This window comes from Canis lupus, chromosome 5 (genome assembly GCF_011100685.1).
Source record: "Canis lupus familiaris isolate Mischka breed German Shepherd chromosome 5, alternate assembly UU_Cfam_GSD_1.0, whole genome shotgun sequence".
Classification (NCBI taxonomy): domain Eukaryota; kingdom Metazoa; phylum Chordata; class Mammalia; order Carnivora; family Canidae; genus Canis; species Canis lupus.
This window is the reverse complement of record NC_049226.1, coordinates 363,010-435,098: the sequence shown is the minus strand read 5'-3', so window position 1 is coordinate 435,098 and position 72,089 is coordinate 363,010. Positions and strand designations below refer to the sequence as shown.

Sequence of the window (72,089 nt, the reverse complement as noted above, 5' to 3'; positions counted from 1 at the left end):
TGGAGCAAGTCGGGGGGAGCAGTGCCCAGGCTCGTGCCCTCCCTGCCCGCCTCGCCCCCTTGCAGAGCGAGGGAGGGTGAGTGGAACGAGCTCCTGGAATTCTCCGTCTACTGGGCCGTGATCGCACTTTGCCATCTTCCAGCTTCTGATTTCCAGTGTCTCCCATCCTCCCTTAGTCCACCTGCTTTGTTAGCATCCAGAGCAGAGGGTTTGGGGCACAAGAAACAGTTTCGGCGATTTGGGAGAAGCTCTGGTCCCGGGCTTAGTGAGGAGAGGGGTGGACCCAAGGTTTGCAACCAGGCCCGGGAATTTAAAAAACTCTCACCCCTCGGAGACCATTCCTATCAGAACCCTGAATTATTTTAGGCCTTCCTTGAGAGTTTGCTGAGATCCTAAGAATTAATTTTATAATAAGAAACATTTTAGGGATCCCTGGGTGGCGCAGCAGTTTGGCGCCTGCCTTTGGCCCAGGGCGCGATCCCGGAGACCCGGGATCGAATCCCACATCGGGCTCCCGGTGCATGGAGCCTGCTTCTCCCTCTGCCTGTGTCTCTGCCTCTCTCTTTCTCTCTCTCTCTGTGACTATCATAAATAAATAAAAATTTAAAAAAAAGAAACATTTTAAAACATTTTTCTCTGCATAAATATGATTTAACGAAATTCATGCTTGTTACTTCCTTCATGTCCACTGCCCTGGAATCAAGGAGAGCTCACGGGCCCAAAGGAAGCCTTACCCCCGAGTAGGACACGCTCTTTGAGGATTGCTCATTGCAGCAGGGATGGGTTTGGGCTGCATCATTCCTATCTTTTGTCATAGTCCTCTTTACAACAGAATCAAGCAGCTTCCTAGAGTAGAATTTATTATCTGGAAGTAATGAATAGAAGAGAGGCACACATCCCCTTCCTCTGGTTCCTGGCATGAACGAAAGATCCTGAAATTAGGGTAATGTCATATTACTTTTCTGTTTTTCCAGCCAAGAGCTGTGCTAATGTTTGGGAAAATTGTTTTTGTTTGTTTTTTATTTTTTTATTTTTATTTTTTGTTTGTTTTTATTTTTATTTATGTATTTATTTATTTATTTATTTATTTATTTATTTATGATAGTCACAGAGAGAGAGGGAGGCAGAGACATAGGCAGAGGGAGAAGCAGGCTCCATGCACCGGGATCCCAACATGGGATTCGATCCCGGGTCTCTAGGATCGTGCCCTGGGCCAAAGGCAGGCGCCAAACCGCTGCACCACCCAGGGATCCCTTTTGTTTGTTTTTAAAAGTAATTATTTACTTACTGAACCTGGGGCAGGTTAGATGCACAACCGATTTTTTTTCTTCTTTTAAAATATTTTATTTATTTATTAGAGAGAGGGAGACAGCAGGAGAGAGAACGAGCACAAGGAGGGTGGGGTAGAAGGAGAGGGAGAAGCAGTCTCCCACGGAGCAGGGAGCCCAGCTCAGGGCCGATCCCAGGACCCCAGGATCAAAGGCAGACTTTGCCTGAGCCCCCCAGCTGCTGCATGCAGCCAGTTTTACATGCACATCTTTTCATTCCATTTTGAAGGGTTTTTGGTTTGGGAAAACTATTGAAACACCCTGTGCCATAGTTTCCTGGCAGGTTAAAAAAAATAATAATAAATAAATAAATAAATAAAATAAAATAAAATAAAATAAAATAAGGTGTTTACTTAGTGTTGTGATGAATTAGTGAGATAAAATAAATCAAGCACTGAGATCAAGCCTGGCATACCGTAGAGGCACAAGAAATATTAGCCACCTTGAATAGAAGGAATCATACTTCTTTTATTAGCGGTAAAAAAAAATGCTTAAAAGTTTATAGATATTTCCCCCACTTGGACACTAAGGGAATTCCTAATGCAATTGTATTTTCTCAAGGACTTTGGGGCAACGACGTCAGCTAATCCGGGGAGAGGAGGACTGGGGAAAGGATAGGAGGTTGGAATGAAATGGAGAATGAATGGTCTAGCGCTCTGGAGAGTCATGGCAGGACGAGCGTAGGTGAGATACGGAGGCTTTGAGATGGGGGACCAGGCGTTTCCCCTGATTCGAGGTTGTTCCTACAGATTTTTTCTCTTCGCCAGCTCTCAGTTGCACCAGTGTAGTCATGGGGAAGATAGGTAGCTGGTTCTCTACCACGGGCTCTTCCAGGATTTGCGGTTTAACAAAATTACTGCAATGAGAAAGTTGACCTCAATTAGAAGGAGGCGATTGTGATGCTGATAACAGATTAAAGAAAGATAATTAAAAAGTAAACACTAGGGGATTCCACGCAATAGAAAAAAAGTTGTGGGCTCAGTGGATTGGAAATTTTGCTGAGGAAGAACTACCAGAGGGAGTGAGCCAGAGTGGTCGTGGTCCCTGTAGGCTGCGTGACTTCATCGTGGGATCAAATACCTCAGCTATGGCACTGGGAGTGGGTGGACACGGTGGAATGGAAGAAAAGATCCCTGGGGACGGGAGGTGAAGTCATGAGGATGAGGGAGCTCAGGCATCAGGTGAAAGGGGGAGCCCAGGGCACCAGGACTGGATTGAGGGGGGAGAAGAGACAGTGAGCGGGTGCTGAAGGCTCTGGGATATCGGCAGACGGACCACATGATAAAGTCAGGCCTCGGGGAGCGAGGGGAGTCTTCACTTCTGTTTTGTTCGCTCACTTTCTTCCTATGTACACTTTCGGTACTTCTTATCTGCAACTTCCCGCAGCCTTGTGCAGCCCCGGCAGATGGCTCACCCACACCTGACTTCTGACACCACTGGAGAAGAGGGTACGGGGTGCCCTGGAGACAGCTTCAGCCCTTCTCCCTCCCACGGCTTCCAGGTCTCTCCTCTCTCTCTCTCTCTCTTTTTAATAAATTTACTTTTTATTGGTGTTCAATTTGCAGACATATAGAATAACACCCAGTGCTACCCATCAAGTTCCCCCTCAGTGCCCGTCACCCAGTCACCCCCACCCCCCACACACCGCCCACCTCCGTTTCTACCAGGTCTCTCTGCCTTCACACAACTTCGTTTATTTTGCTTAGCATTTCAAATCTTATGGTAATTTCAGGACACATTTTTCCATTCACAAAATGCAAATGTATTCAACATGCCTCTCTCACTTACTAATTTTCCCCGCTGATGTTTACACTGTCTTAATATTCTTGCAAGTCTAAGAAAATCTCTTGAACATTCATTTTAATTTCTTCTAAGCAACTCCAGTGAATTCTCTAAATAGAATAGAACTTTATAATCTTTTTATTGATTGTTTAGAAGTGAATTTTCCATTTCCAAAGGACTAGAACTTTCCCAGCTCAAAATTAATCTTAGAGCAGAAGAGAGTGAGTGTGCTTTCTTTAAGGATTCTATCCTTTATAGCTGAAATGAGATTTGAACTCCATCATGAGGCTTACTGAGTCTAGTGAGGAAACATTTCCTACTGGAAAGATTTTTTAGAAACCCGGAATCCAATTCCTACAGCCAGTGTCTGCCTCTGGTGTGGGAAGGCACGTGGTATGTTCGAGGCCCCATACCCTGGTATGGTCTATTATATTCAGGCTGTAAGGGATATAACACAGGAAGATAACAACTGCAAACAAATTCTCACTCATAGTCAGTAATCATATTTTTTCCTAATATTAGTAATGTTGATTTAGATGGGTATGTGACTATTCTGAGTATGATTTAAGAAACAAACAAACAAACAAACAAAACACTAATTAAAGTGACGTCACTGGGGATCCCTGGGTGGCGCAGCGGTTTGGCGCCTGCCTTTGGCCCAGGGCGCGATCCTGGAGACCCGGGATCGAATCCCACGTCGGGCTCCCGGTGCATGGAGCCTGCTTCTCCCTCTGCCTGTGTCTCTGCCTCTCTCTCTCTCTCTCTGTGACTATCATAAATAAAAAAAAAAAAAAAAAAAATTTAAAGTGACGTCACTGAGAACCAGGACTTTCAGCATCAGATAAAGAAGAAACGGATGTAAGATCAATGGGGTTACGGTGCATGGAGCCTGCCTCTCTCTGTCTCTCTCTCTCTCTCTCTGTGACTATCATAAATAAAAAAAAAGTCTTTAAAAAAAAAAAAAGATCAATGGGGTTACATTAAAGCCCTGTAATTTATAAATACGTGTTATCTACTTCTATCTATTGACAATCTCAGAAACAATGGGCAATTTAGTAGCAATGAAACCTATAGCACCCAGATTATTGTCATTAAATATCATTTATTACTGAAAGGATTCAAGACTCCTTAGAAAAATAGCTGATTATAGGTCTGTGGCTGGACATGTACAGTTTGAGCTTGAAACACTATGTTCTACTAGAAAGCAAGGAAATCATCACAGAATAGTAAGATAATGTCAAAATATTCAGCTAGCTCTATTAAGAGATCCCCAGTAACTGAAGATGGGACAATCCGAGCTTTAAAAAATTTAATAACTATACTAAATAAAATACATTTCAATCAAATGTATTTAAATCTATGATAACTAAATCTATAATTTCATAATGAAATGTTAAAAATGTTAGGAAAACTAGTTGGTCACGGATGAAGGACGTCATCAGTGTCCTTCACTGGTGATGGTGAACAAAACCATTATTTTGAAAACTGGTAAAAATCAAGTAGTTATTCCACCTTTCCTTTATAAACCGTAATATGTGATAGTTATAGCGCATAATGTGATAGTATGCGACAGTTATACCGGAGCATAACCTGATAGGCAACGAGAAGCTCTATAAACTATCTAAACGTTTTGTAGGTAATAGGTTAAAAGGAAATGATATGGGTGGAATATTACTATTTTGCCACTTGTAATAAATAAATGAGTTTAGGTGATAGCTGGTGAGACCCCTGTGCACCATCAGACATTACCTGCCTGACGGAAGTACTGGGCATTGCCCGGAAGCAGCGTTACTGGAAAACCACAGACGCTTTCCCGCAAGCCTCCAGGTAGACCCAGTCATATGCTCAAAATGCAGAAATGGAGAAATATATTTCTAAAACAGGCCACAGGAATACGCTCAACAAAACCTATACTTGGGAAAATTCTACCAGGCAAATGCACATTTCCTGGTTTCTTCTACGAGAGAAACTGAGATAGTTTGAGAGTTTGAGGAGAGAGAGAGAAAGTCATGGAAAATATGAAACTGATAGATATTTGATGACTTTAAGGGATTACAGTTAACAATTTTAGGTGTGGTGATGGTATTGTAATTATGTTCATAACATGAGTTCTCATTGACATCTTTGGAAAAACAGGGAAAACTGGATATGGATAATATGTAAATATATGTGTCAGATATCTTAAACGGGCCCTCGCAAGTATGACTAGGTAGGAAAATGCCTTTGTTTGAGGTGACAGATGTTCAAATATTTAGGTGTGAATTGTCCTAATGTGTGTAACTTATTTTCAAATGATTCAAAAAAATTATATGTATTTGAATGTTTTAATTTTTTAGTAATAATTAAGAGGAAGCATTCATATCTTGAGATACATAATAAAATATTATTAAACAAATTATAGAATTTGCTTCAAAATACTCCAGGAAAGTGTTAAGTATATAGTTGAAACAAGATGAGCCATGAACTGATAATTATTGGAACTGGGTTTATGGAACATTGGAGATTATTATACTATTCTCTGTGCTTGTGTTATGTGTAGAATTTTACATAATAAAACATTGAGGCTGTAAAGACTTTATAGTATCTGCTAGCTTCCTACCCCATCCTCCACACATGGGGGCTTGTGTGTTTGTTGAGGTGAGAGGGATACAGAGACCATTAGCAGGGCACACAAGGGACCCCAGGTGCCCAGCACATCACCAGGAATCTGGGCAAGAGAGGCAGGTTCCATTTCAAAGCAGAAGGGCCACAGTTGTCCTTCCCTTTTTTTTTTTTTTTTTTTTTTTAATAAACAAATTTTATTTATTTGTTTAAAGCAGGCTCCATATCCAGCGTGGGGCCCAAGACCGATGGTCACATGCTCTCCTGACTGAGCCAGCCAGGTGCCCTGCCCTTCCCGTGGACATATTGTCCTGCAGACTGATCCAGAGTTTTCACCTTGAGACACCCCAGCAGAGCCCACCCCTCACCTCCACTCACGTTGCATATCAGGTTCTCAAATACGCTCCTGTTTGGGCAGGTCCATAGGAGCAAAATTGTCCTTCAGAGTCCTTGACTCCCAAGCCAGGGCCCTGCGTTTGTGGAGTGTGGCGGCAGGAGGCTGGAAGAGTATGGATGAAATTCCTCTAGAGTGAGGCCCGCTCATCCAGCTCTGGGTAGGGGGATTGTCCAAGGCAGAAGCTCCCAATTCTCCTATCTAGTCATGGAAACGGTGTCCCATGCTCTGTTAGCTGCGTTCATTCCAGGAATTTACCTTATTTTAAACTCTGTATTATATAATATTTCAAAAATGAAAAGGGAGAGAACAGAATAATGAATTCCTCTATATCTATTACCTAATTCCAGCAGTTAATATATTTGCCAATCCTGTGTCATGGATACCTCCACTGTTCTTTTTCTGGAATATTTGAAGGGAAATCCCCCAATGTCATGTAATTTTTTCGTGCATATGTCATAATTTATCTCTAATGAATAAAAATATTTCCCATAAATTCCATTTCATTATAACACCTAAAAATTTAACAAGTATTCATATACAACATCTAATATCTGGCCCATATTCTTATTTCCCTAATTGTCTCAGAAATGTCTTTCTGAGGTTAGTTTATTCGAATCAGATCTGAAGCCTGCAGATTGCATTTTATTGTTATGAGTTTTATGTCTCTCTTCTTTGTGAGAATCCTCTGACCCCTCTCTGTTTTTTCCTGTGCCATTGTTTTCTGGGAAAAATCCCGTCATTCTCTGTGTAGAAAATCAAACATTCTGGATTTCCTTTCTTATGCAGCCTCCCAACTGTTGCTCCAGCCCCTGAAATCCGTTTCAAATGGACAATTAGAGCTAGATGACTTGCCTCAGGTTCTACTTTTGAGGGACGTCTACATCGTGATGGTGCTGGAAACCTCCTATCTCATCACACCATCAAGTATACAATGTCTGCTTTCCTCATGTCTAGTGACCCAAAAATTGATCATTTTTTTAAAAATTGATCATTAAATACAAGAAAAAGAAAAAAATTATCAGTGTGCTCACTTGGGGTCTCTCTGATCCCTCCGTAATAAAATCCCCCATCAGCGTTTTCCCACTGTTTTTCACATCCATCAAAGACTATTGCCTAAATCCATAATTGCATTTGAAGTTTCAAAATGTTGGTTTTCTAATCCCACCTTTCCTTCTGTACTCATAATCTGGAATTCTTCAGAATGCAGAATTTTTCTTATCAGTTCTGGCTACCATGAAACATAAACTTGTAGAGATAATGCATGATACATTTGGTTGCTTTCCTTTAGTTTTCAAATTCTATTTTGATGTGTTGATGTCATGACAACCTGCTCTATTGAACATTTTTAAAATCATTTAGAATTGGTAGATTTACATATATTTGATAATTTGATGTATTTCAATCTGTCCCAAACATTATTTGTTTTATCCAAATTCTTACATCTTAAGCCGGCAATAGTTTCCTCAGCAAACAAGTGTGACTTTTGTTTTCATTTTGAAAAATGTTAAACATGCGCCTGTGACTTTTGGACAGGACTATGCAGTATTGTTTATTTATGGCACTCCTTGAGGGCACAATGACAGTTTTCAGACTTCTATAATTCCTGCCTCATACCTGGTATCAGATACTATGGAAGTGTTTCTAGGTTCTTTTAGTGAGAAAAATGCATTCATAGACCAGAATCTGGATGTGTGAAGTAGATGATTTTATGTGATCTTTACGGTGACCCTAAAATATATCTACTATAATTTTATTATTATTATTATTATTATTATTATTATTATTATTATTTTAGTCAAGGGAAAATCTGAAGTTCAGAGAGGTCAAATTTAGTCAAGGTCATGGTAAGATAATTAAGGTCTCAGGAGTGTTGTACTTACTGTGAGGGAATATAAATAACAAGGATGAAAATTTTTTGTCCACTAAGAGTTTATAATCAAATTGAGGAGATCCACATGTGAGAAGAAGTTCACGACATGCTGAAGAGACAGAATTAGAGGCACTGGGGTCTTGTGGTGATAGGCAGTTAGTTCTTGACATAAAGGACAAGGTAGGGACGCTTTATGGAGAATTTACCCCTTATCAGTGAGGTAGAGCATATAGTGAGGCTCAGGGATTTTATTTGGATAAACCTGGTGAAGGCCTGGGTTCAGACTGTTGTTTGGGAGGTGACTGCAGGAAGCAGAAGAGAGGGAACAGAGAAAGCAAGTCAGGAAAGGACTCCACATCTAGGTATTTCATCAAGAGAAAGGAAAACATATGACCACATAAACATGTGAATATTCACAGCAGCTTTAGTCATAATAGCCAAACCTGGAAAGAATTCAATATACTTTGAGTTATTATTTAGTCTATGGTAATAGACTAAAAAGACTAAATAGACTAAAAAATGGCATATTTGTACAATAAAATACTATCAGCAATAAAAAGAGCAGATCAATGTGTGAAACAGCATTGATGAATTTCAGAAACTATATTGCGCTAAACAGTTCAAACTGTACGATTTATTTTTGTGAAATGCTAGACTTTGAAAGATTAATCTATAATGGAAAAAACACAAATCTGTGGTTACCTGGATTGATGGGGGGGTGGAGAGAAGTGGACTGCAAAGGGCATGGGGAGACAGGGAGACGTTTTGTGGGGTTACGTACCGGGTAATGCTTACACAGGCACAGAGGCACACAAGGTGCATCAAGTTATACGTTTAAAATGGATGCATCTTTCTATTTATTTATTTTTTATTTTTAAATTTTTAAAAAAGATTTTATTTATTTATTCATGAGAGACACAGAGAGAGGCAAAGACACAGGCAGAGGGAGAAGCAGGCTCCATGCAGAGATCCTGATATGGGACTCGATCCCAGGACCCCAGGGTCACACCCTGAGCTGAAGGTGGACGTTCAACCGCTGATCCACCCAGGTGCCCCTCTTTTTTTTTTAAGATTTATCTATCTATCTATCTATCTATCTATCTATCTATCTATCTATCATCTATATATTTATTATGAGAGAGACCTCAAATGAGAGCAGGAGGAGGGGCAGAGGGAGGAGACAATCTTAAGCAGACCCTTTGCTGAGTGCAGAGTCTACATGGGGCTTGATCTCACAACCCTGAGATCACGACCTGAGCTGAAATCAAAAGTTGAACACTTACCCGACTGAGCCACCGAGGCACCCCAAGGGCAGGGTCCTTTTCTAATGGAAGTGAGGGGGCAAGGACATCGCCCACATCTCCTGTGTCAACATTTCATGGGACTGAGAAATGGTCTTTGTTGCAACACGTGGATAGCTCAGCCACTGTCTGTGAAATTTGAGGTGTGTATAAGCAACTTTGACATTTTGTTCCCTGGAAGCAACTTTCATTAACAATTGTGGTGCTGCTTCCTGGCTGGTTGCTCTACTGTGTCTGGGGAAGTCCTGCCTCTGAACTCAGAGAGATCGTCCCACTAGGATCCTGAAACCCTTCAACCCCATGTCTCCAGCAGCCAGGAGCAGATGCAAGGCCCCCTTCCCTTCATGCACACTTCACTCAGCACATTTTCTACCCCACACATATCATCTTTTTCCTTCTTTTTTTTTTTTTGGTACTTTTTTCTTCCTGTCGTCTTAATTTCTGTTACCTTACTGTGCTGCTTCTCTTTTTATTCTTCTCAGATGTTTGTAGCTAAGACATCACTGAACACTCTACACATACACAAAATAAGGAGCTTGGCTTGAATGAATTTTAAGGTCACTTCCACCCTCAGTGGAATTTATGGCGTAGTCACTTACCTTCTCTGGGCTAGAATTTTACTCATTCCTCAAATGAGGTGGTTTGATTGCAGATCATTAAGGCTTCTTCTTGGTATAAAATTAGATTCTATAATCATGCAAGTTACTGTATTTCTCCTAAGTGTGTAGATGACAGGGACGGGGTAAAGTTTGAGGACTGGCCTCAGTACAAATCCCTTCTGATGGGAAGTCCTACTCATGGCCTGGTATCCATCTCACATTCAATTTGAGAGAAGTATATTTTAACCTACAGCACAGAGAAATGAGCTCTGGACTTTTTCCTTTCAGCAAATTCAATTCAGTGCTTCCTGAGTAGCAAGATGATCTGGCCCCTGTGCTAAGTCTGGCCAGACTGGGGTTTGAAACATCAGGGAATGGGTGCAGGGATGGGAGGTCCCACCACTCAGAATCTAAAGGGGAAGTTGTACAGCCTGCTGTGTCAGGAAAGCGCAGGTTCTAGCTCGCATCTCTTACCCATCCTGTGCTGGGTGGATCCCCTATATCGACAAGTTTTATTACCTCCAAAGTTGTTTTATTTTGTCATCAGCATGGGAAGCTGGGTTCTTCAGAATGCTTGACTTCCAGAATCCAGTTTCCCCCCCTCCCCAGCTGTTAATAACAATAGCTGTAATTAGGCTCATCACTCCCTGAAATCACCCTCTGCTCATCATGCTATTTTTGAGTTTCATTTAGGGTAGAGTCAGCACAGATTAGGACATTACAAATCTGGCCTAACTTACCTCTTTGTCATCAGTGTATCTGAGGGAACAAGTTAGTTTATTTCCCAGGATACAAGTCACTTTCCTGCCAGATGAGACCTGCAGCTTCAACAGATGGGAGCCCCTCTCTGTATCTCAGAAGATGCAGGGCTGGCTCACTATGGCTCTCCCTTCAGCCCTCCCTCAAACCTTTCATGGGCCATTAGCATAATGGGCTGTTTGCAGCCAATTCATTGGAATGAATGATGATTTTTTAAAAATTCAATAATCAAGGAACACAGTAACTCACTGACTATGGGAGATGAGGAGGTTTGGAGGGTAGCATGCACCTGGGCCTGTGGGAATGGGTAGAGCATGCAAGTTTCCTGTCCAGCGGGGCCTCTACTGTAAGTGAGCCACCTGACCCCCCTTGTTGAGGATTATCCAGTAGATGTCACTTGGCCTCTCTTTTCAGCAGGTGCTTGTGCAATGGTCCAGGAAGCCCCTGCCAAACCCAAAAACACAGGTTCACTCTCTCCAAGGCTGATCTGGCTAGTGCTGTTGCTGAACATCCAACCTGTCATCAGAGACTACTGTACGGTTTTCGATAAAGAAACATAACATAATGGTGGTGTGATAATTAACTGAATCTTAGAACAAAGAGGAAAAAATCCTAACCAAGGCTGTTATGATTCCAGATCCCCACTTAAATAAACAGGAATACCAGCAATTCATACTTCAAGCCAAGACTCCCTAATTGCAACTGTACATATCTTTTTGAGGACTTGAGTTTGCTCCAGCTTATATGCAACATTTAGGTCTCTTGTATATTTTTTTCCTGGCATAAAAGATAAAACAGGAAATTATCATTGAAAAAAAATACTGTAACCGTGTGTTGGTGATGTATTTTCTTTTCAGAAATTTATTTTCATTATTGGGTTTTATTTAAGAAAATATTAAAATGGGCTTGCTTTTGAGAAGTATATCACTCACAGGGGAGAACCCATATTCGGCGTCATAATAGCTGTCTGACTGAGTAGGAGAACTGATCCCTGACCATGAATCCTTGTTTCCTCAAACCTCGTATGCCTCTGGGAGCCCAGGTTCAGGACAGCTCACCTGTCTTCTCCTCTGACTTTTCCAGGAGCCCAGGTTCAGCACCGCTCACCTGTCTTCTCCTCTGACTTTCCCAGGTGCCCACGCTAGTTGAAAGTGTACATAGGCTAGCGTGAAGGACACCTGACTTCTGCAAGAGAACCCATCGTGTGCCTCTGTCCCTTGAAGCTCTTAGCCACTTACAGATGGACAGGGTTGGGGGGATTGTCAGCCCTCTGAATACTAAACTTGACAGACTAGGGTGTTGGCTGGAGGGCACTGGCTGTCAGCCCATCTGTCCTCGTCTCTGCAGCTGCATCTCGTCACACTCCTGGGAGGAAAGCCAGGCCCTCCGTGACCTCACCGCCCTCCCTGGTCTCTAGCTTGGTCATTTGATTATCACCTCATACAGTTTATAGCTGTCTCTTTTCTTCATGACATTAGTATCACACCTACTGTCTGGGCACGTTTTAGAGGATAATTATCCTTTGGCCAGAATATGGAAGCACAGCCTGTTTGTCTGAATTGTATTCATTTTTCCCCTTGTAAATTCTGTATATATGCCGAATGGTTACACCCTGGAAGTTCTGGTTTGCTGATTCATCAGGTTACCTTAGGGCTTCTAACTGGGTGGCTCCGAGTCTGCCTCTCCCTGCCTCCATCAGATGTGCAGATTCAGGTTCAAGTGTCTACATGGGACTACGAGATAGGGTCCAGTAACCACTAGGAAGTGCTTCGGCCTTACATATCTCTTCTATTTTTTCCCCCCTCTATTGATACTGTATGACGGTATTGTGGTCAGGGGTTCTGGAAATATATAAACTCCTTCTTGTTTTGCCCACCATTCCTCGGTGTGAATTCTTTATCCACAGGCTAACACTGGCAAGATAAATTAAAGTAACATTTTATTATTAGAATTTTGTTTACAAGCCCCAATTTAAAAGTGCAGGGTGGATTCTTTTTTTAAGGCTAGTGAACTTGGTTTATAGCCCAACCCGCATCGCTTCTGTCTCTTATGTCAACACCAGAACCTCTGATCTTGCCACCACACAGATTCATTCCTTGTGAGCTTGTTGACTTGAGACTTCCCCCCTTTAATTTAAATCAGCCTTTCTTGTGCTCTCAGAGTGAGAGGAGAATGGTAACTGATTTTGGAGATCCTTTAGGGTGGATCAGTAGTTCTAAACTTTGGCTGCACATAGAACTATCCAGGAAGCTTAAAAATAAAAAAACATGGATGCCTGGGTGGCTCAGTTGGTTAAGCATCTGCCTTCAGCTCAGGTCATGATCCCAGGGACCTGGGATCAAGCCCCACATCAGGCTCCCTGCTCAGAGGAGAGTCTGCTTCTTCCTTCCCTCCTCCCTCTGCCTCTCACTCTGATTGTGCTCATGCACTCACTCTGAAATAAATAAATAAAACCAACATTTCTCAATGCTAGTGGGCCTCAGAATTACCCGTAAGTGTTTTGACTGTTCTACTGTCCAGGACCCACTTCAGATCCAACAAATCGCAATTTCTGGTAGTGGGGGCCACATACTTAGGTTTCAGTAAAATTTTGATAGGTGAATGTGGTGCAACTCCTAGGTTAAGACCCACTGATTTAGGCCAAAATCTTTATTTAAGTAAATCTGAGATTTAGAGAAGTAAAATGCATGACATAAAATGTATTACACAATAACCAAATGTACTGGTTATTTGTGGAGAGGGAGTTTTGTGTATTTATTTAAGCCAAAAATAAAAACGCTTTACCCATTTTTCCCGTGCCACACCCACCCCATTGATGATCACCAATCTGTTCTCTGTATCTATAAGCTTGGTTTTTGCTTTTGTTTTTGAGTTAGATTCCATAAATGAGAGATTATATGGTATTTGTGTTTCTCTGTCTGACTTATTTAGCATAATGCCCTCAAGATCCATCCATGTTGTGGCAAAAAGCAAAATTTCATTTTTTTTTTCTGGATTAATAATATGCCATTAGTTTTTTTTTTTTCATAATGACTGCACCAATTCATAATCCCACCAATCAGTCACCAGGGTTCCTCTCTCTCCCCATTCTCTTCAGGCCTTGTTATTTCTTGTCTTTCTAATACTAGCCTTTCTGACTGATGTGAGGGGATATCTCATTGTGGTTTTCATTTACCTTTCCCTGATATTTAGTGATGTTGAACATCTTTTTGTGTATCTGATGGGCATCTGTAGGTCTTCGGAAAAATACCATGCAGATCATCTGCCCATTTTTAAAAAAGATTTCATTTATTTATTCATGAGAGAAACTGAGAGAGAGAGAGAAAGAGAGAGAGAGAGAGAGGCAGAGACACAGGCAGAGGGAGAAGCAGGCTCCATGCAGGGAGCCCAACGTGGGACTCGATCCCGGGTCTCCAGGATCACGCCCTGGGCTGAAGGCGGCACTAAACCGCTGAGCCATCCGGGCTGCCCAATCTGCCCATTTTTTAATCAGATTATGTTTTTTTTTTCCCTTTTGAGTTGCATGAGTTCTTTATATAAGTTGAATATTAGCCCATTATCAGATACAGACACATCTTGTTTTATTGCACTTCACTCTATTATGCTTTGTAAATATTGTTGGTTTTTTTACAGATTGGAGGTTTGTGGAGACCTTATGTCAGGCAAGTTTACTGGCACCTTTTTTCCAACAGCATTTGCTCACTTCATGTCTCTGTGCCACTTTTGGTAATTCTCACAATATTTCAAACTTTTCTCTGTTATGTTTGTTATGGGATCTGCAACCAGTGATCACAATTTGTTGAAAGCTCAAATATGGTTAACATTTGTTAACAATAAAGTATTTTTGATAAAGGTATCTACATTGCCTTTTTAGGCATAATGCTATTGAGCACTGAATATAGTGTAAACATAGCTTTTGCGTGCACCAGTGTTTGCCTGTATTTGATTTGCACATATCTTCTTCCATTCAGTAGGGTTCTTTTTCATTTTGTTAACAGGTTTTTATTTTGTTTTGTTTTGTTTTCTGAGTAGAAGATTTTCAGTAGCTGTAGTCCCACTTGTTTATTGTTGCTTCCATTGCTTTTGCTTTTGGTGTCAGACTCTAAAAACATTGCCAAGACCTATGTCAAGGAGCTTACTGCCTGTGTTTTCTTCTGGACCTTTATGGTTTCAGGTCTTATGTTGAAGTATTTAATCTATTTTGGGTTAATTTTGGGGTATGATATATGATAGTAGTTCATTTTCATTATTATTACTATTATTATTATTATTATTATTTGCATGTGGATGTACAATTTCCCCAACACCATTTATTGAAGAGATTGTCCTTTTCCCACTATATTTCTAGGCTTCTTTGTTGTAAATTAATTGGCCATATATGTGTGAGTTTATATTGGGCTCTATTATGTTCCACTGATCTATGTATCTGTCTTTACGCCAATACCATACTGTTTTAATTGCTATTGCTTTGTAGTAGTTTGAAATCAGGGACTGTGACATTACTGAATTTGTTCTTTTTTCTCAAGCATTTTTTTTTTTTTTGGCTATTCACTGTCTTTTATGGTTCCATTCAAATTTTAGGATTGCTTGTTCTATCCCTGTGAAAACTGCAATTGGAATTTTTATAGGGATTGCATTGAATCTATAGATTGCTTTGGATAATATGGACATTTTCACAATATTTATTCTTTCAATCCATGAATGTGGAATCTCTTTCCATTTATTTGTATCCTCTTCATTTTCTTTCCTTAATATCCTGCAGTTTTCAATACACAGGTCTTTCACCTGCTGTTAAATTTATTCCTAGGAATTTAATTCTATTTGATGCTATTGTAAATAGGATAATCTCTTAATTTCTCTTTGTTATAACTTGTTATTAGTGTAGAGAAATGCAACAAATTTTTGCATGTTGATTCTGCATCCTGCAACTTTACCAAATTTATTATTAGTTCTAACAATCTTTTAGTGGAGTCTTTAGAGTTTTCTATGTAATAGTTGACCCTTGAACAACATAGGTTTGAACTGTGTGGGTGCAGTTATACATGGATGTTTAAAGATCAATACAGTACAGTATTATAAAATATATTTTCCTTGTGATTTTTAAAATGATTTTCTTTTCTCTAGCTTACTGTACTGTAAAAATACAGTATATACTACATATAACATACAAAATATGTATTAACTGACTACATTATAAGTAAGACTTCTGGTCAAAAGTAGGTCATTAATAGTTATATTTTAGGGGAGCAAAAATTATATGTGGATATTTGACTGCACAGGGTGTCAGTGCCTCTAATCCCTATATTGCTCAAGGGGCAACTTGATAATATCATATCATCTGCAAATAGTGACAGTTTTACTTCTTCCTTTGAATTGGTTGACTTCTATTTCTTTTTCTTGTGTATTTTCTCTAAGGCTTCCCATACTGTATAGAATAAAAGTGGGAATAGTTATTTTATTCCTGATCTTAAAGAAAAAATTTTCAACTTTTCAACATTGAGTATGATATTAGCTGTGAGGCCTATATTATGTTGAGGTATGTACCCTCTACATTCTGCTTTATTGGGAGTTTTTATAATAAATGAATTTTTAATTTTGTTAAATGTTTTCTCTGCATCTACTGAGATGACCCGTGATTTTTATTCTTCATTTTGTTAATGTAGTTTATCATATTGACTGATCTGTGGATGTTGAACCTTGGAATGTATCCCACTTGAACATGTTGTACCATCTTTTTAATATGTTGTTGAATTTGGTCTACTAATACTTTATTGAGAATTTTTGCATCTATGTTCATCACGGATATTGGTCTGTAGTTTTCTTTTCTTGTAGCATCCTTGTCTGGTTTGGGTATCAGGGTAATGCTGGCTTAATAAAATAAGTTTGGAAGGAATCCCCCTCTTCTATTTCTTCAGAAGTGTTTAAAAAGGATTGATATTAAGTCTTCTTTGAATTTTTGGTAGAGTTCACCAGTGAATCAGTCTGGTTCTGGACTGTTTTGTTGGAAGATTTTTTTTTATTACTGATTTAATTACCTTTAAGTAATTGGTTTATTCGGATTTTCTATTTCATTCAATCTTGATAGGTTTATATATTCCTAAGAATTTATCCATTACATAAAATTTGGTATGTTATAAATATATTGGCTATTGAAAGAGACAAAGGTTTTTAATTCTGTTAACACAATATTTATCAGATACCACACAGTTTGGATAGCCTCTGGAAGAGGCCCTATAACCAGAGGCAATTATAAAAAAAAAAAAAAAAGTGGAAGTGACTGGAAGTATTGTTTTAGCACAAGATTTGTTCAGTTATGTTTGGGCAATATCTATGGGGCTGATTCTCACTTTTTTTTTTTTTCAATTAAATAAGTCCATTCTGTATGTTAATAAATTCTTATTGTGTACTATGTATAGTTGTATACAGCATAACTGGAAAAGCAATCTATTTTGAGAAATGTCTCCAATAATGTTTGTCCATAATAGAAATGACATACGCAAAACAACTCCAAACACTAAAAAAAAAAAGTCCAAACCTTATGGAAAGTACAAATTTCATTTAACAAAATTTCAGCTTATTGATTTCAGAATTAAGACTTTTTTCCCCTTATGCACGTGAGATTACATGAAGAATATAAAGACAGTGCTTGGTGGGGAGTCTGAGGGGTAGAGACTTGAGGGAAAGTCTGAAGAAACAGGTAGGAGAAGAAAGCAGAGGAGTGCTAGAAAAGGTAGGAGGATGGGACCTTCCTGTCCCAGTGCTGACCAACTTAGTGAGGCCCTAGAGAGCAGCTGAGCAGTGGGAGTGAACTGATGTGAAGATAGCGAGCCCAATATGAATGCCAAGCCTAAACTGTATCCATAAATAATGAAGACTTTATTTTCCCTCATTGCTAATTAGAAACAATAATATACAAGGAAACAGAAGTTACTTAATGTGTAATTATTCAGTCAGCAATTTTCAAATCATAAATATGGATTGCTCTGAGTTATCACATTCAAGTCATCTGAAATAGAGCACCATATGCAAATATGATTAATACATCCATGCACCAAGTGGCTCTGAAATGTGAGGGTTTTTTTCTTTTTTGTTTTCCCCCAAGAAAATGATTGTTGCAGCCAGATATAGGTCATTAGCATTGCTAAGTAATCTTCTCCTTCCCTGTTTTCTGACTGTATTCTCTTGAAAGGTTAAGACAGGTCAGCAGGTTCCTACTAGATAAGGAGACCTAAGACAAATACTAATCCCATAAATAATTTTTTTAAGGGTCAGAGAAGAAATCAGCAGGACAAAGGAACAGCTTGAACTCTGCAGAGCATTTCCAGGAGGACAGACAGACATGGTAGCTATGACATCACATCTCTCCCTAGGTCAGCTCACCCCTATTGTGGCTTCTAGACCATTCATGTGCCACTGGTGCTCAGATGGATCCCTTCAACCCAGACTTCTTTTCCGATCTGCAGATTTATGACAGCTTCACTTGAATAGCATCCCAAACTTAAGTTATACAAATATAACCTTTGATCTATGTCCTCCTCTCATCACTCTGTTCTTACTTCAGCTTTTGTTATCTCAGAAAATATCAAGCCAGAAATTGCTTAACCATAAAAAAAAGAAATTGCTAAGCATAAATGTAACAGTCATTTTGATATTATCTTTTCCTTACTTCTCACTTCCAACCTGTAAGAAATCCCTGCCATTTCTACCTCCAAAATATATCTCTAATTTCTCCATACCTCCACCCTTACAGCCACTATTGGAATCACACTCATTGATCACTTGCATATTACGATAGCCTCTTACTCTTTTCCTTCTTCTTTTTTGATTTTTAATTATTTGAGAGAATGAGCAAGAGAGAGCATGAGCAAGGGGAGGAACAGAGGGAGAGGGGGAAGCAGACTCCCCAGTGAGCAGGGAGCCAGATGCGGGGCTCCATCATGGGGTTTGATGGGGCTCCCTCCCGGGACTCTGGGATCATGATCTGAGCAAAGGCAGAAGCTTAACTGACTGAGCCACTCAGGGGCCCTGCCTCTTACTCTTCTTAATTCCACTCTTGCCTCCCTCTAATTCACTCTTGACATAAAATTCAAAGAGACCTTTACAAATATATTAGATGCCATTTACTTTTCCTCACTTTTGATAAAAATGTTTTATTTTGTTTCATTTTATTGAAGTATAATTAACACACAGTGATATTAATTTCAGATCTGCATTATAATGACTCAACCATCCTGTACATTACTCAACACTCATGGTAAGTGTACTCTAAATCTCCTTTATCTCTTTCACCCACACCCCCACCAACCTCCTGTCTGGTAACCACAAATTTATGCTCTGTGTTTAAGAACCTGTTCTTCAGGCAAGTGGCTAGTTCTGTCAGAGGAGTGTACAAGTTTTTGTCTCAGAGTCATGAGTTCAAGGCCCACACTGAGTTGAGAGATTACTTAAATTAAAAAACTGAAAAAAAAAACTCTTCTTTAATTAGTCTCTTTTGTTCTGTTCATTTATCTTGTTTCTTAAATTCCATATATGAGTGAAAACATATGGTATTTGTTTCTTTCTGTCTGACTTATCTCACTTAGCATTATACCATTCATAAGAGGTTAATATCCAAAAGATATAAAGAACTTATATAACTCAACTCCAAAAGAATAAATAATCCAATTTAAAAAATAGAAAGAAAAATGGGTGGAAAGGGGTGCTTGGGTGGTGCAGATAAGTGTCTGACTCTTAGTTTTGGCTCAGGTAGTAATCTCAGGATTGTGATCTCAAGGTCATGAGATCAAGCCCCACATTGGGCTCTGTGCTCAGCTCACAGAATGTACTTGAGATTTTTTTTCTCTCTTTCCCTCTTGCCCATGCTCTTGCTCTCTCTAAAATAAGTAAATAAATCTTTTTTAAAAATGGGCAGAGAACCTAAATAAACAGTTTTCCAGGGATGCCTTGGTAGCTCCATGGTTGAGCATCTGCCTTCAGCTCAGGGTGTGATCCTGGAGTCCCGGGATCGAGTCCCACATTGGGCTCCCTTCAGGGAGCCTGCCTCTCCCTCTGCCTGTGTCTCTGCCTCTCTGTTGTGTCTCTCATGAATAGATGAAGAAAATATTTTAAAAACAAAAACACATTTTTCCAAAGAAGCAATACAAATGGTCAGAAGACACATGTGAAGATGCTGGACATTACTAATCATCAGGAAGATGCCATTTACTTTTCTTCTTAAGACTTGTCAGTTTCCAGGATCCCTGGGTGGCGCAGCGGTTTAGCGCCTGCCTTTGGCCCAGGGCGTGATCCTGGAGACCTGGGATCGAATCCCACATCGGGCTCCCGGTGCATGGAGCCTGCTCCTCCCTCTGCCTGTGTCTCTGCCTCTCTCTCTCTCTCTGTGTGACTATCATAAATAAATAAAAAAATAAAAATAAAAGAAGTTAAAAAAAAAAGACTTGTCAGTTTCCTGCTACATTTCATGTAAAGTACCAGATCCCTGACCCAATAGATTGTCTTCACATGGTATGGTCACCTTCTGCCTCAGCCACCCCATCATGCGTTCTTTCTTCCCTTCTAGCCATCCTTCAGCCATAATGAACTTTTCTTGCTTTCTTTAGGAGACAACCCTTTCCTGCCTCAGGGACTTGAAACGTACCATTCCTTCTGACATATATGCTCTTTATTTCTATCTTCCTCTTGCTTTTCATTCTCATTTTTCAGAATTCATATGGAAAATCACCTCCTCAAGGCTGCCATTCCTAGCCACCCAAATCTGTTTGTTCTCTCCTACAGCATTCAGATTTTGTACTTCATATCACCTCCCGCAAATTACAATTATATATTTTCCACTGGTTTTCTGCTTCTTAAGTGAATAAATAAGCACCTTAACTTTTATTTATTTTTTTAAATTTTATTTATTTATTTATTCATGAAAGACAGAGAGAGAGAGAGAGAGAGAGGCAGAGACACAGGCAGAGGGAGCAGCAGGCTCCATGCAGGGAGCCAGACGTGGGACTCGATCCTTGGTCCCCAGGATCACATTCTGGGCTGAAGGTGGTGCTAAACTGCTGAGCCACCCGGGCTGCCCACACCTTCACTTTTATAGAGAAAACCACCTACCATGGTATGGTAGAAAGAAGCTTTGACCAAAATTTAGGATATTTGAGCCACTCTTAATGGAGCCACTATTTCACCTTATCTTTGGGTAAATTTTTATGCCTCTCTGTACCTGCATGCTCCTTGCTTGCCTATGAATCAAAATGCACTATTAGTATGGCTCTGAATTTCATAATAATAATTTAAGAAACATAACTCCCGGAACATTCTTATGTATACAAGGCACCAATTATGTATACAAAAGCCCCTTATGGTGCCTCTTTGGTTAACTTTGTCAGTAGGAATTTCATAGATTAAATGTTAATTATAAGATCTATCCAAGTCTTATTTCAGTGTCTGAAGGGACAATCTAAAATTGCTCCTGAGTGTGAAAAGTTGGACTGATGAGCAGTGAGTAGGAGAGAAGAGAGCATGGTTACGCTGATTGTGTCTTTTGAGTCTGAAAACTGGAGAATGGTGGATTCTGCGAGTAGGCAACAGCCTTCCCCTGAGGGAAAGCACCTTTGTGATCTTCAAGAGAATGGGTTGTACTAATTTCAGAGTAATCCAAGAGCTGATCCACTGTTGTCTCAGGGCTTAGGGCCACAGATCCCTAACTGAAAAGTTGCAGATGTGAAGGAATCTGGGCTTTATTCATGGCAATTCCATGCTTCTGAGCAAGATTCATGGATAAAGACAGTCAAAACAGCAGCAGCAGTCACAAGAAAAAAGAAAAATTAGAAGTTAGCCCCCTTAAACACTTTTTGGTTTCCTAAATGAGGATACACGGTAAAGTGGCAAACTGGAAACTACTAGTGGCACCGGTAGCATTGCCACATTCCCAAAGTTACCTGAGATCTTGTCTGCTGACAGGTAACAGACATGATCTAAATCACTCCTTCTTTGCCACTTTGGATATACCAATCAGTTATTTCTTAAAGTAATGAATCTGCCAGGCTGGAGAATCTCAGGTCTCGATAGAAACAGCCTCTTGTTTTATTCTTTTCCCCCTAACCTTCTCATACCCTTGAAGCATTTCAAAGTTTCCCAGTTCTGATGGGCCTCAAATATAGAGCTGCAATATGAGAGAGATAGTTAGCAGCAAGGCCATCTATACCACATGACCAGGTGGAGGAAGGTCAAGAAAGTATGAGCACAAGAATATAAACAAGCCAGAAAGTGAGGTTAGAGAAAAAGGAAGAAGAGAGGAGGAAGTTAGAAAGAGGGAGAGAGAGAGAGAGAGAGAAGAAAGTCAATGCAGATAGCAAGGGCACATGATTTGCATGCTCCCAAACATTTCATTGAAGCAAAGAAAATCAATTACAGCATATGTGAGATTAAAAAAAATCATTATCTTTAAATGCATGCAACAACTTAATGAATTTATTAACAATCTATAAATACACTGTGACATCCAGGTCTATGGGAAACTCTACTTCTCGTGTTTCCTCCTTCTTAGCTCCCACACACCAAAGAAAATCATTTTCTTCTGAGGAAAAGATTTTCTCAGACCCTGGTGCTCATTTGTATTTTCAATTTGAACAAAGTCTCCATCTCTGTACAACACTGGGTTATAAAATGCCCTTTTATAAATAAGACCTTTCCATCATGCTGAGCATAAGCACATGGGACAGCTTCCAATTGCACAAACCCCAGCCTGCTTGTTGTGTAATACAGCCTCTTCCACGTTTGGCAGTTGTGCTGTATTGTATTGTATCCTCTCAAGCTCCATGACCAATGTGTATTGTACTTACTTATCTGTGTCTAGAATATATTGTTCCTCACTAACGGATTAATTAAGGGCATTGGTGCCTCGGGATCTATTACCTGTACTGGCTTGATATGCCCTCCTATGATCCTTTATTGAGGTATGAGGCATACCAAGGTGTATTAAAAACTAGACTCAATTTTTGTTAGTCCCCAATGGACTCATGGAAGAATATAATTCCTACAGGATTCTCCTTAATATTTTTTTTAAATTGAAACCATTATAGATTCACGGGAAATAGCTGAGATAGTACAGAGAGGTTCCATGTACTCAGTTTCCCAAAAGGTCATAGTATATACCATGATACACAATATCTAAGCCAGGAAATTAGAGTTACAGTGTGTGTATGGTTCTCTATCAATATATCACATGTGTAGATCTGTGCAATCACCACTGTAATCAAGATGCAGAACTGTTTCATTATGACCTCTCTTAATGAGGTCTCTTAATGTTTCAAAGACCTCTCTTTTGCTATCCCTTTACCATCCCACCCAGCCCCACCCCTCCGTCTCTAATCCTCGTCAACCATTAACTTGTTCTCTATGTCTGTATTCTTGTCATTTCAAGAGTGTTATCTAAGTGGACTCATACAGTGTGTAGCCTTTGGAGATTAGCTTTTTTTCACTCACAACAGTGCCATTGAGAGCCATCCAAGTAATTGTATATATATCAATAGTTTGATCCTTTCAATTCCTCAATATGGTTCATGGTATGGATGTATCACAGTTTGTCAAACTATTCACATATCATGGGGTAGTTTAGTTGTCTTTACTTTTGGGCCATTACAAATACAACATAAATAACTATATACGGATTTTTGTGTGCGGGTGTCTATTTTTAATTCTCTGGAGTAAACTCCAAAAAAGCTATTGTTATTTTATATTGTAAGTATATGTTAGTTTTTAAAGGGAATTTCCAAACTGTTTTCCAGAAGGACTGCATCATGCATACATTCCCATCAGAAAGATATGAGAGATTTGATTTCTTCATATCCTCACCAGCATTTGGTATCATCACTATCTTTTAACTCTTCTGATGTAAATATTTAATGATATCTCATCATGATCTTAATTCATATTTCTCCGATGGTTAGTTATGATGAACATCTCTTAATGTGCTTATGTTCCATCTGTATTTGGGTAAAATTTCTCTTCATATCTTTTTGTCTACTAGTTCAAATACATGGCTTACAAATGTTTTCTCCCAGTCTGTAGATTATAGTTTATTTTTCTAGATACATTTTTTTTTTTGCAGAGCAAATGTTTTAAATGTTAAGGAAGCCCAATTTATTGTTTTTCTTTCATGAATGGTAATTTTGGTGCCATATCTAAGAATTTCTTACCAAACCTTAGGCCCTAAAAATTTTTCTGTTTTCTTCTAAATGTTTCAGTTTTCCACTTTACAAATAAATCTTAGAGCCATTTTCAGTTAATGTGTGATCTTTAGATTGAGGTTTATTTTTTACCTAATGATATTCAATTGTTCAAGCATCATTTGTGGAAAAAATTATCCTTCCTCCATTGAATTGCTTTTGCAACTTTATTATTTAAAAAATGGTCATATTTGTATGGATCTATTTCTGGCCTCTTTGTTCTTTTTTTTTTAATTTATTTTTTATTGGTGTTCAATTTACTAACATACAGAATAACCCCCAGTGCCCGTCACCCATTCACTCCCACCCCCCGCCCTCCTCCCCTTCTACCACCCCTAGTTCGTTTCCCAGAGTTAGCAGTCTTTACGTTCTGTCTCCCTTTCTGATATTTCCCACACATTTCTTCTCCCTTCCCTTATATTCCCTTTCACTATTATTTATATTCCCCAAATGAATGAGAACATATAATGTTTGTCCTTCTCCGACTGACTTACTTCACTCAGCCTAATACCCTCCAGTTCCATCCACGTTGAAGCAAATGGTGGGTATTTGTCATTTCTAATGGCTGAGGAATATTCCATTGTATTCATAAACCACATCTTCTTTATCCATTCATCTTTCGTTGGACACCGAGGCTCCTTCCACAGTTTGGCTATCATGGCCATTGCTGCTATAAACATCTTTGTTCTGTTTCATTGATCTGAGTATCTATCACTCTGCCCATGAAACACTGTTCTATAACTGTAGATACATAGTAGACCTTAATATCGGATGGAATGAATCTTCCCAGTTTCTTTTCATATTTTCAAAGTGTGTTAACTATTCTAGTATCTTTGCATTTCCACATAATTCTTAGATTAATCTTGTCTATCTGCACACCAATCACTGAGATCTTGGTAGAAATAATGTTAAACCTGTACATCAATTTGGAGAGAACTGACACCTTCAATATGTGGAGTCTTCCAACCCAGGAATTTGTTTAGATCTTTTAAAAATTTCCTTCACCAGCATTTTGTTATTTTCAGCGTATGATTCCTGTACATGTTCTGTTAGATTTACATCTAAGTGCTTCATGTTTTTGGTGATTGTAAATGGTATCATGTTATAAATTTTTGCTTCACAAAAGCCGAGTTTTATTTCTTCCTTTCTGGTCTATATGACTCTATTTCTTTTCCTTAACTTGTCGCGATGGCTAGAAGTTCCAACACCATGTTGAATAACAGAAATGCAAACCTACATCCATGCCTTGTTCCTAGTAATAGGGAGAAAGCACAGCCTTTCATCATTGATTATAATGTTTTCTGTAACTATTCTGTAGATGATCTTTATTAAATTGAGGAAGTTCCTCTCTATTCTTAGCTTTCTGAGAAGTTTTTTTTCATGAATTGAATTAGTGCTGAATTTCTACAAATGCTTGATATGATTATGTGATTTTTAAAAATTCTTTCACCTTGCTAAAGTATTTTTGTACTATCTTTGGTCTGATTTTGATATCTGGGTAATATTGGCCTTGTACAATGAATCACAAAGTTCTTTCTTTTCTATTTTATGGAAGAGATTATGCAGAAGTGTCATTCTTCTTTAAATGTTTGGTAGAATTCATCACTGAATTAATTTGGCCTTAGAGATTGCTTTTTGGGGAGCATTAAATTATGAATTCCATTTCATAAGCAATTGCAGGTTTTTAAAAAATTATCTATTTTATATTAGGTACAGTTATGCTTTGTGAGGATCTGTTTTGTTTCATGTAATTTTTTAATATATGTGTCTAGAATTGTTTGTTGCATTCCCTTATTATTCATTTTATGGTTGCATATTCTACAGTGGTGTTCTCACAGAGGATTGTTTTTATATATTTTTACTACTGAATTGATCAAAATCTTTAACAAATACAGAATGATTTATCACATGTCTCTCTTACATAGTATCACAACCCTCTTTGATGCTGCTCTTTCCCCACATCCCAAATGCTTGGGAATGGATTATTATAGTTAATGGCAGCTTCTAGGAGCTGGATATCCCCATAATGACTCAGTTTAGCTTCCAGACTCCCAGCACTGGATGTATCTTTTTGAGCAGAGGCAGAAAAACCTGGAATTGGCTAAAATTCAATGAATCTCATCCTTATATTGTCCCATATGTATTAAAGCAGCTACAGATGTGCCAGTTCAAGTTGCTTAAGGAGAAGTGAAAGACAAAGTCATGGACAAGACACAGAGAAGAAAGGGAAGGAGTGTAGAGTCCATGGAAGCTGATCTATAGTGATGTTGGCTGCCAAGTTGTAATAAATGACAGGGATACTTCCTCCAGTCCTGGACACGTAGATGTGTCCATGGGAACTACATGCATGGACAAGGAGTAGGAAATGCTATAAATGGAGGAACAACTGCTTTTCTTCTTTCTTTCCATCTCCTAACTTGTAAAGAGGATCTTTGAATGAATAAAATATTTTTAGAACCTTCCTAGAGTTTTCCTTTTTTGAATCGTTATAGCTGCATCATCCCCCAGATATATCCACTCTATCTTCTTCTCTTCCCTGAAAATCTGAAACCCTCGGGATAGTGCTCAGAATAAGAAATAAGTGCTCAGAATAAGAAAATATTTTCCTGGACTGGGGAGGATAACTCAGCCGGTCTCTTGAAGGTGGTTCTGATAATCTTTAGGTGCAACACTTATGATGAGGTTAATGTGGAATGGCCGTGAGAAGCAAACTTAGAAAGACAATATTGAGTTTAAAATAAATTTGGCTGTAACCAGAGTAAATCACCTTCCCAGACTGACTAATTGTTCTCAAGGTATGTAGCCAGGAATCATATTCCCCAGTTTCTCCAATCACTACAATTCACAAGCCTTTCTCACTTCATCCAGGAAAAACAATTAAGGTCTTAGATTATCTCACCATAGTGAACCTTGACAGTCTTGAGCAGTATAGTAAAAGCTATTGTTCCCAAAATTGTGTATTAATGGGATTAGGCCAGTGAATTCCTGGACACCAAACAATCCAGAAGACAGTGACCATCACCAAGGTAGGGAGTTCCTCCAAGTTGTCCAGTCTCAACCAACACCATTTTCTAACTAAGGAAGAACAGCAGTTGTAACATCAGAATATTGGAAAAACCAGACAGGGCAAAAAAAAAAAAAAAAAAAACTTCCTTTTATTCATCACCCATCTCAATCTGCTCCAAGGGCTGAGAACATTCACCCTCTGAGAGATGCTCAGAGTATGCTGCTCACCACCTTCTATGGTTCATCTCCTACAGATAAAAGAAAAAAAAAAAAAAACATTTGAAAAGGTAAAGAAGAGTTGTGTGGCATTTCATACTGGTGTGTGAGGTTATGTTTGGCTTGTTCACCAAAGAATATCCTACCAGGTCCCCTGACCGCCTGAACCTTCATCAGACACTTGGGAGAAAATAGCCCTTGATCAGAACTGGATAATGAGAACTGCATAAGGATGTACGCAAGAACTCAGAATAAGGTAGTCTTCCCAGCAACATAGACCTTTTTGACTTGCCGAGTTTCACCAGTCAACTAGAAGACTTTGTTTCCTCTAGCCAGTCCACTAGTGAGAGGCACAAAAGGTATGGGGGAGAATTGGACAAGCCAATTACTTTTATTTTTTTTAATCAATGCAATTGAACTATAACTTACATACAATTTATGCTATATGTAATCTCTTTCTACATACATCTGTATATATGTATAGATATATAGATACAGATGTAATTCAATTATTTTGACAAATGTGTGCAAACTCATCCAGTTAAAAATTAAATTCCTTTCTCCCAGAAATTTCTCTTACATGCCTGTGTGGAAAAACATCCAACACTTTCTACTCTATATAACCAATTATATAATTTCTGTCACTACAAATTCATTTTGCCTATTATAATCTCACATAAATGAAATCACAGGGTATGAATTCTTTGGTATTTGGTTTCTGTTACCTAATATAATGTTAATGAGATTCATCCATATTTTGTATATGTCAGATATTATTTTTATTGCTGAGTATTATTCCATTGTATGAATACACATTTTGTTTTTCCATTCATTGTTGATGGACATTTGAGACGTTATGAATAAGGCTTTTGTGGTAGACCGAATAATGCCACCTTTCCACCCAGGGAAGCCCATGTCTTAGTTCCAGAATCTATGAATGCTACCCTATATGACAAAAGGGATATTGTAAGTGTAATCAGCTTAAGGATCTTGAAGTGGAGAGATGATCCTCGATCATCCGGGTGGGCCATTACTATGGTCCTCGAAGCAAGAGGCAGGAGGAATCAAAGTTAGAAAAGGGAAGGCAATGTGAAGACAGGGCAGAGACTGGATTGATGTGCTTTGACGACGAAGGAAGAAGCCACAAGCTAAGGAATTCAGGAGGAAGGTAGAAGCTGGAAAAGACAAGAAAATGGATTCTCCCCTCAAAACCTCCAAAAGGAACCAGCACTGCTGACACTTTGACTTTAGTCCAGTGTAACTGATTTTAGATTCCTTCCCTCAAGAATTATAAGAAAATAAATTTGTATTGTTTTAAGCCACCAAGTTTGTATAATTTGTTATAGTAGCCATAGGAAACTAATACAGCTTCTAAAACCATCCATTAAAAAAATAAATAAAAAAAAAATAAAACCATCCATGTTCAAGTCTCTCAGCATATGCTTTCATTTCTATTGGATAAACACCCAGGAGTGGATGACTAGGTAATATGCATGTTTAATTTTATAAAAATCTGCCAAACTGTTTCCTCAAATTGTTGCACCATTTTACATTCCACTAGCAATGAATGAAAAATCCGGTAGCTCCAAACTCATACCAACACTTGATATTGCCAATCTCTTAGGTTTAGCTGTTCTATTGAGTGCATGAAGTGCGATCTCACTGTAGTTTTAACTCATATTTTCCTGACGAATAATAATGTTGTTTCTTTCAGAATGTTATTTATTCCTGTGTCATGTTTTGTGAAATGTTTCTTCAGTTCTTTTGCTCATTTTTCATTAGTCACAGAAGAGGCTCATAGAATTCATTTAATGCACTTCTGTCCCTCTCCGTACTAGTAACTCTTCTTACACCTCTTCCTTTCTTCTGTGTCCCTCCTGATGCTATCCTTCCTCTTCTGAGACTTGAATTCAGTCTTTCCTACTGAGAATATTTCACATAAGACACAGTCCCCTTACCATAGGCTGGATGGATGAATGAAGGAAAAATAACTTTGTAAGTTTTTAACAAAATGGTGAAAGGAACAAGGGTGACATTGTTCCTTTGGGACACCCCACACTGGTCTCTATTTGTTCTCCTTTTTTAATTACTGTGGAGCTCCTGCTTATGTTCTTTTCTCCTGAACTTTACTCCTGAAGTAACTTGCTCTTGGCTAGTTGTCACAGTTGTGTTCTACAGCTCATCATCATTACCTAGGTGCCTAAGTTTTAGCAATACAATCCTTAAAATGACCCTTTCTCAAGGATATTTGCCTTTTAATATTTTGAAACCATAAAAGGAAAAATTGCTTAATGAATGTTCTTCAGGCACCTTGACATATGGACAAAGGAGATATCTTGAATAGCTTTTTTGCTAGTGGATATAATTGGGTAGGGTGATTGATTCTACTCTTGCCAAGGACTTGAAATAATCAGAGGCATCACTCAGGCAGAAAATGCCCATCCCTAACTTTTCTGCATGGTGATGAATCTTCATTCATAGTTCAAATCTTGATTCTGTTCCCAGAGCATTTCTTTTTCTGGTCCAGCTCTGTGGGGTACATGTAAATTTGTAACAAAGAAATTTTAAAGGATGATGACCATATAGAAATTTTTTTCTCAGTAAATAATATGTCTAATTTTCTAGTTGGAACAAAAAAAAGAATGTGTGAAGCTAAGTGCTAAGTCTCATTTCCTGTATTTTCCAAGATAATCATATAGCTGGGGCTTTGCTCTGGGCTAGGGAAATTTTTAGCACTGACATGGACAGTGGAATTAAGTGTCCAGGAGTTTTAGGGGAAAATAGCAACAAAGAAGGTCAAACAGGAGAACAGCCTCCACCTCAGTAGGAAGAAATTAATAAAATAAACCTCACTAGAGAAAAAGGTAAAACAAGTTTAGCCCAGAAGTGGTTATTTCCAATCCTGGGAAATTAGTATTTCCTTCTTTCCTTGATAATTGAGTTTTTACTTGAATCCATTATTTTCCCCTTTGTCACTACAACATAATGAGAGTTCCTTTGTTCTCAATTTTTCTTCATTTTCTTGCTTGGCTGATATTAGGTTTTGACATGATCTGTTCTGATTCCACGCCTTCTATTTGCCTTCAGTTCTGAAAGTAGCCATAATGAGCGCTGATCTCCATCAGGGAATCTCGTCACATAGAAGCTCACCCACTCAGGCGAAGGGAAATGGACTGGGTGGCAGGGGGACATTCTGACTCTGTCACTTTTTCCCAGCCATTTTGGCTAGCAGCTGACCTCCAACTTACTTTTTCATTTTTTTTCCAACTTTTAAGATTTTTTTTTCACACTGGGATTCTTTGTGTTTAGCATGATGGAAAATTGTTCTCATGAATCCATTTAAAGTTATTGTGACTGTTTACAAAATGCATTATCCTTGCTTCACAAAGGGTCTCAGCAATCTCTGATGCCATTAAGCAGAGTTCTAGGAAAAGTGAAAGAGGAAACGTGGATGATCTGTATTTTTGTACATGTACATCAAGTGCCTCAACATGTGTAGAAACTGAACGTAGGGTATTGTATGAATTACTCATGATATTTAACTGGTGTATTTAATGTTTGTCCCATTGACCTACCCAAATGATTAGCAGAATCTTATGAAAATAAAAACTAAAAACAAAAACAAAAAAATTACAACATGGTTGATGCAACAGAATGAGAAAAAAAGGCGGGGGAGAGTCTTCCTAACACCATCAACTGATAAGCACATCATTGCTGTGGCTGAATGTCAACTAGGTCTCTAAATTTTCCAATTACAACTGAGTGTAGCAAGGCTCCATAAGGATGCACATCTGTGGGAAGTTCACAACTAAGTGGAATAGAGCAGCTTTAGGCATTTCAACATGGAACACCTGCTTTCCTTATCCACTGACTAATTAAGTAAGGGATAAAAAAAGAGCTTGGTTAGAATAGACCCTGTAAAAGCAGAATCAAATCAAAACCATAAGAAGCTCAAAATATATTAGGCTAGAGATCTCCCGAGGAAAACCTGAGGGATCATTAACCTTTTTTTTTTAGGAATCATTAACCTTGACGATAGTTTCAAATTAGCAATCAATGACTCATTGGGTTGGAGGGGGAAATGATCCTTTATTGAGCACTTCCATTTAAATTGTGTCAACGTGCAAGACTTTGTTTTTTTAATTGATAGATTTTATTTTTTAGGTTTGCAGAAAAATCAAGTGGAAAGTACAAAGAATTCCCATTTACCCCCTCACTATCCTCACCTCAACAATTCCCCTTATAAAGAACATCTTGCATTAGTGCAGTATGTTTTTTATAGGTGATTGCACCAATAATGATCCATTATTATTCACAAGAGTCCATAGTTTACATAAGGATTCATAGTGTTAAACATTCTATGGGTTTTGACAAAGGTATAATGTATCCCCCATTATAGTATCATACACATTAGTTCCACTGTCCTAAAAGTGCCGTGAGCTCTACCTATTTATCCCTCCTTCCTTCCTACTGAACTTTCTTTCTTTCTTTTTTTTTTTAACTTACTGGTTCTTTTAGGTTTCATAGTATATATTTTTAACACACCACAGCTCACCCTCAGTTAATGTTATGCTCAGTCAGTTAATGCTCAGTAACGACATAGGAACCTTATGAGTATATCCTTCTATCTTAACTCTCTTTTCTTTAAAGTGAGACAAAAGAAATGTTTTATTTTAACCACATCAATCTTCTTTAATATTTAGACCCCTGTGTTGGTCCAGATTTCCATCTGCCATCATTTTCCCTCTGACAGAACTTCTTTTAATATTTACTGCACTGAAGTTCTCCTGGCAATGAAATCTTTCAGCTTCTGTATGTTGGAAATGTCTTTACCTTCGTTTTTGAAAAAATGTTAAGAGTGTGGAATTCTAAGTTGATGGATCTTTTTTTCTTTCAGTACTTTGAAAATGGCATCCCACTGTCTTCTGGCTTGCATTGTTTCTGACAATGTCTTATGTATTTCCTATCTTTATTCTTTGTAAACAGTTTGTCCTTTTTTTTCTCTCTCTCTTCTATGGCTGCTTTTAAGATTTATTTCTTTACCCTTGCTTTACCTACTTCCTGGATGTAGGTTTGTGTGTGTGTGTGTGTATGTGTGTGAGAGAGAGTGTATTTAAATTCACTGAATTTCTTGAATCTGTGAACAAGTTTTAACATAATTTGTAAAATATTTTGGCATTATTTCTTTTTTTCCTGTTCTTCCTCCTGGACTCACTTCTTTTCTTCTGGACTCTAATTATGCATTATATATATATATATATATATATATATATATATATATATATATAGCCACTTGATGTTATCCTCAAACTTATGCCAAATATTTCAACATTCTTTCTTTTTTGTATTTTGCTTTGGTCGGTTTCAATTGCTTTGTCTTTGAGTTCACTGATTTCTTTTCTTTTGTGGTATTTAATCTGCTGTTAATCACATCTAATGGATATCTAGTGTTTTATGCAGTTCACTTTGTGTTTCTCTTGTGTTTTTTAATATTCCTTCTGTATTTCTCCTTATTACTTTGCTTTCCCCTACCTTGTAAATGTATGGAGTGCATTTATTGTTCTAATGTACTATTTTAATACTGTGTCCATATATATTTAATTTCTATGTCTATTTATACTAATCTCATTTTCTTCTCATTATTGGTCATATTTTGTTTTTGTGCCTGGTATTCCATCACTGAATGCTGGATTTTGTGAATTTCATACTATTGTGTCCTGGATAATTGTATTTCTTTAAATATATTTGATATTTTTTCTGGAACATGGAACGTTACTTGGAAACTTGATTTTTTCAGTGCTTGCCTTTAAGCTTTGTTAGGTGAGATAAAAACTGCTCATAGTCTAGAGCTAATTGGACCCATGTATGGGGCAATTTTCTTTTGAATTCTGAATTAATTGTAGGGCTGACTCATTGGTTTTCCTTGTCTCAGTATCACTGTTTACACTGACCATTCTCCAATGCCTTAAATCATTCTTTTACGTATTGCATCTGCTATAGTCTTTTAAAGAAGGAGGATAAATCCAATTCATATACTCCATTGTATCTAGAAGTGGGATCCAGAGGGAAAGTTTGAATTCATGTCTATCTGATTCTAATCTCCTTGATCTATTTACCACGTAATACTATGTATGCTTTGAAAGTATATCTGGTATGTTTTGAAATATGTTATATGAAAACCCAATGATATATTTTTAAAATTTATTATCGAAGAATAATTGACATACCATGTTACCTTAGTTTCAAGTGTATAACACAGTGATTTGACAATTTTATACATTACTCAGTTCTCACCATAATAAGTGTAGTTACTATCTGTTACTATACAACATTATTACAATATTATTGACTATATTTCTTATGCTGTAGTTTTCATCTCCATGATTTACTTATTTTATAATTGGAAATTTTTACCTCTTATTCCTCTTCATTTCATCCATCTCCCTGCCCTCTCCCCTCTATGGCAACCACAAGCTTATTCTCTGTATTTAAGAGTTTGTTTGTTTTGTGTTTTTTATGTTCCATATATAAATCAAATCATATTATATTTGTGTTTCTCTGTCTTAATCATTTCACTATTGGGTATTACTCAAAACAAATGAAGACACTAATTTGAAAAAAATAAATGCACCCCTATGTTTATTGCAGCATTATTGACAATAGTCAAGATTTGGAAGCTTGCCAGCTGTCTATTAACAGATAAAAATGGATAACAAAGATGTTGTATGTATATACAATGGAATATACTCAGCCATAAAAAAAGAATTGAAATCCTGTCATTTGTGACAACATGGTTGCACCTTTTGAATTCTGAATTAATTGTAGGGCTGACTCATTGGTTTTCCTTGTCCAATACAAGGAAAAGTGAATATATTAGTGAACATAATACATTATGTTCACTAATTATTATGTGTATTATGTTCACTAATATATTCTTACTGCAAATGTTTGCAATTATACTTAGAATGTCAAATATCAATTTATTCCTTCTTTCACTCAGGTCTCACAGAAAAAGTTTAAACCTTAGTAGGAGGACATTGGATGTGCACCTAGCAAAAGGTAGAAGGATTTTTCTATTATACCCCAGACTTCCTTAATGCTTTTTACAGGTAAGGTAACTAGCTTATTCCTCTTTATGAATATGAGAATTAAGACTAAGTCTTCAAATCTTTATATAACTCTTTACCTAATCAAAAATCCTCCAAATCATATAAACAGGTGGGGCACCTGGGGGGCTCAGTGGTTGAGCATTTGCATTGGGCTCAGGTCATGATCCCCGGGGTCCTGGGATCCAGTCCCACATCAGGCTCCCCTCAGGGAGTCTCCTTCTCCCTCTGCCTGTGTCTCTGCCTCTCTCTATGTGTGCCTCATGAACAAATAAATAAAATCTTTGAAAAAAAAAGTTTCTAGTATGAAATTTATGTGACATTCTAAAAAAAAAAAAAAAAGAAAGAAATTTATGTGACATTCTGATCTGTCCTGGCCTACTTAACAAGACTACATGTTTCCAGAGTATTTTGGCTTCTTGTTGAGTTTCTGAGTCCAAACATTAAGGGCCTTCTATTAAGCAAGACTTTTCTTTTTCCTCAAATTCTAAGTGACTGATTTGGTCTTTAGAGAAAGAAATTACTCTTTCATCTTCTGGTATCATTGAGTGCTTATTTTACCCCATAAAAATACTTCTTCATGAGGAGGTCAGTTCAGTTGGGGCATTAGCCTGATATCAATAGCAAAATCTCTTCCCCAGTGTTTAGAGCAACCTTTGGACATCTGTGGCCTTTATTTTGTTTTATTTTTAAAAAGATTTTATTTATTTATTCCTGAGAGACACACAGAGAGAGGCAGAGACACAGGCAGAGAGAGAAGCAGGCTCCATACAAGGATCCTGATGTGGGACTCAATTTTGGGACTCCAGGATTACCCCCTGAGCTGAAGGCAGATGTCCAACTGCTGAGCCACCCAGCCATTCCTGTGACCTTCATTTTATATCATGGTATGGCTTCATTTGTGAATTGGACACAAGCTGATTCACTAATAGAGCAAGAAGTATGTCATCTTGAGCCACATGTTAAACTCAATTTGTATGACTTCTGTATATGGAAAACATTTATTAAGTGATTACTATGTGCCAGAGACTGTTCTACATGGTTTACAGATATTAATCCAATTCTACCTCATAAAAAGCCTGCGGTGCAATAGTACAATGGGGCTCTTCTCAAAAGTACAGAGAGTTTAAATACTATTTCCAAAGTAACAATGGCAGAATCAAAATTTGAATCCTTATATTCTGATTGTAGGGCCTAAAATTCTTTGCCACCACACTAGACTGACTTTCATTATATGAATGAAAACTTTTGCTTCAGACATCTTCTTAGTCCCCAAATTGTTATGTCTGTATGGCAGAGGAATCAAGCATGGAAATGAATATGCATATCCACGCTTGTAAACGTATCTGCTTATGGATATATGAATATATGTTGGAGCTTTTAAGTGGCTGTGCATATAGTTTTTGGCATAAATTTATTTGCAGTAGTGTAGTTTGACATTTTATATTGTTTGCAATTTTTGTTATTGTTTATGATTTCTCCATATACATCCTATGATAAGTAGGTGGTTTATAAGGAAGGCTTATGTAAACAGACTTAAAAGGGAGGAGTAAACTGGTGGCAGGAAGAAGATACATGATTAATCCAGAGAAAATATTGTCAAAAATTATCTAGGTAATTTGAACTCAAGCTAATTTTTTCTTTGTTGCCCTCAGGATATGAAGGCCTGGTCAAGAAGGCAAAGCAAATAAGACAGAATCAGGGAAGGCTAGAGCCCCTCCTCTAGCGCAGGCTGTGTGGGGAAGAGGAAGCAACAGGAATGGCACCTGTGGGGGGTGCGGCTGCCGAGTCAGAGACAGATTTCTCTACCTGAAGACTTGGAGGGTCTCCAACCCTGGTCAGGAGCTTCTAAAACGTTCAGAATGAGTTAGTGCAGAAGGTTGGCTTCTTTCCACAAAAGCCAACCATGTGAGTATCACAAATGTTCCAAACAGGACAAAGCCATGTCTTAGGGGAGGAGTTATTCATCCTTCACAGAAATGCCTTATGGTAAACTCCCTTTCAAGTAATGCAAGCATACTTTAGAAAATGTGATAATTACCATAAGGACAACGAAGGAAATAAGCCCCACATAATCTCATAACTGAGAGAGAATTACGCTTAACACCCAGGTGCATAGGAATGAAACCTTTCTTCCTATACAACATATATGTTGGCAGTTGCGAGCTCTCTGACTCCATAGGTTAGTGTCCTGTTATTCTGACTTAATATGATACAGTGATTTTTTTCTCTATCCTTAAACATTTGTACAAACCATCATTTTAAGTGGTTTTTGGATTCACCATAATTTATGTAAACACTTTTCTTTAGGCTTTTTCTTGAGGCTCTTTCTATGTAATCCTATTAAGTATATCATAAAAAGCATCTCTAATAATTCTTGAAGGTAAGAATATCATAATTGTGGGTCAAAATATAAATATCTTCATGGTTCTTGATGTACATGACTAATTGTTTCTTGGAAAGGTTATAGGAATCTATTGATTCCTGTAGGTTTACCAATATCAATGGGTATACTTGTCTTAAAGGATCATCTCTGGCACGAAGCATTAGTACATCATTTTTAAGCCAAGAATTGACTTATTTTTGTTATATAGCTCTCATAGTAAGTAAGTGCTCAGTGTCCATTTTGCCTCCAGTCTAGGGTGTGGACTGATATGAAACTCTGACCTAAAGTTTGATAATGATTATAATGATTATTTTTACCCGAGTTTTCTGATCTATCTATCTTTCTATCATCTATCTATCTATCTATCTATCTATCAATCTATCTATCTTTCTATATCAGAGCTTGATGACAGTTTCTTTGAACTTTTAAGTTTCTTGTAGAAACCCAAACATAGTGTCTTTAATGCAAGTTCCCAAGAATCCTTCTCCAGATGCTTTTCACAGGTTCTTGGTTCTGCTGGGGCTTCCTGAGAGTCGTAGAAGCGTGTTTTCAGTGCTGTACTGCAGGGGGTGAATGGAGCAGGAAGGAAGAATGGTGCAAATGTCATAATAAATGACCTCAGTCTAGACAATGATTGTGTCACCCGGTTCCCTGTCTCTCCACACACTGGGATCTAGTAAGACACCACCTTTTTCCTCTACACTGTTAGTAACGAGTAGCCTTGGGGACCCAGAACCTCCATTCGACGATGAACTCAGAGGGTGAGGTATGACAACAGCTCTCTGCAGAGACTCAGGAAAGGAGGCACTATCCCAAAAGATAGTGTGACAACCGTGTTTGAAAAGATGGTCCAGTCCTACATGCTGAGGATAGATCATAGAAGTGTTGTTAGGACATATGTTTCAGTTGTCGAAAGGTTTCATTCATGGCCAAGATCGGGCCAGTACATACAGTGACACTAGCTCTGCTGCATCTTGCCAGGAAGCGGGCTTTAACTACTATCTGACTGTCGGCAGGTGGTAGTTTTGAGACCTTTGCTCTGGGTTGAAATCAAATCAGAGCACCTGTGAAGTCATCTATCCCTGACCTCTACTACCTACACACAGGAAAAATTCGTCTTGGTTGCCCAGAGCCCTCAGTGAAAAAGTTCCTTAGCATTTCTCCAGGCTCAAGAGGGGGCACAGGGCTGGGAGTAAACGGTCATAGTCTTTCTATTGTTCCACCTACCTCAGGAAGGAACCAGTAAAAGGAGGCTGCTGGCTGTTTGCTCTAATGGTGGCACCTGTTGGGCAACTTCTGCTTTCCAACGGGGGTCCTCTACTCCATCAGCCTCCGAAAACCTCTCTCTGTATCAGTAGCTGCTCCTGGGTTTCGGATTCTTTCAGGATAGTAGCAGATTAACTCTTGGTTCCTTTATGTGCTGGGTCTCCCTCCCTCCCGACAGGAGTCACATTAAGTGCTTGGTGCGTTGGAAGCTTCTGTCTTCAGCATTCAGTCTTCCACGCTGCCTCAGATCTTCTTGCAGGACCTCTGAGTCCTTCCAGGATCTTTGATTAATATGTAGAGTCTTTCAGCAAATAATTCCCATGGTTCTTCCTTTCAAACTTATTTAAATGAACCAATGTCACGTTAACATCTGTTAAGATGTAACTCTGAGTGTGAGGAGCTCACTCCATCTGGAGGGCCCTGGACTAGAGCAAGGGCTCAGATAAAGTCAGCAGGAGGAGGCCGTGATGCCTTCCATGTGAGCATGTGTCCTGTCGTGTACACTGCAGCCAGAGAGCTTTTGGGGGGAAATGAACACCTGAACCGTGTCACAAGAGTGTGGCAGGTAATGCATGCTGGGGTTTTTTTGTCTATTTTTTTATTGGAGTTCGATTTGCCAACATAGCATAACACCTGGTGCTCATCTATTTTAAGGCTTGGTGTGGTTCTGATGGAAACTTCCAAGTTCTAATCACCCCATCTTTGTAGTCCCAGACCTAGAGATAGAAGAGGACTTCTGCAATTCCTCTTCATACTACGTCATTCCTTTTACTTTCCTTCTTTTCTTATGGCCTTCTTTCCTTCTTTTCTCCCTTCCGTTCTCCCTTCCTTCCTCGCCCTCTCCCTTCTTCCCTTTCTTTTTCATTTTCAAGGCAGCCATCGTTTGTTTAGCCAATTTCTCATTTTAAATTATCTTTGGCAGAATATGCTTATTTATTCACCTGACTGGCCCCTGGATGATACAGAGCCAGCTCTGCCGTCTACTAGCAATTTGGGAAAGTCACTTTAATCTCCTGGCCACAGTTCCTTAATTTATAAAATTATGTTGGTAATACCTGACCCCTAAGGGTTGCTATAGGAACTAACAGTCGTATATAAGACCTAATACAGACCTTGGCACAGAATACGTGCTAGCTACTAGCCCTTCTAATTCCAGCATCTAAGGATGCCTCCCATGTAGTAAGAAGGAAAGCAGCAGGATCCTATATCCATGGTGGTTTGGGGCTATAAACTACTGGGAATTGCCCTATTCTGGACTGTGATGATAAAAGCAAGAAGCAATAATTTAAGAGTAAATCACTTAGTATGAGTCAGTCATTAAACATATTATGCTTTTCCCTTATAAATCTTTCATACTAGTACTATTTATTTGTATATTAAAGGTCAGAAAAACAAGGCACAGAGCAGTTAAGCAACTCATCCAAGATTACAGTTAATCAGTGGTAGACCGGATTCAAACCCAGTTTACCTCCAAAGTTTACGCTCGAGACCACTGCACGATTCCACTACTTGATAATCAGTACTTCAGAATTTACAATTTACTCCGCCCTACACCGTCTCAGTTGATCCTTACAATTCTGCAATAGGAAGTGGAGAGCAATTAGCTTCCACACGCTATAGGTGAAGAAATGGAGAATCAGTGAGTTCCGTGCCTCTAGTAAGTCGCAGAAGTGAGATCTGAATTCATTGTTTAAATTTCCAACTCGTGACACTCAGCCTGAGCCCTTTCTTCTGGGCCAGGACGGCACCCTGCCCCCGACCCCCCACCCTCTAGCCCCACCAGGTGCCTCCTTGCACCTCCCTGGCTGCCTGAGAGCCTTGCCATCTTTCACCCGGAGTGGGCCACACCGGGCCACCCATGTGGGGCCAGCTCTCCCCCGTGATCAGTCTTTGCTTGAATCATGTGTACTTACTTCCATTCTTTGCAGTTAAAGGAGTTGCCATCTCTGAATCTTCCCGTTTGCAAGCTCTTCAATGTAACCAGGCTTTTCCAACCTTAAGTTTCCTGGAGACCAGAGGCATAGATGTGGAGTGCGGAGTGGAGGTGCAGACCGCAGCTGCTCAGGGGAAGGCATGTGAGAGAACCCATTCAGTGCTGAGTCCATCACTGTGTCCATACTTCCATGTTCATCCCCTTCCTAGTGCTCTTGGCCGCTTCCAGCAATTGGGAGACAGGATAAACAGTCTCCTCTGGTCCTGAGTACCAGCGACAGCTCCACTCTGGACACGACCGTGTGCTAGGGGTGCCCTCTGTTCCCATCTCAGGTGTTGCTCAGCACCTGGGCTGCCTCCTCCTCATCTTGGGTACAAGTGTCCCCGTAGGTCAGGCTCTGCTTGACTAGGGTGCCTATCGGAATGGGTGGTGCTCCCCTTGGTACTGCGGCTGGGACGTGTTACCAATCTCATCAAAGAACCACATAAATGAGGCAATGGGTAGCTCTCAAGGCTTACCCTAAGGTCGAAAGAAGTGGGAACACATACCTTCCAGAGGTGAGGCAATGAGCAGGAAGCTTGGACTGCGGCAGGAGGCTGTGACCTACAGAAGCTAACGATGAGAACAGAATAGCCCAGAAGTCACTGGATGGGATGAGCACTGGATGTTATTCTATATGTTGGCAAATTGAACATCAATAAAAAAATAAATTTATATGTAAAAAAAGAATAGCTCAGAAGTAGTAAGAAATAACCTCCACTGTCCCTAGGTCTCTGCTCGCTCTGAAACTCTTCGTGTGAAATCATATATTTCTGATGTTGCGAAGAGAAGCACCCTAGGAAAGCAACTGGATTTGGGTCAAATCCCTAAATCTCTCTTTGGGCCTCTTGGTATATAGCATGTGCTCCAAATATATTTGCAGGATACTAGCCTGGGTGTGATCCCTGAGGTTCTGGAATCCAGTGCCATTTTGGAATGCTGAGGTGGACACACGAGATTTCTCATTCGGATCTTAAAGACATCACTTCTTTGTGATACAATCTTGCGGAAGAGAGAAATATTCAAAATCAGTTCATTTAACTAAACCCTTCACAACAACCCTCTAAAGTATTGGGACAATAAGGTGCATTTTATGAATTGGGAAACAGTCTCACAGAAGTTCAAGTAACTTAAAATAGTCAAGCTACTAAGTAGAAGAGAGGAAGTGCGGGGTTTGAACCAAGGCTTCTTTGGTGCCAAAGCCTGCTGCTTTGTTTGTGGGGTTGGGTTTTTTTTTTTTTTTTGACATTTTAATTTAAATTCTACTTAACACAATTTAATATTAGTTTCAGGTGCACAATACAATGATTCAACTTTCCCATATATTACTCGGTGCTCATCGCAACAAGTGCACTCCTACGTCCCCATCACCTATTTAACTCACCCCACACCCGTCTCCCCTCGGGTAACCATTAGTTTGTTCTCTGTAGTTGACTCTCTCTCTCTTTATCCCCTTTACTCATTCGTGTCTTAAATTCAACATATGACTGAAATCATATGGTCTTTGTCTTTCTTTGACTGACTTCTTTCACTTAGCATAATACCCTCTAGCTCCATCCGCATCGTTGCAAAGGCAAGATTTCATCTTTCTTATGGCTCAGTAATATCACATTACGTATATGTATATACATATATCCCACATCTTCTTTATACCTTTATCAGCCTATGAACCCTTGGATTCTTTCCATAGTTTGGTCACTGTAGATAATGCTGCTATAAACACAGGGGTGCATGTACTATGAATTAGTATTTTTGTATTCTTTGGGTAAATACCCAGTAGTGAGCTTTCTGAGTTGCAGGGTAGCTGTATTTTTACCTCTGTGAGAACCCTCCATACTGTTTTCCAGACTCGCTGCACCAAACTGCATTCCCACCAATAGTACAAGAGAGTTCCCCTTTCTTTACATCCTCACCAACACCTGCTGTTTTTTGTGTTGTTGATTTTAGCCATTATGACAGGTGCGAGATGAAATCTCATTGTAGTCTAGATGTCCATTATCCTGATGACCAGTGATGTTGATCATTTTTTCAGGTGTCTGAGTTTTAGGAGCTCGTTATAAGTTTTATAAGCTCATTATATACTTTGGATACTAATCCTTTATTGGATACACCATTTGCAAATACCTTCTTCCATTCCACAGGTTACTTTTGAGTTCGTTGATGTTTCCTTTGCTGTGCAGAAATTTTTTACTTTGATGAAGTCCCAACAGTTTATTTTTCATTTGTTTCCCTTGCCTTGGGAGACATCTCTAGAAAGAAGTTGCTACAGCCAATGTCAAAGAAATGTTTATGTTCTCTTCTAGAATTTTTATGGTTTCAGGTCTCACATTTAGGTTTTGAATCCTTTTAGAATTTATTTTGGTGTTCGGTATTCTTTCTCTAGCTTCCTTAGGTGTAAGGTTAGGTTATGTATTAGATTTTTCTTGCTTCATGAGGTAGGCCTGTATTGTTGTACAGTCCTCTTAGGACTGCTTTCGTTGCATCCCAAAAGTTTTGGACTATTGTGTCTTCATTTCATTTATTTTCTGGGTGACTCATTCATTGCTTAATAAGATGTTATTTGACTTCCTTGTGGTTGATTTCTAGTTTCATAGTGTTGTGGTCAGGGTGGTAGAAGGGGAGGAGGGCGGGGGGTGGGAGTGAATGGGTGACGGGCACTGGGGGTTATTCTGTATGTTAGTAAATTGAACACCAATAAAAAATAAATTAAAAAAAAAAAAAAGAAAAAGTGCATAGTAGGACTTCAATATTCTTGTATTTGTAGTGGCCTGTGTTTGTGGCCTGATATGTGATCTATTCTGGAGAATGTTCCATGTACACTTGAAAAGAATGTGTATTTTGCTATTTTAGGATAGAAAATTCTGAATACATCCCTAAGGTCCAACTGGTCCAGTACGTCACTTAAAGCCATTGTTTCCTTCTTTATTTTCTGTTTAGATAATTTATCCATTGATGTAAGAATGGTGTTACAGTCCCCAAATATTATCATATTGTTATCAGTGAGTTCCTTTATGTTTGTTATTGTTTTATATATTTGGATGCTTCCTTGCTAGGTTCATAAATATTTGCAATTATTATATGTTCTTGTTGGATTATCTTATTTATTATTATATAGTTCCCTTCTTTATCTCTTGTTACTTTTTAAAAATCTAGATTTTCCAATGTAAATAGTGCTACTCTGGCTTTCTTTTAACACCCATTTTCATAATGAATATTTCTCCATCCCTTCACTTTCCATCTGTAGGTATCTTTAGGTCTAAAATGAGTCTCTTGTAGGCAGCATATATATGGATGGGTCTTATTCTTTTTTTAATACATTCTGACACTCTGTCTTTTGTTTGGAGCATTTAGTTCATTTACTTTCACAGTTATTACTGATAGAAATGTATTTATTCCCATGTTATTATTTGTTTTGTGTTTTTCCTGGTGATGTTCTTTGATTCTTTCTTTTCTTTCTTTTCTTTCTTTCTTTCTTTCTTTCTTTCTTTCTTTCTTTCTTTCTTTCTTATGTTTTGTTGATTTTCTTTAGTGATATATTTAGATTTCTTTCTCATTATCCTTTGCATGTTTATTAATGGTTTTAATATATGATAACCATTAGGTTAGTATATAACCTCTTTTGTAAGTAGCAGGCTATATTAAGTTGATGGTCATTTAAGTTTGGGCCCGTTCTTTACTCCACTCCTCCCCATGTTTTAGGTATAAGCTATAAATTTTATAGCCTTTTTTGGTGAGTTCCTTGACAGACTTTTTACAGAAATATTCATTTTTATTGCTTTTGTGTTTCATGCCTTATACTGTCACTTTTGATCTCTCCTTTCAACTGAAAGAGTCCCTTTTAATATTTTTGCAGGGCTGGTTTAATGGTCACAAACTCCTTTAATTTTTGTTTGTCTGGGAAACTATTTTTCTCTTCTATTCTTAATGATAGCCTTGCTGGACAGAGTATTCTTGGCTGCAGATTTTTCCATTCACCACTTTGAATATATCATGCCACTGTCTTGTGACTTACCAAGTTTTTGTTGAAAAATATTCTGCTATCTTGTGGGTTTTCTTTGGTAAGTTAATAACATCTTTTTTCTTGCTGCTTTTAAGATTCTTTTCTTTATCACTATATATTACAAATTTAATTATAATATATCTTGGTGTGGGGATCCCTGGGTGGCGCAGCGGCTTAGCGCCTGCCTTTGGCCCAGGATCGAATCCCACGTCAGGCTCCCGGTGTATGGAGCCTGCTTCTCCCTCTGCCTATGTCTCTGCCTCTCTCTCTCTCTCTGCGTGACTATCATAAAATATATATATATCTTGGTGTGGGCTGGCCTTTGTTTATTTTGATGGGAGTTTTTTGTGCCTCCTGGATCTGAATGTCTGTTTCCTGCTCCAGATTAGGGAATTTTTAAGGATTATTTCTTCCAATAAATTTTCTGCTCCCTTTTCTCTCTCTTCTTCTCATGGGACTCTTATAATACAAGTATTATTATATTTGATGGAGTCACTGAGTTCCCTAAGTCTAATCTCATTTGCATAATCTTTCTTTTGTTCAGTTTCATTGCTTTCCATCACTTTGTCTTCTAGGTCATTAATTCATTCCTCTCCTTTTCTAGTTTGCTTTCATTGCATCAAGCATGTTTCTAATCTTGTTTGTTACATTCTTCATCCCTTTGATTCTTTTTAAACTCTTTTGTACTTGTAGTAATGGTCTTACTGATGTCTTCAATTCTTTTCTCAAGCCCAATGAGCATCCATATGATCGTTGTTTTAAGTTATTCATTAGGCGTGTTATTTACATCTGTTTCACTTAGATCTTTGGCTGTAGCCATATCTTATTCTTTAATTTAGGATAAATTCTTCTGTCTCCTCACTTTGTCTAAATGTCTGCCTTCTTCTCTGTTAGAAAAGCCAGTTATTCCTCCTGTTCCTGAAAGTAATGGCCTCATGAAGAAGAGATCCTCTAGTGCCCAGGGCCTGGCTTTTCAGGGAATGCCTCCAGTATGTGCTGTGTGCACTACACCACTGTGTTCTGACTGCTTTTCCCTCAGCCCAGTCATCCACAGAGGTTCTCCCTATTTGCTGTGGGCAGTGTTTGGTCCCTGCCCTGAATATGATGAGTTTTAACTACGTGTGCTTTGATATTCTTGTGAAATGACACTTGACACCACCACCATGGGAACTGAAGCCCTGCAAACAGCTCTCTAGTCTGGAGACCTGGTATGGCCAGGGGTTTGTGCTGGTTTCTGGGGGGATGAGCCACCACACTGGCCTGAGAGAAGTGTGACTGAGAATGGCAGTTCTAGGAGTGCAGGAGAGTGGGACTTAGTTTAAGCAAGTTAGGCAGCCATTGCCTGTGCTGCACTCCTTCCCACATGTGGCTGTGATTCTACTGAAGGGTTGGGGGGAGGAATTGGCACAGTAATTTCCTCACTGTGTGCCTCAGGGGCTCTTCAAGTTGCTATTTCCATGCTGTATGCTCCCAGATTGTTTGTATGCCTTCTCTCCCAGGGTGGCACAGTGCACTCTGGGATGTATCCTTGCCAAGCCCACTGACCTTTAAAATAGCAAGCTTTCAGCCCTTCTGGTTGCAAGAACTCACAAAAGTCAGCCCCATTCATTTTCCAAGCTTAATGGTTACAAGGAAATTCTCTCTTGTACAATCCTCTGTGTTCCTCTCTCACACACCCTTCTACACCACGACTTCCTCCCATCCACAGCAGCCAGGATTCGTTTCTCCTGTAAACCACATCTCTGCACTTTCTACCTTCTTTGATGTAACCTCTTCTCTCCTTTTAATTGTGAAATTTGTTTTGCCAGTTCTTTAGGTTGCTTTCTGGGGTATTAAGATGATTTGATAGTTATCTAGTTGCATTTGTGGTGTGAGGTGAGCTTTAGATCCTCTTCCTCCACTGCAATTTCAAATCTTGCTATTTTGGGCCAGGCTACATACTGTTTCACTTTAACAATACTTCAACTCAGTATTCTCATTTATAGGACAGGAAAATAAACAGCCAACTCATGGGGTTGTGAGGATTAAGTAAAATAACATAAGTAAAGCACCAAACACCATTCTTGTGCAATGGACACTTAATAACTTGCAATTATTGCTTTGTCCTCCACTGGAGAGATAGATCCACAAGATAGTTGGTATTGTTACAACCTTGTAAATGTGGTAAAAAATCTATTATTAGTCCCATAATTTACCCACCATCCTGGCTACCGCATTTATGTACTTATTTATGCCTTAACTTATTCCAGAAAGGATTTAAAGCAGATTATAAAAAATAAATTATAAGCAAGAAGATACAAGCACAATGGAAAAACAAGAGTAGAAAATCTAAGGTAAGGCCAGGAGTGAATCAGTATGCAAAATGCAAAGCCTATGGCCCTATAAAGTTACTATCTGTGTATTTCCATAGGTTTACTATCTGTGGGCCCACCTTTGGTTCTCATTTTTCTAGAAGTTAAAGCAAAGAAGAAAATTTGAACATTTTTCTATGGTGTGCCTAAAGTTTTCTTTCCTAAAAGAAAAAAAAAAAATCCCAACTTCTCCTTCGATGCAGATCAAGGATATTTCTCAATAGAGAGGATGCTGTTCTCTCTCACACTCTACCATATAAACAAGCTCCAACACCCAAAACTGCTTCTGTGCAGGATAAATATGGATCTGTGTTTGATACTGAAGGTCCAGATCGGCATCTGAGTGTAATTATTAATAGTGTCCCCTTTCACTATTAGTTTTTGTGACATGGTCAGCCTACTTCTCATACCTCGTGTCCTTGCCTGTGCTTTCTCTATGTCTTTGCATTCAAAACCCATCTTCAAGCCTAGTCCAATTGACTACTCCTTTCAGAGAAAGCAATTTCTCTTTTTTTCTGAACTCGGACAGCAGTGTGTATGTATTGGGAAGAGTAGTGAGTGTAGCTTACAGTCTATGGACATGACCCTCCAAAAGCATCTTAAAATTATACATGAAATGGTTATTAAGTGCAAATGTGAAAAATCTGTGTCAATCTCCATAGTTTTCATCAGAAAAGGTATCGGTCATCACAGAGTACCTGATTCATGGCCTGCACAATGGCCTCTGGGCAAATCTCACCAACCCTGCCTTGTCTAGAGCTTTTCAAGATGACTTGCATTTGTCAGAGCAGAAAGGAGAATAGTTTTCTTGAGGTCATCTGGAGATCAGTAGTTGGATGGAATAAAGATTTAGGTCCGTGGGCAGGTTCTGTCTTCTGGATTCTCCAGTCCTGGAGGATAGTTGAAAGAAATCACCAAAATAAGGGGGAAAAAAAAAAAAAAACAATGGAGTCACTTGAGGTACTAAAATAACTCGCCTGTGCTCTTGCCTCTTCAGGACTAGAGGCAGTAAAGCTGCCATCGTATCCTAGTCAGAGGGCACTAAGCCTCTACACATCTTACACATGTTGGAAATGTCCCCTTTGGTAAAGTCACTTGAAATACCACATTTGAGTGTCCCATCTATCTCTTACCAGACTTGACTGACAAAGACACTATGTAATAATTCCCGTAACAAATGTATGCATAGGAGCCAAAAGAGATAGTGATTAAAAAGTGTGGCACAAAGACTTGTGTGAGGGTGCCCAACCTCCTGCCCTTGAATCACATATATAATTTCAAGCATCCCATCTGACAAGCTGTGATTAAAAGAGGGTAGAAATACATATTCTTCTCATTTATTCTCTTAGCTAATTTAAAAAGCAATTGAGTAAAACAATAATGTATGTATCATTGTACTTATGATATGTAGAAATATAATACACATGTGATATGTTTTCCAATAACAAAATAAAAGCGTTAAGTGGAAATAAAATGTATTGGACTAAGGATATTGTAGAGTAATATTTAAAATAATGGATTTTTAAAAAGTTTTAATTTTAATTCCAGTTAGTTATTATACAGTGTTACATTAATTTTAGATGTGCAATATGGTGATTCAATAGTTCCATACATCACCCAGTGCTCATCACAACAAGTGCACTCCTTAATATTGGATTGCTGGATTTGCAACAGTAATAGATGCAATGTGTATAATACTAATACTACAAAAAGGGAATAGAGCTACATAAAAGTAATGTTTCTGAATCACTGAAATTAGATGAGAATGAATAAGAAATTGCTTCAGAAAAATATACAAATGGTCAACCCTAGAGCAATCACACACACACACACACACACTCACATTAATAATATATTTTAATGTAAAAGTAAGCAGTAACGAAAGAATAGAGTAAAAAGAATGACATGGGATACATATAGAAAAAAAGTAAAATGCTAGGCATAAATCAAGTATATCAACAATAACATTAAAAGTGAAGAGATTAAACAATCCAATCAAAAGATAATGCCAAAATGGATTTAAAAAAAGAAACAAAAAAACAAAACAAACTCCTTGTGATCCAACTACATACTGTTTACAGAAGACACACTTTAAAAATTAAAATATACAAATAAATTGAAAGTGAAAGGGTGGAAAAAATACAACATGCACATAGCAACCACAATAAAGGTGAAGTAGCTATAATGATCCAGACAAAACAGACAATAAAACAACAAAAAAATAGTCACCAGAGGTAATGAGGGACATTTTAATAATAATAAAAGGTTCAAAGGATCAGAAATCTATCACAATTATAAACATATATACATCTAATAACAGAACACCAAAACACATGAAGCCTGAACTGACAGAATGAAGAGAGAAACGAATAACAACAGAAGTCGAAGACCCATCCCCTACTTTCAACAATGGAAAGAAAATCTAGATAAAAGATCATCAAGGAAACGGAAGACTTGAACATTATTACCTACCTAGAACTAAGGGGCAAAGACAGAACAGTGCATCCAATAAGAAAAAGAATATAGCTTCTTCTCAAGCATTTATGGGCCATTGTCCAGGATAGATCATATCCGAGGCCATAAAACAAATGTCAATAAAATTCAAGAGCATAAAAATAATATAAAGTATACTATCTGTTTATAATGGAATAAAACTGGAAATTAATAGTAGGGGAAAATTTAGAAGATTTACAAATATGTAGAAATAAAAATCACATCAAAAAAATAAATCAAGTGAGAGATCATCAAATACTTTAAGATGGATGAAAATGAATATACAACATACCACAACGTCTGAGATGCAGCTTAAGGAGTGCTGAGAAGGAAATTTATGCATGTAAATATGTATATTAAGAAAGAATAAAGATGTTAAGCAATATCTTAATCCTCCATCTTAAGATACTAGAACATAGGAGCAAACTAAACCTAAAGTAAGCAGAAGGAAGGAAATAACAAAGATTATGTTGAAAATTAATAGAAAATTGAAAAAGAGAATTTAAAAATAATAGAGAAAATCAATGAAAACAAAACCTGGCTCTTTGAAGAGATCAAGAAAATTGTCAAATCATAGCTGAATTAACCAAGAGAAAAAGAAAACTGAAATTACTAGAATGAGAAACGACAGAGGAAACATTACTACTGACTTTATTATTTTTTTTGTTTAGAAACAAAAAAGGATATAAAGAAATACTATGAATTATATGCCAGCAAATTAAATACTTTAGACAAAATTGGAAAGGGCCTAGAGTGACACAAACTACCAAACTGATCCCCAAAAGAGATAGTTTGAATAGACCTAAAGTAGGTGAAGAGATTGAAGTAAAAATCAAAACACTACCCATAAATAAAAGCCCAGGAACAGATTATTTCACAGCTGAAATTATAGTAGGGAAAAATTTAGAAGATTTACAAATATGTAGAAAATTAAAAAAGTAGAAATTAAAGAAGAATTAATACCCATTCTTCCCAAATTCTTCCAAAAAATAGAAGAATTCTATGAAACCAGTATTTCTTGGGTACCAAAACCAGATGAAAGCCATCGTGATAAAAGAAAATTATAGACCTATACCCCTTATGTACGTGGACACAAGAACCCTCTGCAAAGTACTAGCAAACTGAATTCAACAACGTATAAAACAGTTATACCTCATGACCCAATGAGGTTAAGAATATTAACTTGTCAGCTTGGTAAACTATGCAACTTCTGCGTTTTCAAACCATCTCTACTCTAAAGGGAAGAGTCTGCATCTCATCTGTAACCTTCTGTGAAAGAAGAGGCTAAAGGGAGTATTTCTAAGAGGGTCCATTCAAAACAGGGTCAGGAGGATATTGAAGCAGGGACCAGGCACTGACGCCTGTTTTAAATTCTAGGAACACAATGACCCTTTGACTTTTGTCAATTATGGCTTGTTCATTGCAGCTCAAAGGCCTCCTAGAACATATCCTTCTACTTTGAACTGGAATAGAGATAATGTAACTTCTGTTAGCTGAAGGGCCAATCAGGTGTTAGATGGTTTAACTCTGTCACCACCAACCCTAGTCCTTACAGAACAAATGAGGTCTTCTAGGGTTTGGCCTTTATAAGCCTGAACTCCAGGGCTTGCAGTTTGGAGCACACTTTCAACTTGGGTCAACCCTGCGTGTCCTGATTGGCAACCTCGAGACCCCAAATAAACACTTTTGGTTGTGTTACAGCCTCATCATCTTCTTGGGGAGGCTTCTCACAGGGCTCCTGTAGTCGGTAAATCCACAACCTGGTGAACCCTCAAATTCCAGCCATTAAGTGGCAATATCCTTTTCTAAGAGACTCCATCTGCTTGTCACCTTCCCACTGGGAGGTGGGTAAACCAGGTCCATCCTATCCTTTCCCCAATTCCACATGGTCTCATTGATAAGAGGCAGGCAAGGCTGGGGAGGGAGAGACAGGTAGGGGGCTAAGTAGGCCGGGTCACGTGAGCCCCAGAGGTGGAGAACCCTTATGGAGGACAAATTAACCAGAGGGAGGGGAACTCCTTGCTTATTTTCATGAGTTTTAAAAGAACATCCTGTTGGTTCTAAATATAGGCAGGATATGCCCAGACATTTACAATCCTCGCTGATACTGACAAGGAACTTACCGAGTTCCCTGGTCTGTTTCCTATCAAAGACCGCCCATAACAGCCCCCGGAGGCCACCCGGGGCCCGGCTCCCTGCAGAGAGCTCTCCTTTTCTGTTCTCACTTTCCCTTTAAAAACGTTCACTTCTCAGTTTTTCTGGCCTCCAGGAGACAAGAGCCCTGCGACCTCCTCCCCGTGGAGTGTGGTCGAGGGCGAGCCCCAGGGCCCTGCACCAGCGGCCGGGATGGGCCCTGCTCCCCCGCCCTTAAAGCCCGTTTCCGTGGCCCCCGGGGAGCTGGGCGGCGGAGCAGGTGACACCCCAGGCTCTCCCGTTCGCGGCCCTGCAAGCAGCTGCTCTGCTCCCTGCCCCGCAGCCTGGGGACCCTTCCTCGCCCGCTACTGAGCCCCTCGCCAGGTGGTTTGGGGGCTCAGCCTCCATCAGCCACCTTTGGCTCTCTCTGCAGCGGGGAGGGGCGGGGGGGGTGTCTCGCAGCAGGCTGGTTCTCCCCCTCCCCCTCCCCTCCTCCTCTCTCCTCCCCCTTCCTCCCTCTCCTCCCCTCCCCTTCCTCCCCTCCCCCCTTGTCCTCTCTCCCCTTCCTCCCCCTCTCCTGTGCCCCCTCCCCCCTTCCTCCTCTCCCCCTCTCACCCTTGTCCCCTCTCCCCTCCCCTGTCCCCCCCTCCCCTCATCCCCCTCCCCTCTCTCTCCTCCCCCTCCTCCCCTCTCCCCCTCCTCTCCTCCTGTTTTCCTTCCTCCCCTCTCCCCCTCCTCTCCTCCTGTTCTCCTTCCTCCCCTCTCCCCATTCTCCTCCTCTCTCCCCCCTTCTCCTCCTCTCTCCCCCTCTTCTCCTCCCCTTCTCCTCCCCTCTCAGTCCCCCACCGGGCAGGCTGCTGGCCCAGGTGCCGGCCTGGAGTGTGTGCGCACAGCGAACCCTGGGAAGCCGCGGAGCCCCGGGGTGGGGGGTGGACCAGGGACTGCGACAGACAGCCCCGCGCAGGAACGCTGCCCCGCCCCCCCCCCCCCCCCCGCCTTTGCTGCAGCCCCGGTGCTGTGCCCTCGCCCCCACCCGTGCTCAGTGTTCCTCCTGCACATCCGTCCCCCTCCCTCCTGCGCGCCATTTGCCCTCCAGTCTCTCCCCTTTCCCAGACTGTAGTCCCTGGGGCATCCCCATCACCTTCAGCGTCTCTGCATCCTAGCTCTGCGCGGAGCAGGTTTTCATGAAACAGCCTGGACGTAAAGCCTCCTAACTCTGGGAAAGGAACTGGGGGTGGTGGAAGGAAGGGGAGGAGGGCGGGGGGTGGGGGTGACTGGGTGGCGGGTACTGAGGGGGCACTTGATGGGGTGAGCACTGGGTGTTATTCTGTATGTTGGCAAATTGAACACCAATAAAAAATAAATTTATTATTAAAAAAAAGAAAAAAGAAAGAAACAGCCCAGACAGTTATGCCAACGGGGCACCCGGGTCTCCAGCATCTGCCTTTGGCTCAGGTCGTGACCCCGGGGTCCTGGGATCAAGTCCCACATCGGGCTCCCTGCATGGAGCCTGCTTCTCCCTCTGCCTGTGTCTCTGCCTCTCTGTGTGTGTCATGAATAAATAAATAAAATCTTTAAAAAAAAATCACACAGGTAACTTCGAGAAGGTCATACATACTCAGCTGCATCTGTCAAGGTTGGTTTCCAGAATCACTCCACATCCCCACAGGGCTGGGACCAGGCCAGTTGGTCCCTTCCCCCGGGGCCCCATCTTAGCCTCCAGATGCAAATTTAGACCTGGATAAACACCAGTCCTCCTCAGAATCTCATCAGCATGCACAGTGCTACCAACTGGCCCTTATTTCCCATTTTGGCAATACTATTGGACGCGAGTATCCTTTTATTTTTATTTCAAAAGCCTCTGTTTTACAAGCCTTCAACGTCTGGTAATGTGCTCATAAAACACAATTCCAGCACAAAGTGGCGACAATTAAATTAAAACGTAATGGGGCTTAAAGAGCTGGGGAAGCTCCGAGGTGGGGGAAACTGAACCCTCATAGTCTTTCCGCTCAAGTGAGCGGCCCACCGCAGAAGCTGGTTCTCTGTCGGTGACTCTGGGTACAAAGGCTTCCAGTTGAAAACCCAGTGAAAGGCAGGGGAGGTTTGTGCTGAAAGGAAAGCAGGTTGACCCAGAACCCCTGTCTTCTCTCCTGGTGTGAGACCATCATGGTGTCGCGGTCCTGGTCGGGCCAGCTCGCGCCACCTCTGGCTTTGTCTCTCAATAGCCCTGGAATTGGAGTTCCCTTCAGTACCTGGGCGGTGGGACATGGTGCAGGTGCCTGGGCCTAGGCCTCGCCCTTCCCTCCTCCCCCCCTTACCCTGGGCGGGGTCTGGGAATGCTCTGAGCCCACTGGCTCTTGGGAAGAGTCCCGGAGTCACGATTAAATGAGAAGATGGGTACAAAACACAACTACCTCTCGGGCTGCTGCGTTGTCCTCATCGCACGTGAGGAAACTACCTCAGGGAGTGAACTTGCCCTGCAGGATGGTCCCAAGACAGCCATTTTCTCTGCATTAAAAGTTGTGTAGCGCAAGTGACAGCACTCCCGGGGCAGGCTCGAGAGCTCACGTCGAATTTCTCGAACAAAGGTTTGGGGATGGCCGAGGCAGAGTCAGAGGCCTGGTGTGGAGTCTCTGTTCTCAACAATCGGGTTCAGAAAAGTCATAAACAGTCATAAACAGTGTGTTTCTGGTGGCAGCTGGAGCCCTAGAGCCAAAGAACATAAAAATTAACCCCGACGGTAAAGGGCAACTGAAGGGAAATTCTCAGCAGACTTGGTATTTTCAGGAATAGCATCAGATTTTCAGCAAACCCCTTTATCCATTTCTCCCTCCTACCCTGCCCTTCTCTCCTTTGCCCTTTCACTGCCTTCAAATTTGATATAAAGCTATTGTTTACTAAAATGGCTCTGCTCAGACCTTTTCGGACCTTTTGGGAGAAATAGCAATTTTTCACTGCAAAGTGTTTCCCATTGTAAAAGCCTCGTGGGGCGTGCAGGGCTCTGAAGTGACAGCTTCGGGACGGGAGGTTGGGCTTGGCACAGACACACGGGGGAACAGCTTGGCTCAGAAGACCTCCACATCCTTCCTGCGCGTGCTTCTCCCCCACAGGGTACATAGGAGACTTACGTGGCGTTACATCCTACCCGAGCGATCGTGGCCCACTTCCTTCTCCTGCCCTCGGTGTCCTCCCGAAGTGGGCTCTGCAGTCATGGTGCAGATCAAGGAAGGCTTCAAGTACCTGTTCCTTCACAGGTGTTCAGGGACGCCAGCTGCCCACATCGCCTGTCTTTCCCATCCTCCACCTCCAAGTATAGCCGCTTGGAGCATGTTGTTCCTTGGCTCTAGAGAAGGAACCTGGGAAGTGAGGCCCAGGTAGTGGCGGCAGGTGGGCCGGATTTTCCGTGTCTATGAAACGTGTGGGAGCTTCGAGCCAGGGGCATAGCCCCACAGGGAGTTGCTGGGGAGGAGGAGGCTCCTGCTCGACGTCCTCTGCCTAGCTCTGGCAGGGCCCCGCACTCTTTCCACCGGCCTTCCTTCCAGGGGCATCAGTGGGCCGGCTTCCTGCGCTGTGAGGCTTTAAGAGTGAGAGACAAAAAATTGCTTCCCCTTTCCCCCTACCAGGCCCCCAGTTTGAATTCACGTGGAATGCAGTGACCCCGCTGTAGCCGTGACCCCGCTGTGGCCGTGACCCCGCTGTGGCAGTGACCCCACTGTAACAGTGACCCTGCTGCAGCAGTGACCCGGCTGTGGCAGTGACCCCACTGTGGCAGTGACCCCGCTGTGGCAGTGACCCCGCTGTAGCAATGACCCCACTGTAACAGTGACCCCGCTGTGGCTGTGACCCCGCTATAGCCGTGACCCCACTGCGGCAGTGACCCTGCTGTGGCAGTGACCCGGCTGTGGCAGTGACCCTGCTGTGGCAGTGACCCCGCTGTAGCCATGACCCCTCTGTGGCAGTAACCCCACTGTGGCAGTGACCCCGCTGTAGCAGTGACTCCACTGTAACAGTGGCCCCGCTGTGGCAGTGACCCGGCTGTGGTAGTGACCCCGCTGTGGCCGTGACCCCGCTGTAGCCATGACCCCGCTGTGGCAGTAACCCCACTGTGGCAGGACCCCACTGCGGCAGTGACCCCACTGTAACAGTGACCCCGCTGTGGCAGAGACCCCGCTGCGGCAGTGACCCCACTGCGGCAGTGACCCCACTGTAACAGTGACCCCACTGTGGCAGAGACCCCGCTGCGGCAGAGACCCCGCTGCGGCAGTGACCCCGCTGTGGCAGTGACCCCGCTGTGGCAGAGACCCCGCTGCGGCAGTGACCCCGCTGCGGCAGTGACCCCACTGTAACAGTGACCCCGCTGCGGCAGAGACCCCGCTGCGGCAGAGACCCCGCTGCGGCAGTGACCCCGCTGTGGCAGTGACCCCGCTGCGGCAGTGACCCCGCTGTAACAGTGACCCCGCTGTGGCAGAGACCCCGCTGCGGCAGTGACCCCACTGTGGCAGTGACCCCGCTGTGGCAGTGACCCCGCTGTAGCAATGACCCCACTGTAACAGTGACCCCGCTGTGGCCATGACCCCGCTATGGCCGTGACCCCGCTGTGGCAGTGACCCCACTGCGGCAGTGACCCCACTGTAACAGTGACCCCGCTGCGGCAGTGACCCCACCGTGGCAGTGACCCCGCTGTAGCCATGACCCTGCTGTAGCCATGACCCCACTGTAGCCATGACCCTGCTGCTGCAGTGACCCCACTGTAGCCCTGACCCCTCTGTAGCTGTGACCCTGCTGTGGCAGTGACCCCGCTGTAGCCATGACCCCGCTATAGCCATGACCCCCCTGCGGCAGTGACCCCGCTGTAGCAGTGTAGCAGTGACCCCACTGTAACAGTGACCCCGCTGCGGCAGAGACCCCGCTGCGGCAGTGACCCCGCTGTGGCAGTGACCCCGCTGTGGCAGTGACCCCACTGCGGCAGTGACCCCACTGTAACAGTGACCCCGCTGTGGCAGTAACCCCGCTGCGGCAGTGACCCCACTGTGGCAGTGACCCCGCTGTAGCCATGACCCCACTGTAGCCATGACCCTGCTGCTGCAGTGACCCCACTGTAGCCCTGACCCCTCTGTAGCTGTGACCCTGCTGTGGCAGTGACCCCGCTGTAGCCATGACCCCGCTATAGCCATGACCCCCCTGCGGCAGTGACCCCGCTGTAGCAGTGTAGCAGTGACCCCACTGTAACAGTGACCCAGCTGTGGCAGTGACCCCGCTGTGGCAGTGACCCCACTGTAACAGCGACCCCGCTGTGACCGTGACCCCGCTATAGCCGTGACCCTGCTGTAGCCGTGACCCCCCTGCGGCAGGACCCCGTTGTGGCAGTGACCCCGCTGCAGCAGCTCCCTGCGGGTGGGACATGGTGTCCCGTCTCCAAATACAGGGTCTCCCTTGTGTATCAAATGCAAAACAGTAACGTGAATCCGGATGGACTTTTGGGCTCTGCTCTCAGTCCCTGCACCTTTGCTTAGAAAGACCGTGAGCACTCCCACGAGAGCCCCAGGGGCCTGGAGCGGGGCAGACAGGGTTGAGGGGTGGTCTGGACTCACGACACATCATCGGAGACATTACGTCAGGGAGGTTGAGTCGAGCTCTAGTCTTGAAGCGCCGGCGTGAGTCACAGTGTGGCATCACAGCAGAGTGGCTTGGGTGAGATCAGTGACTCTCCATCCCAGCTGTGCTTTAGAGTCAGCTGGAGATTTACGCATTTATATCATTAAGGCTCATCCTGAAAAATTCTGATTCAGAAGGTCTGAGGTGTAATTCAGACGCCTGTTTTTAAAAAAAATCCATGGTCGATATTTCTGCATTTAAGTGTGAAAATCTAATTTGATTAGAATTAAGATATATGTGTCCACTGGGGGTGGACCAGGATTTAGAGTCGCCTCATTGAGCCATTTTTTAAAACAGGGCATGGAGCTATATTTTTAGTTCTTCGGGGGAGAGAGGAGTAACCCGGCTGATGCCAGAAGGCATTTTACAGCTCAGAAGTCCCCTCGTAGTATGTCAATATTATTTGTATCAGGACAAGGCCCGGGCACGCACCAGGTGAATCGCTTGCTTCAGTGTGTCCCAGGCCGGCATCGGATGCCACGTGCAGGAAAGGCGCAGTCACCTTCCCTTGGCTCCCTTCCCGTTGCCGCCACGATGTCTCACTTGATTTGCTTCCTACTTGATGCTTTCAATCTCCTAAACCGAATCATTTGTTACCAGTGACTTCTGGCTTTTTTTGTGACCCAAACACACTCTTTAGGGGAATGAAAGTTCCCCTCCTTGGCCGTACGAATCGGAATCCTCCATTCTCAGCCCAGTCCTCCAGGCCGCACGCTCTACCTCTTGCTGGAGGCTGTCCCTGCGAGCACAGCGCCTTTAGCAGAGAACCTAGAGCTGGCCTACGTTTGTCCAGCTTGGGTAAAGGGTATCCCGCACCTCCTCTCCCGTAACTGCGGCAGCCGAGCGAGAGAGCCAAGCCAGGGCTGTGTCACTCGCTGCGGTCCGTAGAGCAGAAGCTACAGTCGCCCGGGAACAGTGGGCGTCCCAGGGCAGTGTTTCGAAGGTGTGCAAAAGCAATTAGGAAGAGCCTCCTTGGCTCCTGAGCATCGGAGAACCTGCCCGAGGGCCCACGGTTTCCATAGAAACATTAAGAAAATCAGCATCGAGGAGGCAATTAATAGGGCTGCAGGTCCCACTGGCCCTATTGTGCAGGAGCCAAGCCTATCAGGACTGGACTCACAGGGGAGCCTCCGCCCAGAGGAGAAGCTCAAGTCACAGATGTGTTCGGTCAAAATAAGGATCCAACTTGCATTGTTCCCTCCCCCGTAAGCCCAGCCTAGAATCGGCCTTTAACTTATAAGTTCCTCCAAGTGCTCCTGCAGAAGAAAAGTTGAGAATTTACAGAAACAGATTAAAAGGAATTATGTAAATAGTGAGAGCATCCTGCTTGTTTGTTTTTTTCCTTTTGCTTCTGGAATCCATAGCCCAGGTGTAGACAACACAAACCCATTTATTCCTCTTCCTACATTCAGTAAAATTACCCTTTTCTGTTTCTACTAATGTCCCTTTAGTAGGAAGCTTTACAAGCATCTCCACGTCTTCTCTAGGATCTTACTCCACTCGTAAATAAGGTGACTTTTGTTTTCTGTTTGATCTATGCTTTTCTTGTTGGAATTTAAACTTGTTTCCTCCAGTTCTGTACTAAATGAAATTAAAAATCAAACACGGAAACAAAACCACAAAACTAGAGCATTCTCACTCCTCGCTGGGCACTTACAGTCTTCCGTATGCTTACACCTCCTCAGTCATTCTCGGTCTCTCCTCCAGACTCATTATATCACTAGGTTGTGGGGGTTTTCTTTCCCCCTCAGATTCAAGAGCGTTTAAGAAAGAAATTCCCAACATTTTTCAAACGTCAAGTCTCTGGGACCAGGAAGATAAGGAGACTCTTCGCTAATGGCATAATTGCACAGTGTCTTAAGCACTTGGACATTTTTTTTCAACTGATCCTAATTACCAAGGAATTGAAGTTTTTATTACTCACATTTCACCATTAGGAAATCTAGTTCTTTTTTTTTTTTTAACTTTTATTTATTTATGATAGTCACAGAGAGAGAGAGAGAGAGAGAGAGGCAGAGACCTAGGCAGAGGAAGAAGCAGGCTCCAAGCACCGGGAGCCCGACGTGGGATTCGATCCCGGGTCTCCAGGATCGTGCCCTGGGCCAAAGGCAGGCGCTAAACCGCTGTGCCACTCAGGGTCTACGAGAGGCTGAGTCATTGTCCAAAGTCCTACAGATGGTGATCAACAGATTTGGGGCTTTGAATCCATGCGTTCCGGCTCCGAAGCCAAGCTCTCTTCTGTCACATTTCTGTGATTTTTAAGATGCTACACTTGTCCTTAGCAGTTGCTGTGCATCTCTGCGGCTTCCTCATGCTGACAATATGGATAAACAGGGCATTCGCTTCCCTCTCTCCCGGATTCTGGGTGCTCGGTCAGAAGACATGCAGAAAGTCAAGGAAAAATGGGAAAAATTCCCGTGTCCCTTCTCCTTACAATTCTCTGCTCTCTCCACCGCCCCCGACTCCAGCTGATCTTGGGGACTCCCTGCCGCTGCTTTTGCCTCCCTTCAGTGTCTTCTGTACAGAGAAACCAGAAAAATTCTACTAAAGCATGTCACACCATTTATCTTTCTAAGATCCATGCCCTAATATACGTTCTGGAGAAGTTCCTACAGGATTCCAGCGAGCCTGCCTCACTGGAGGAACTTAAAACAGGAAGATGGATGAGAAGACGTGAAGACGTGTGGTCCCCACTGCCACAGCTGGCGTGGGGGTCACAGCATAAACCTGTCATTTCCACTTCTACACTCCGCTCTGATTCTCTCCCCCCCCAACCCCATAGCCTAGCTGGGCTCATGACACAGGCCCTCCCCCATGAAGGGTGTGAGCACCTCATCTCTGTGCACTTCTCAGACTGAGGTTATTGCATTTTCCCTTTTTCTTTTTTTTTAAGGATTTATTTATTTATTCATGAGAAAGACATAGAGAGAGAGAGAGGCAGAGACACAGGCAGAGGGAGAAGCAGGCTCCATGCAGGGAGCCCGACGCGGGACTGATCCCAGGTCTCCAGGATCACACCCCGGGCTGCAGGCAGCGCTGAACTGCTGCGCCACCGGGGCTGCCCGCATTTTCCCTTTTCCCATCAAAATTAGGCAAAGGAGTCCTGAGAGGTGTCCCTTCTCTCCATCAGTCCTTGTCCCTTTTCTTTCCTGACCTCTCCACGCCGGCGGTCATCTTCTAGCATAAGATAACATTGACTTATTTCATTTTTTGTCTTTCCTCAGATAAATGTTAGCATTTTGAGAACAAGGATTTTCATAGGTTCAGTTTACAGCTGTGTCTCAGCCTCAAACACAGAGATGCTCAGAAACGTCTGTGAAATATTGATTGAAGAGTGAGGGGATGCCAGTGCCAAGGACAGGCCAACCCTAACAGCTACCCTCCCCCCCCCCCGACAATAAATAAGCAAGCCGACTAGGTCTGCCCTGCGATCCTCTCTCACAGGCTGTTCTTTTGCATCAAAATGATGGAACAAATTCTAAATCATACATGTGTGTCCTTACTTTTTTCACGTCTATTTCATGTCTAGTGTACCCACACTAGGTGGTGAACCCTTTGGGGTCAGGAAATGTGTCTTATTCTCTATCACATCCTCACTCTCCAGTCCAGTGTCTGGTTGATTACAAGTGTTCAATAAATAAGGGATTCAATAAATCAGGTGGATGAAAGGGAGAGAGAAGGTACAGAGCTGATATTACGTGCTTTATCACATTTCAGACAATTTTATTTTTTTTCCTGGAAACTCAGTGTCTGGAGTTCGGTGTGCCACACCCATGCCACACATACACGTAGTTGACTAGTCAAGGGCCTAAAGGAATTCTTAACCGCTAGGGCTCTCAGTGGATCCCGTGACTTGCAGAGGAAACATCTTAAAGGTAACGTGTGGCACTTCAGCCCCGCTGCTTTGCTGTGAGAACGTGACCTCTTACTGCTCCTGGCTTCTCCACACTCCGATTTCAGAACAGGCTCCATCACGTGTCCTCCCCTTCAGGCTCTCTGCACCCATCTGTTTCCATTTCCAGCTGCCACAGCCGGGACAAAGGACAAACACTCCCTCCTTTTGCCAACTCTGGCTTCATTTAAAAGGCTCATCCCTCAAATACAAATTTCTGGATAAAGGACAGTGAATGTGCGTGTTTGCGGGGGGTGGGTGTGGGTGGGGCTCTCACATTTACTGTCTCGGGCTAGCCTCTTAGTGTCACACAAGACAACACGCTTGGGACAGTCCCCGTGAGCAACTGAAATACAGAGAGCCAGGCTGACGATGCCAAAGGCAGGGCCTGCACGGTGTGTTCCCCCGCTTTTGCGCGCGCGCACACACACGCACGCACATGAATGCAAGAAGGGAAGTGACTAGAACAGGGGACAGTCACTGTACCTGTCGGACCCTCTGGCACGGATCCTGTGGGCTGGTGCTTTGAGTGGGGCACGGCCCTGCAGGACCCCACAGGTCACGGAAGGCCCGCAGGACTCCACAGGTCATGAAGGCCCCGCAGGACCCCACAGGTCACGAAGGCCCTGCAAGATCCCCCGGGTCACGGAAGGCTCCGCAGGACACCACAGGTCATGGAAGGCCCCGCAGGACCCCACAGGTCACGAAGGCCCTGCAAGATCCCCCGGGTCACGGAAGGCTCCGCAGGACTCCACAGGTCATGAAGGCCCCGCAGGACCCCACAGGTCACAGAAGGCCTCTGCTGCAGGTCGGGCCGTGCTGCTGCGGGTTTGATGTGCTGGTTTAAAACAATGACAAAAAGTCTTGTCACCCGATTTCATGGCTGCTGGCTCTGGGGAGCCCCCTTTCCTGGGGCCAATGAGGATTCCCGGATGCAAAGACTTGGGCAGATGCGGGGAAAGCTTTACTGCCCACGCGGCCTACAAACCTGGGAAATGCAGTTTTGGGCCACACACTGGACGGACGCTCCGGAGGGAAGAGTTCAGGCTTTGGGCTAAATGGGAGGCTTCGCCAGGTCCGCGCTCCTTGGCCCGGAGCCGCTACCCCGGCCCCGCCGCCACCTGCGCTGGCGCATTGCCGAGTCTCCCTGTCTCCGCCCTGACGGGTGGGGGCTCCTGCTGCTCTCCCATCCCTGGGGTCTGTCCTCACAGCAGCCAGGCTGGCAGGCAGGGGCTTCGCCGGCTGCCCCCCGCCCCCGCCCCCGGAAGGCACACGAGGGGGCCGCCAAGGTCACCGGGTCAGGGAGGACTTCAAGGCCCAAGAGCCACGGCCCTGACCTTCAAGAGCTTCCTGGGGCACCTGCCTCCTTCCCCAGCCGGGCTGTTCTGCCAGGAAGTAGGCTCACCGCGGGGGGGGGGGGGGGGGGGGCAGTCGAGCGCAGCGAGCCTGGGGCTCCTCCCTCCTCCCTCCTCCGCCCTGCGCCCTCGCTCAGCGCCGCGGGTTCCACGCCCCCCTCCCCCCTCCCCCCCCCCCCCCCCCCCCCCCGCTCCACAGCTGCAGCCCCCCCAGAGCTGCCAGAGGCCTCCGGGCCGTGGAACCCGGGGGGCTGGGGAGCTGCGTCCTGGGTGAGGGGCAGCTGGGTCCACGGGGTGGGGGGGGCTGTGCGGCCCGGGCGGGGGGTGGTGGAGCTGGGGGGCAGCGTGGACAGCACCTGCCCTCACCTGCCCTCACCTGCCCTCACCTGCCCACTGACACGGCAAATGTTAAGTCCTACATCTGCCTAATGTATTTATAGATACACATAAAATTTAACATATATTAAGGTACAATCTGATATTAATAAACTATGATGAGGCGAGATATAAATAAAAAGGCCTTCTCTGCAGGGAGACCCGGTGCTGCCCGCGGGGTCCCGGCAGGTGAGGGGACCGCGGGGGCGAGGGGACAGTGGCACAGGCCCCCCCTCAGCAAGAGCCCAGGCGCCGCCCGGTGGTGCGTCCCCTGCCCCTCTCCTCCGCCCATTCAGCGCCCTGCAGAGGGGACAGGACCGGCCTCACAGTGTCCCCTGGTGTCCCCGATCCCTAGACCCAGGGCCCTCACCTCCTGCTCCTCACCCCCATGTCCCACTGTGTCCCCCGGGCCCGCTGTCCCCACACGACTGACCCCCCACCCCAGGGCCCTCACCTCCTGCCCCCCACCCCAGGACCCTCACCTCCTGCCCCCCACCCCGAGGCCCTCACCTCCTGCCCCCCACCCCAGGACCCTCACCTCCTGCCCCCCACCCCAGGACCCTCACCTCCTGCCCCCCACCCCAGGACCCTCACCTCCTGCCCCCCACCCCAGGACCCTCACCTCCTGCCCCCCACCCCGGAGCCCTCACCTCATGCTCCTCACCCCGAGGCCTGTGTCACCGGGGTCGCTCGCCCCACACACTCAGGGTCGTGGAAGGGGCCAGCAGCCCGCTGCCCCCCAGGACGGAGCCCGTGTGTGCGTCCCCCTCGGCCTGTGATTAGAGAAATCAGTCTTAGCCACATCGCACCCTGAACCTGATGATGGGCGGCAGCTGATGGCCTTGCTGGGGTGAACGGAGCCCCCCCAGGGAGACGGATGCCATTACTCCTCCCCAATGCCCTTCACTGATGCTGTCACAATGGCTCACACGTGCTGCCAAGAATCCATAAAGTGCCGTGTGTCCCGAGGCCCCAGGGAGGCCCTCGCAGGGCTCAGCTGAGACCCAGGAAGTAGAGCTCTTACCCTCCAGGCCTTCGATGGGGGGCTGGGGAGCTGGGGAGCAGGCCGGGGGTGGGGGGGCCTGCGATGGCTGCCACCGAGTGGGCCTAACTATCCACCAGGCCCGGCCGGCAGGGAGAGGGCCCGGGGGCGGTGGCCTGTCGAGGTGGGAGCGGGTCACCCCGGGCAGGTGCTACGGTGGTTGGGAGCCCCGCGGGTGTGGACGGTCGGTGCGGTCCAGGCCGCCCAAAGGCCCCTGACCCGGGCTGGCTGTGCCAGTGAAGCCAGGGGATCCCGGGAGCTCGCCAAGGACCCGGCGCCCGTGTGCCTGAGTACACGCGTACTCGTGCCTGCGCGTGTGTTCGTGCCAATGTGCAAACATCTTCTTGTGTGCATATGTGTCGTGTGTGCACCTGGGGCACGGAAGGTATGGGGTGGAAACTGAGGCACCTGCTCTCGAAGGTCCCCCTGGGGAGGGTCCTCCTGCAGGGCGGAGTCCGCCCTCTAAGTCGGGGGGCGGGAGCAGCAGGGTGCAGACTTGGTAACACAAACCCGAAGGCGCCCGCCTGAGCCCAGCTGTAGACTACTCAGGGCCCGACGCTGAGCCCCACTCGGTTTTCTCTCGACTTATCCTTTGCCTGGTTTTGAAGTTTGTTGGTGGTCGTTGTGTTGTTGTTGAGTTGTAGGAGTTCTTTTTATGTTCTGGATATTAATCGCTTTCAGACGTATGATTGGCAAATATTTTTTCCCATTCTGTAGGTTGTTTTCTTCATTTTGAGTCTCCTTTGATGCACAAAGGTTTTTTTCTTTTTTCTTTTAAGATTTATGTCTTTGAAAGAGAGAGAGAGAGAGAAAGAGAGCATGGGGTCAGGGTGAGCAGAGGGACACAGACTGAGGAACTCAAGTAGGACCTCATCACGCGGAGCCTGAAGCCTGATGTGGGGCTCAGTCCCCGGACAGATCGTTACCTGAGCCCAAACCGAGTCAGATGCTGAACTGATGGTGTCACCCAGGCGCCCCCATGCACAAAGGTTCTTATTTCTGATAAAGCCCAATTTATCTATTTTCCTTCATTGCTTTTGCTCGTGGTGTCCCATCCATGAAGTCGTTGCCAAATTTAATGTCACGACACTTTTCTCCTGTTTCCTGAAAGTTTTATACTTTTAGCTCTTAGATTCAGGTTTTTGGTCTATTTTGAGCTAATTTATGTACATGACATAAAGTAGGGGTCTGACTTCATTCTTTGCCGTGTAGGTACCCTGTTATCACAGTACATTTGTTGAAAAGGCTGTTCCATATCCCAGTTGAATGGCCGTGGCATCCTTGCTGAAAATCCTTCGGCCACGAGCACGGAGGCTTATTTCGTGGCTCTGCTCCGCGCACTCGGCCCACGCATCTGTCTTCATGCCCGTCCAGCACTTCTTTGGTTATTGCAGCGTTGTAGTAAACTTGAAACCAGCAAATGTGAGTTCTTCAACTTTGTTCTTCTTTTTAAATATTATTTTGGCTTCTTTGGGTCCCATGACAGTCTAAGAATTTTAGGATGTTTATGTTTCTGCAAAAAATGATATTGGGATTTTTTTTTAAGGATTTTATTTAATCATGAGAGGCTCAGAGAGAGAGAGGCAGAGACACCAGCAGGCTCCCCACAAGGAGCCGGACGTGAGACTCGATCCCGGATCCCGGGATCACACCCTGAGCCGAAGGCAGATGCTCAACCGCGGAGCTACCCAGGCGTCCGGATATTGGGATTTTTAGGGATTGCATTAAAATCCATCGATCACGTTGGGTAGTATTGACATCTTGGCATTTTCTGATTCATAAACACGGCTTCTTTCCATTTATTTATATCTTCTTTAATGTCTTTCAGGGATATTTTATAGCTGCCTGTGTACAAGTCTTTTACTTCATTGGCTAAGTTTATTCTGAAATATTTTAGTATCAGTAGTACTATTTGTTGTCTTGGGATCTTTTGCTGAAAACCAGACATTTGGAAAACCGTGGCATCTCCCAGTCTTTGCAGACTGGCTCAGAGCTGGGGCTGATGGGCTAGATATGCTCCCAGCCAGGGATCAGCTGAGTAGAAAAGCTTCAGGTCTTCTTAGGTCGTTTCCGAGCAGGGGAATGGCTGTCTGTGGACGTCTTGATCTCCCAGGGAGGCCCGTGCCAATGACTCTGCATCTTCCGCAGGCTGCTGCAGGCCTCCACCTGTGTTCCCTTGCTCCAGGTGCCTGACGGTCTAGTCTCCCTGCAGCTTTCGTGGGTGGGGCCAGATGACCTTCCTGTCCGCAGATGAGGCAGGCCTCCAACCGTCCGTCTGTCCGTCCGGCAGCCTCCAGGCAGGTTAGAACATTGCAGGTGACGCTGGAGGGCGGGAACTGGGATCTGGGCTGTGGTGCCTCCAGAGGGGACCAGGCGCCAGGGCAAGGGGGGTGTGGGGGAAAACATCACGATATTTGCTACCATTTGTAATGTGTGTTTCTTAAAAACATTCTCTTGATTAGATGTTTACTTGCTCGCTGGACCCTCTGTTTTTCAGAGCCCCTATAAGATCAGTTCAGCCAATTGCTTTGTTTGCTTGTTTTATGTGTTTGTTTTTTGATGTTTGGGAGGAGGAGACAGGGAGGGGGAGAAACAGGGCTCGCAGCTTCCTCATCCACCTTTGGTGATGCTCTTCTCTCAAGACTTTTTATATCTTGCCTACCTTCGAATTTTTCTTTTGTCTTTTTTTCAGACCATTTGGCACAACGATATTTTTCTCTTTTTAGGTATCTCTTTTTACTTTTTGGAAGTCAATTTGTATTTAAATCTGCTTTCCGGGGCAGCCTGGGTGGCTCAGTGGTTTGGCGCCGCCTTCAGCCCGGGATGTGATCCTGGAGACCCGGGATGGAGACCCACGTCGGGCTCCCTGCATGGAGCCTGCTTCTCCTTCTGCCTGTGTCTCTGCCTCTCTGTATCTCTCATGAATAAATAAATAAATGGAATCTTTAAAAAATCAATCAATCAATCTGCTTTCCGTATAATATTAACCTGAAGGATTTGATGTTCTATAGCCATGGGATTAAAGATAGCTGTAAGGGATCCACATAAACAGAAAAGTCACATTAATGTCTATTTATAATTCTATTTGCAGTTTAGAGGATGTGTAGGGAATTGTAGGATTCAAATATCTCCTTGAACAGAGTTGTCTGTGTATTAGGCAAACTAAGGCAATATTTTTTCTTTCACTGTCTTTCTAGTCATAGTATCTACAAATGTTCTTCTCTCTCAGCTCCTATATCTTAGAGAACACAAGTCCTTCTGGTTCTTCTGGTACGAGAGCCATGAGTTATTTCTATAGCTCACTTGCTAGTTAAGGCTACTAACTGGCTACTAACCAGCTGTCTATTGAATGTTTTCTAAATCTGACATTTTATATTTGGATTTATTTGGTAATCAAGTAATCTATCGCTGTGTCACTTGTTCAAGGAACTCTATCTTACATTATCATATTTAACTTTTACCCAATTATTTCATTTGCTACCACTGCTTCCAGATTGTTAGCTGTATGGTTGGGGTAGCCTTTCCTGTCTTCTTCATGTCTGCATCCCCGTCACTAAGAAGCAACCACATGGTAAGTTTTTTCAATAAATTATCTAGCATGAGGGAGCTCAATCAATGAATAAATAAATGTGTCACAACTTCTTAATTGGGGAAATGAAGGACTTACTACAATTCACTTCTAAGTTCTCGTAGTTTAGAGCACATACAACAACATTACACCTTACGTAAGAGAAGAAGGATTCACAAAGATTTGTATATGAAAAGAAGCACAAAGATAGAAGTGTTTCCCCTATGGGATCTGCTTGCCATGGGATAGGATTGCTGTGGAGGGAGAGACAAAAGCACAGTGGGAAAGGGATGGGATTTATGTAGCCTGGAAGTGTGTGGGAGGGATGTCAGAAAAAGCTTCAAGCCAAGAGGACAGTCCTGTTGTTCTTAAAAAATGAGTTGAAATGCACTGGGTGGATGGTGAAGGTAGGCAATTCAAGTTGATTTATCTGAGGAACAGGGAACATAAGAAGCAAAAAGCATGGGTTGAGCAAACTAACAAAGCTTCATGTCCTCTGCTTACCGGTTGGGCTGGATTCTGTAGGTTGAGGCTGTCCTCAATGGCGTTTATTAGAGGATGACTTGCAGTTTGGAGAGATCAGATTCCTAGTTGTGTAAAGGATGAATGGGGTGAGGCCAGAGTCAGGGAGACCCCCTGCTACCGAAAGCAACCATCCAGGTGAGAAACCATAAAGGCCTAAACTTTGCAGATGGAGTGAAAACAGAGAAGGAGATGCAGCAGCTCAAATGCGCTTCCTTTGGCTTATTTTCCCTCACAGCCAGAACCAAAATTGGCATATGTTTAAAAGAAGATGTTGAATTGGCTCATATTTCTCCTATTTAGGCCAAGATGAACTTTCAGAAGCAAAAAGTCTTGAATTTATGTGGAATCGCTTCTTGGCTGGGAAAGATACATTTCTTATACCTCGAAGGAGAGGAAGGAGAGGTGGCCATGCCCCATGCTGTACCGCGTGGTTCAGTTATTAGAGACCACTGGGTTGGCTGTATCCTCATGCCCAGCCCTCCATTTACAGGGTCACCAGTGTCTTGGCTGCCCCACCTTCCTGTGCTCCTGGGATTATCTAAAAGGGAGCACGTCGGGTGTGGAGGGGCTGTGACATATCTTGGTTGTGTGGTATATGGTTTGTGCTGGCATAATTGGAGGCAGGTAGACATTTATCATTTTGGAGGTGATGAAATTGAGAATCCGAGAGATGGACAACCATCTCAGGATTACACAACTAGTATACAATGGAGACGAGCTAAGGCTGGCGATGGAAAACTGGACAGTCCTGAGTCACAGAGTTTCAAAATCTAATATAGGACCAGTTGGCCATAAAAGGGGGATGAACTCATCCTCAGACCCTCCCATGGACCTGCCTCCTAGTGATCAAAATTTAGCTTCTTCTTGGAAATGTATATCATTACGTTGCAACTTGCAGAAACTTTAATAAAGTTATATTAGTGAAGAGTTTTATTAATTTTTATCTTTAAGATATTTTTGATGGACGTTTTTGAGCATACTCTAAAGAAAAAGTAATTGTCCATCTAATCCCCACACAGAGCATTTCATTACTGAGCTTGGAGAAATATCCATCAGTGACCAGTCTTGTGTCATTTACCCATTCCCCATTTTGATAGTTTGTTGCTACGCCTCTCAACCATTTTACACATCCATAACCATGTTAGGCACAAGTAAACAGCATAAAGATTGAGTCCAGATACTCAAGAGTGACTATCCTTGGGGTTTCAGATGCCTTTGCCAACCTTTTGGGTGGCTGGAGGGATCAATAACTAGGCCTCGCATCCTCAGAAAACAAAGCACTTAGCACTAAGCTTTGGTATAAGTCTCCAAGGGTGGGCAGCTGTGCCTTGGGATGCAGAAGCAGAACAGAAACCACAACAACAACAGAAAAAGAAAAGTATATGTATTAATGACCAAGGGAATCTCAGGAAATAGCTCTGGCTTTAAAATGGTTTAAAAATATTAAAATGGTTTTAAAATAATTTGTTAAAAGGATTTTATTTTTAAGTAATCTTTACACCTAGTGTGGGGCTTGAACTCACAACCTTGAGATGGAGTCACATCCCTACCAACTGAGCTAGCCAGATGCCTCAATGATAATACTTTTAAGTGAATTATTTCCTGATTAAGAAAAACAGGGCAGCCCGGGTGGCTCAGCGGTTTAGAGCCCGCCTGCAGCCCAGGGGCTGATCCTGGAGACCCGGGATCGAGTCCCATGTCGGACTGCCTGCTTGGAGCCTGCTTCTCCCTCTGCCTGTGTCTCTGCCTCTCTCTCTCTGTGTCTCATGAATAAATAAATAAAATCTTAAAAAAGAAAAACAACTCTGTTCTTAGAGTCAAAAAGCTTAACTTTGAGTATGTCCTCTGGCACTACTTTTCTCTTAAATTCTGTGCACTTCAGGTCTCTCTCCTCCATATATTAGTCATTCAGCAAATACTCACTGGGCATCTCTTATGTGTCAGACACTGTGCTGGGCTTGGAAATAGTTTTTTTCACTAGATACTATGGAAAGTAAATAGCCCCTACATTTGGGCGGTTTATGATCTTATGGGTATATAATGTGTATACATGGGTGACGATGATAACACTGCCAGAAAGAAAAGCTCCACAGAAGAGTTAAATCAAGTACAATGGAATATTCCTCAGCCGTTAGAAACGACAAATACCCACCATTTGCTTCGATGTGGTTGGACCTGGAGGGTATGATGCTGAGTGAAATAAGTCAATCGGAGAGGGACAAACATTGTATGGTCTCATTCATTTGGGGAATATAAAAAAAGAAGTGAAAGGGAATAAAGGGGAAAGGAGAAAAAATGAGTGGGAAATATCAGAAAGGGAGACAGACCATGAGAGACCCCTAACTCTGGGAAACGAACTAGGGGTGGTGGAAGGGGAGGTGGGCGGGGGTGGGGGTGAATGGGTGACGGGCACTGAGGGGGGCACCTGATGGGATGAGCACTGGGTGTTATTCTGTATGTTGGCAAACTGAACACCAATAAAAAAATAAATTTATAAAAAAAATCAAGTACAAGGTGCTAAAAGGAAGAAATACTCTTCAGAATGAGGGGACATGTGTCAGGAAGCTCCACTAAGGAGGTAGCCTTTGAACCGACCTGAGGAAACAGCATCTGGATTGACCTCTGAGATTTGAGGAGAAGCTCAGGCAATGAAAGGGGATCCGTGGTGAAGGGAACCTTCTGTTGGGCATAGGATGAGACCACATAAATGGGCCAACCTGGCATGGAGACCGTGGAAAATCATCCGTGAAAAACCCAAGGGCTGTGTTAGCGTTAGCCAAGCCAAAAGGTGCTTAGACTACGTGTCCTCACGCGTCTGGCTGTGACTCGTTCCCTGGATCACCAACACCTCCCTAGAGCTCCTGGTGATGCAGAGGGAAGATTATGGACCACTGGGAGTCTCAAGAAACCAGAGGCCATAGCAGCTTGGTTGGTGGCTCCAGTAATCCTGTTGGTTATGAGGGTGTCGTGGACATCTCAGATCAGGGCACAGCTGGGAATATTTCAGAAAAATAATTCATCTAGTTCTACCCAGAAGTGAGCATCTTCTTTGATTCCATTTGATTCTCTGAGGGAGCTGCAGAGCTGCTTGGTGGTGATTGTGTTTCTGTGAGGGGCTACTTCTTTTAGGGGTTTTAGGAAGAATGAGAGGCATTTGGGTATTATCCTAGCAAGGCTACTAATGTTATTATTACTATAATACTAATGTATAGTCTTGTGCAAAGTTTCAAGCTGCTTTCACCTTTATCATCTCAACCGAGCCTAACAATGACCACATAAATCTTTTTAAGACGGGAGAAACCTGAGACTCAAACATGCTGATTAAATGATGTAGTGAAAGATATAATGGGTAGCAGAACTGAAACTTTATGATTCCAGAACACGTTCTTTCTGGGTTCTGGGAAGCAGGGGGAGGCCACCAGTCTGCAAACCTGGAGTCTGACTCACCTTGTACCCAGTTAAGGAGTGCATCTCCCTAAAGGTGGGCTCTTTCTGCTGGGCCACAGGTTGCTATTCTGCTTCAGAGAACTGTCTCGGCCGAGGAGAAGCCAGGCCTCATCGTGGAGCGCTTGGCACAACCAAACAGGCCGCATCTCACTTCCATGGAAATGCTCTGCGGGACCCACATGCACCCGCTGCAAACACAGGCATGCGGACTTCAGGTGCCTCGTGCAAAGCACCGGGTATGTCCCGGTCCCTGCACCAAGACAGATAGGGAGGTACATTTAGCGAAATGTGGAGGGAGGAAGAAGCTGGCGATGAAGGGGAGCCTACAGGGTTGTCTCGGGCAGGAAGCCCGGGAGAGGCGGAGACAACCCGGGGATCTTGCTCCTGAACTCGCAGTCCAAGCACTAGGGCTTCATTTCCCTCCTCAGCCTGACCCCTGTGTGGGCTGGACACGGGCCCCGTGAGCTCGCATCACTTGCAGTGTAGACTGAGGTTTGGGCCCTGGGGGTATGGACCATGGTGGCCAGAGAAGGCTTCCGAGGCGCTCAGCAGGGCAGGGCCTGTCCTGGAACTTTCTAACAGCACCAGGGAGGAGACATTATTATAAAAGGGAACTAGAAACACTTAAAAAAAATATAAAGGAACTGGGATTTGGAGAGCTTGAGAAGCTTGCTTGGGGTCCTCCTGATTAAACCATAATTGCTCTTAGCATCCGTGACTATTTGAGGTTTATAGACTTTCTCCCTCGTGTTAGACGTGGGCCTTTCAAAGTCAAGATGGAATTTCCACCTTCCTCCTCATGTCCTTTTACCTCCCCTTGGGATCCAGCCCATTCCTCTGTGCAAATGGATCACAGTCTCAGGTACAAAATTGCACAAGTTGAGAGAGCATTTCAGGGCAGGTGCACGGTGCGTGCTGGGGAGGCGCCCTGGGCTGGGCCGGCTCGAGCTGCTGGGGAAACGAGCCCCTATAGATCTTACCAGATCCTCCGTCTCCCCGTGGCAAGGCAGCAGCAGGCCCACTACTGAGAAATAAAAAAAATAAAATAAAATAATAAATAAAATAAAATAATAAAATAAAATAAAATAAAATAAAATAAAATAAAATAAAATAAAATAAGATAAAATAAAATAAATGCCCAAGGGGAGACGCACAGCAAGCTTTCAGATCATTTTCTGAGCAGCTGTCCCTTTGCTAGAAGCCATGTGCCGGGCTGAGCTAGATCTCAGACAAGGTCGTCTGCAGAAGCCGCATCCCTACTGCCTTGGCCCGTGGTCTTGCCTTCTTGAGTTTTACCTGCTGGTGCAAGGACAGGGAGAGCCACGGGCACACAGATGGCCCCCGTACAGCTGGAGTCTCCCCCACCGGCTTCCCCCACGCTGTCGATGGACGCTTCTTCCAACCACTGTAGTCTGAGTTCCTAACCTTCTTTGACGTTTTGGTCTCA

General features: G+C 42.7%; 3 long non-coding RNA genes across 3 annotated transcripts; 1 reads left to right on the top strand and 2 right to left on the bottom strand.

Annotated features, from left to right (window-relative positions):
* Positions 1 to 27,006: 27,006 nt before the first annotated feature.
* Positions 27,007 to 51,998, bottom strand: LOC119871986. The gene is made up of 3 exons (XR_005358811.1): positions 51,925 to 51,998; positions 46,856 to 47,047; positions 27,007 to 27,108 (listed from the first exon to the last, which is right to left on the bottom strand). It is a non-coding gene; the product is annotated as an uncharacterized LOC119871986 (long non-coding RNA).
* Positions 51,999 to 59,965: 7,967 nt separating this feature from the next.
* On the bottom strand, positions 59,966 to 61,720 carry LOC111096086. The gene is made up of 3 exons (XR_005358810.1): positions 61,319 to 61,720; positions 60,817 to 61,168; positions 59,966 to 60,460 (listed from the first exon to the last, which is right to left on the bottom strand). It is a non-coding gene; the product is annotated as an uncharacterized LOC111096086 (long non-coding RNA).
* Positions 61,721 to 63,375: 1,655 nt separating this feature from the next.
* LOC111096085 lies at positions 63,376 to 68,736 on the top strand. The gene is made up of 3 exons (XR_005358809.1): positions 63,376 to 64,091; positions 64,315 to 64,524; positions 66,596 to 68,736. It is a non-coding gene; the product is annotated as an uncharacterized LOC111096085 (long non-coding RNA).
* Positions 68,737 to 72,089: the final 3,353 nt, after the last annotated feature.